Consider the following 72089-nt stretch of genomic DNA (forward strand, 5'->3'; position numbering starts at 1 on the left):
AGTGTCAGAAGAACATCTTTGTTCAAGTCTCTCCTTTGAAGACATTCTCACAATGCCATTTTTCAGTAAAAAGTTGATAATAAAAATCAACCCCTAAAGTAAAAATCTTCCTGTTTTCAAGTGTTGGTCAGCCAGAAGGTGGGCTTCAGATAAGAGGCAGTAGCAAACTGCAGGGGATCATACTCACAAGACAAAGTTTCCTATGGCAATAGCAGTTTCTCATGGATAACCAAGCATGGGTTTTCCATGTTCCTCTCTGCCCATTGCACAAAACTTGCTAGTCATGATGGCTCCACCCATGCAGGATGCCACAGCTCACACTGTCACAGTTTGTGCTTTCTTAGATTCAGGGCACAAGGCATATTCTTCTCTCTGTATTGTGTGTTCAGGGTAGATTGCAAGGCCTTCCAGACAGGGTCTTCATTCTTTTCTGGTTATAAGCACCGAGTCCCTTATTGCCAACTAAAAGCACAAGGTATACGTGTGACTCGTCATGTTTCTTGTCACAGCCATTAGAGTTCATGAATAGTTCCACTGATAGCAGTCTTTTCTTGCTATTGCTAAATTAATAGTTTATAACTCTACCAAGCTTATAACATTTAAGCTGGCATTCTCCATGGCAGGCATCTATCCCAAACACAGCATGTTTGAGGATTACGCTTGAATGCTTTAGTCATTTTCCAGTAAAAGGTTATGAGGAGTCAATTTCTCTTTCTGCCTGAAGAATATTCTGGCATTCAGTTCGTTGAAAAGCTCTTTTTCTGCCATTGGCATTGAAATTTGGCGGGTTTGCCCTGGTGTGAAAATGTAGCCTATGTATGTTCCTATTACAGGTATCAGAGAAATTATTGTTTCTACGAGCTAAGTAGGAATTTTCTTCGCTGTTTACCTTCCCTGAAGATTCCCTCTGTAGTGAACAGCGCTATACCTCAGGCCTGTAGAGATACTGAACAAAATTGTCCCTGTACAACTGTGATGGTAGACACAGAAACTTAGTATTGGGATAATCCAGTATAACATGGAGAAAAGTAGAAAAAAATGTGCTAGACTCAGAAGTGGAAGCATGAGAAAGAGAGGAGGAGAAAGAAGAGGTATGGAGAAGAAACCAGAGATATGAACAGAAGAGAACAGGTGTTAGGAAAGGGAATGCAGGAAGAAAAGAGATGTATCAGGGCAGCAACGAATAGAATCTGTTTTGGAGGCAAAAGAGACGTTAGAACCTCCTCCAGAAACCTGGATTTGAACCCAGGAGTCTTGAACTTCTTCCTGCTTCTACCATCACTAAGTACTTGGCACAGTGTGCATCTCTTTCAGAATGCCTTCTGAGTGCAAGTTAGTTCACATGACACTGCACTGGTTCTCATTCCAGGATGCACTTTCTGACTATTCAAAATTTCTTAAATATTAGTGAGTATGTTCCAAAGAAGCTTTATGCCAATGTGCCAGGCACCTTTCATACTAATAACAGATATTTACTGTGTGCAAATGATAGTATGCTCAGTAGCAGGAATTGTAATTCCTGAAAATCATGAGGCAACGGTGGGTGAGATGATGAAAATGTGAACAATAAGAAGAGAAAACCTTCAGGAAGGGAACACCAGCATCTGCATGCAATGGCTGTCGATGAGAGCTTTTGGCACTGTTATTTTAACTTAAGAGTTAAATAATGGAACGTTGCCTGTGCCTTTAGTGCGAGTTGGTTATAGCCTTCACAGTAAATACGTATCTAAATTGTTTTACAGTACTGAATAAATAGTAAGTTTGCCGTAGGAGATGACAGTGGTATAATAGCAACACTTAAAGTGTGATTTTTCCTTTTACATGACTGGAGTTATTGATTATCGAGAACGTGTTTTACAGCCAACAGTAAATGTACATACACTGCAGTTTGCTAAGAACATATGTGATTGCCTAAGAGCAGTATTGCCCTCTACTATGCTAACCTAATTTCAAATCTGGTGCTTCTGGTTTGCATTATGAATAAAGTACTACAGCAGTGCTGCACAAGAGTGTGTATGGGAGACGAGTGGCAGCTTTCCTTCATGTTGTATATTCTGTATGGCAGCTACGTATATGCTTCCATGTTTCTTTTTAACCTTAGCCCTAGTCAAATTTATGACAACACTTGTATGGGTGAAACAGGCAATCTGCAGGTCAGGTTCAATGGAGACAGAACTGGGTAAGTGCACTTACTGTCTTGTAAGCCTTTATTACTAAGTGTTTGTTTTCAGGAGAGAAAATCCATACTGCGCGATTCACTGCAAATTCTGGACTTACAATTTTTAAAAGATTATCAAACAGGAAATTTCAATTGGCCAAGGTAATTAACAGTTTATCTTTTAGCAGTATCCCTCGTTCAGACAATATTTCAGATTTATTTTCAGTCTTGTGATTAATACACAAATATGTAGTCTCCAAGGAAAGACTGTTGTTGGTTTTTTTAAGCACAAAGCAACAAGAAAAATTTGCTTATCCAAATTCTAATGCATGTTTGTCTCATGATTCTGATTGTTTTAGACACACAATAGGAAGTGAAAGTCCAGATGGGGACTTTGAAAATCAGCCTATTTCTATATAAGGTGACATACCTTTCACATTCAAGGAAAGACTGAACTTCGCAAGCATGAAAGTGTACACCCTCTCAGGACTTAGAAATCAAGGTTTGAGAATAAAACAAACTCGAATTAAATTGGTTTCATTTTGAAAAGTCAAACCCCATAAGACTTTAATACTTGGGTGTATGCTGATGAAACACCATGACTCTAAAAACTATTAATATTCATAGGAAGTCTGAAATAATTCATGACTTTCTAGAGTAATGTTAGATGATGTATGATGGTAAACAGTATCATTTACACTGAACCTTAAAAATTATTGACAAAGACAAGTTCCTAAACACTGGCTAAACCTTGTATTTGTTGTTATGATTTCTTGGTTTTATCCTTCAAGCAGATTTTCAATTAACTCCACTGTATTCTGAGTAATTATTCATTTATTATAGTCAGTTTAGATATGGTAAAGATTAAAGGAGTAAAACAAATCATTTCAGTGACATAGGCTAGTGATACATTGTTATTATTCTGATTTCTTTGCCTCTTGCATAAGGAAGATTTATAGCATCCATTTTTGAGTGATTCCTTGTTAGCATATATTTTTGTAGGTATTTATTTGCTAATATAAAATGTTTTGATAAAATAAGACGCTATCTTCCTCTCTCCTCATTCCTTTAAGAAATATAAACATTCCTAGAATAAAAGAAAAAAGATTGTAGATTTGAACAGCTTACATATTATACATGCAACAAAATATTCTTGTCTATTAATAAAAAAAAGATAGATAATGTGATGCACTGCTATTCTAAGATAACTACATGTGTTGGGTGTTGAGAAATTAATGGCACGAAGCAGATGCCTTCAGTCAGCTAGGAAGTGGTTTCCTAGTGTACTGCAACTGCATGCCCTGCAGTGTGTCATCTCACTTATAAAGGGGTTTTACATGTTTATAAAAGTGTGTTAAATATTGGTAAAGTTTGTTTTATGCATTATGCATAAAAGTTGTCATTAGGATTTAACAAAGCAGCTTGCCGAGAAAGATTAGAAATAAAATCTCTGTATACAAAAACGATTTGGAAGGTTTAGCTAGATGGTTCCGACTTAAAAAAATTAACATTTCACTTACTGTTCTCAAACATTCAGAAAAAGGAGAAAAACAGCACTAACTGAAAAGGGTGAAATATATGTTGTTATAGCAGTGCCTAGTAGGATCACTATTACAGAGGTTCTTTTAGTATTTCCATTATAAATCCTCTTTATTCAGTGTAATATTGTGGTAATTTCAAATCACATTTGGCTTTAACTTGGCAAATAATCTGTCAACACAGAAATTCAGTTCATTTATATGTATGTGTGCATTTATTCTTATATGTGCACAGACTATATCATGTTCGCACGTTGCTGATGTATAGATTTTAAAATAAGCAATGATTGTAAAGCTGCTTTTTTTCAGTCCAGTTTTCCTAACTATCAATTTAAAAGGACATTACAGATGGGTTTTTGAAAGCACTTAGCATTGGCTTAAATGGTCCCATTTAAGTTGATGGTAAAATTCTTATCGACTTAAATGGGAGTAGTTAGGTCAATGCTGAACGCTGTTGAAAATCTCTCCCCATCTTCTCCAAACATGTTTAGAGGTCTAACTGTAGGTGTCTAGCATTAAGTGACTGACTTATGGGCATAGTGACATTTAAGTTAGTGGAACTTCAAGGAGATTATTCAGAGCTCTTTTGTGCCTCTGAAGGTTCCCTGACTAGATAAAAAGCCTAAAGCACTAGTCTAGGCACCTGTATTAGATGTTTAATTGATTCAGTTGGGGGAAATTGTTTTCCTCTTTAAAAACAAACTTGAAAGGATGTTGGAGTTAAATAAAGAGAAAAGACCCATTAGGAAGTGAAGGATGCCATAAGTAAACAACATGGAGGAATGTCATGGCTGGAGTTGTATGGCAGTAGTGAAGTGTTGCAGGTGGAGGTTTCAATAAGCATATAGAAGAAATTCACTGACAATAATAAAAAGGAACACTTTCAGCAGCCATACTTTTATTTTTATGATGTTGTATATTCTGTATTTTCTCCAGTTCAGTAACTTTCTTTTTGCTGTATTTTCCTCACACACGTGCATCTGTGCCTGGTTAAGGGTTACCTGTCAGGTAATTTAATGAGATAATTTATATAATTTTTGCAAGTTAGAGGGGAACTCAAAAGATGAAACAATCTAATGCTGAATCGAACTAGTCCATTCTGTCTTGTTTGCTTGATTATATTATAAAAACAAAAAATCACTATCATACACTAGTTTCTGTAAATAGATATGGTACTGGCCGGTATAACACGAGAAGAAGAGACTTGCTGAAGTGTTCAGTGAAATGTCCAAAAGTAGTTGTGGATTTTTTCTCTGGATAAACTAGAACTCCTTACTTTATTCTTTGGAACAAATACAGTTCCTGTGTTACAAAAATAAACCACAGAAACAAAAAGTCACTTCTAGAAAAAACATCATTATTAATCATGTTCGAAGAGGCCAGTGTTACAATGTCTATTCTTTGCCTTTATCAAACAAGACTTCAATTTAGAGGTGATTCTTTGGCTGAGTTTTTTCTGTATTTCTCTTATCCCTAAACTGGATAATACAGCTAGTAGTAGCTGTGGTCACTATATGAGTTTGTATCAAAACTCTGGCCTCGATGAGGAATCCTAGGTAAACTGCTGATAACATGCCAAAGGTCAAGCCTAATAATTACTATTTGAGTCAGCAGTACCTGTGGGAACATGGATCGCAAGAGCCACATCTGCTGTGGTTTGGGGTTTCATTTGAGCCATCGGTAGTCTTCTAATCAAAGCACTTAAAATTATGCTTTTAAGCATGCACCAAATTTTATTGATTTTAACAGGCCTTAAGTAAATCCTGAAATAACTGGGTTAGCAAAAGAGGAACCTACATAGTTGCTGAAATGCTGAAAATGAGGTTCGGATCAAATATAGAGATTTCAGTCAGAATTTAGGGGAATTAGGATTTTGGATTACATTTTGGGCACTAGGTTTTAACAATTCAGTTTCTTTCAGCTGGCCTGTTTCCAGAGGATGGTAGGTGTTTAGAGTTTATTGCAGTTACGGATATGCTTTCAATTAACAGTTATTCAGTGCTGTTGCTATCTACTACTTTTATTGTATAAAACATAATGGCTTTCATTTCACTTTCCTGGAAGTCAGTCAAAGCTGATTATTTGATGAGTTGTGTGATATTACTAAGCTGTTACATGATATCTTCCTGCATTTCTTGAGCATTTCACTGTTGTTTAGAGCTTTATTTTTAAATAAATGAGAATATTTTAAAATATTCTTAGAACAAGGATATTTGGGGAATCGGCTACAGTGGATGTCATGTTGTTTGCTCTGAGTTTGTAATCTTGCATTGCATACTACGCTTTAAAGGGCTGGGTTTTTCCTTTGTACTACCTGAATGGAAGACCCTCTGTGTTATAGTATTTTCCCCTTTGTTTCTGCCTCCTTGGTAAACTGCAGTGAAATAAAGAGCCCTCTGACAATCTTTCTTGCACATAATGCAAGTTTAAAGCAACTTGTGAACATTGTTAATGCAACTTTATTTTTCCTTAGTACCTTATTGTTCCATAACTTTAAATTTCTTGTTGGTGTCTTTTGTGAAGATCAAAAAGATAAAAACATTTAAATGGGTGAACCTTAAAATAAGAAGTCCAGAGCAAATATTTGCTACCTAGCAGACTATTAAAATATAATTATCAGAAGTCCAGATGGCCTGGCACTGAGAGAGGGTCATGAAGTTTTTTACCTTTAGGGGACACCATTGAGGTCTGATCTGAAGTGAGCACTGACTGAAGCTCAGCAGCCTAACTGTGGCTGGTAGGAGGCATTCAAGTCCAGCAGGCAAGTCAAGTTCTGTCACTTCTAAAGTCCAGTGTCTGCATTAGCTTCTTATCATTTGGCCACTTCTTCTATTTTCTCAGCTATGGAACACTCCAGGAATTGGAGAGTTCCCTAACATAATTAGTCTCAGGGGAACTATTTAAATTACAAAAATTTCTTTTCGATGCTACATTGCTATGAATTTCCATGGTGCTAAGTGTCCTACCCCCGCCCCCGCACTGCAAACCCTAGAAATACTGTTGGTCTTTGGAAAGTACCACTTTGGCATCTTTGCTTACTGCTTACAACAAAAAGTACTAGCTGCCAGAACTAGGATTTTAGGTACCTTTCAAGAAAGTCTGGTCTTTTAAATCCATATAATACTACAGGACTAGGGAGTATTGGCGTCTACATCACACAACGTGTCGTTATCCAAGTACAGTAATTATGCAAAAGGAAACATCTGCAGTATCCCTACAAACATTTATTCCTTTTGTGCCACTATCAAGAGACAAAGTGGGGAAGGGAATTTACTACATTGTTTCTATTTTCATGTTTTCTAAGCAAGAAATTACGATGTCTAGTAAATAAGAGCAGGTTCTTTATGGTCTAGTGTGTGAAAATGCTTTGCTGATTTTGGAGGAACACCCATAAATTTGTCAGATGTGTTTTGTGAAGTGTATATTTGACCCAGATGAAGATATTTACTACAGAAGAGATTTCTGACGTGGAAATGGAAGTTAGATGTTATTTAGCCTCTGGAAATCACAACTTGTGTGGCTGTTTGATTTAACCAATGGCATAATACATGGGCATGCAGATGTTAAAATGGCACAGGCTCAGCAAGCCAGGATGAATGCTGAGGGACTGTGCTACTACTTGTAACCTGTAGGAAGTTTCATTTTCTTATTGCTTCATCCCCTGCAGAATATTTTTTGTACACAGCACTGTTACTCAGCCTATTTGAAGGTCTGATAAACCATTAATGGACCTTCTGTGTGATTTTAGGATGGAATTTCATATGCTTACTAGATGAGCACTTGGCACAAAATGGAAAAACTATGGATACGTAGATGATTTTTCTGCACTTTTCTGATGCCTTGACCCTAGAGGTCTGCAAAGGAATAAACAGGCTCTGATATAAATAGAGATAGCAGTGCCAAGCAGAGTATCAGCTGCCAAAGAACTGCTCCACTAACCATGCTGAAGGGATATCTCATGTTCTTGCTGTGTTCCTTCTTTGGCCTGTTCTGCACAGTACCCGTGCTCTGAGATCAGATAGTCTAGATTTTGCAGTGGTCTGAGGAACCTCTGATGACCGAGACATTTCCAACTATGTATTAAAATAGCCTGTATGTCCCCTTTGCACTGAAGGCATAACTCAAAGGGGATATAAAAATATCTGAAAGTGGTGTTATTTTGGTCTAGTTTTCATAAAACAGAATTATTTTTCTCTGCTTGAACCATTTTATTCTTATTTTCCATCTCTTAGCTCTTCTGCTAATCAAGAGATTTTTGTATTTTGCAAAAGAGAGAAACTTGCAGCAATTAGTGATGTGTCTTGCAACATATTTTTTTTGTGATGTGGAATTATTGCCTAACAAAAAGCAGAGATTGCCCTCAACTACTATAGAGTAGGACATCAGTGGTCAAAAGGAGTCTTGGCAGCTGTTGTGTTTGCCCCAGAAGAGGCTGCCTAATCTTCTGGATCATCTGTCTCCCTCATCATTACATGTCTTGTAAAGAGCTGGTGATCCCTGCAGCCCCTAAGAAGTACAAGGAAATAGGTTGGTAAAAAAAAAAAAAAAAAAAAAAAACCCTTGAGTAAATTATGCAATTGTTGGGTGTTAATTTTCATAGTATTACAATCACCTTTCTGATTGCACCACAATAAATAAAGACTCTGAGTCAAAAATAGCAAAATCTATTTTCTCTCTTTTTGCTGGCATGGATGTGTGAGAATGATTTTTCTAGAAAGCCAGTAATACGCTAAGGAAGTGATGAGGTGGAAATGGGCAGGAACTGATTCTGCACTAGAGGAAAAATGTTTTTAACATTGAAATATTGCTGTTCATTTGATGCTCAAAATAGCACAGTTTGGAGGGGTCCTGACACTGTGTCACTGAAATTCATTTAAATAATATCACTCACTCTAACATGTAAAAGTCTTATAGCACTCCAGTAATACAGATGTTAACTTCATATATTTACTTATCCAGCTAGTGGGTTTGGTAATAAGATGAAGACTAAATGCAGCACTTCTGATTAGATAACAAAGCATATTCACTAAAATTTGAAGGATGAGAAAGACTGTTGTAGGCTCACAGTTATGTCATAACTGGATTATTTTGTCCTTGTAACAATAGTTTCCGTTTACCCAGACCATTTCCATTAGTGTATCTAGCCTAGTTTCATATCCTCCCTGCATGTATAATTTGCATTAGTCCTTGTAGAGTAGCTGTTTTACACAGACTTGGTGGTAAAAAGCTTCACGTGGGGATTACACAAATCTTTTTCAGGCCATCTATGGAACAGATCGTGAAGAACCAATCTTTTAACATCTTGTTTTTTGAGAAAGGTTTCATTTTTCTTACTGCTGCATGCTACTCATCATAAAGCCCTAGGCTAGGGCCTGGGGCATTGGGAATTGCAAGGGATAACAGAGAGGAGCCGCTTTTAAATGGAAGTGAATGTGGACATAAAATAAAAAAGAAAATCCAACACACAGGAACAAAAGAAGCTGCAGCCAAAGTGTTGTACTTTGACTTTGTCAATCAGAACATGTAAGCTTGCAAATCACTGGTAGATCAGGCTAGGGTGGTTGACCTTATGCAGGTTCAAACACACATGAACAAAGTTGCAGAATAATATGTAATTGTTAAGCTGTTGGACTTCAAGGAGGCAGGTACTGTGTTACCTTCCAAAGACTGATTTGGCTATACTACAGGTGCATGGTTGGCTTAAACGTATTGACAGGATCTATATAGTGAGGATACTGTGGACTCTTGCCTTGCATTTTATAGGTGATGTTTTCACGTAAATGCTAAGCTATCTCTTGAGTTAGATGAGGTTAGGGTTGCCTCATAGTTTATATTACATACCACCTTACTGATATTAAAACACAGAATGCAGTAGCAGTGCAAATGACTCAGTGAACAAAAGTTGCTATTAAAGCATTTGTGCATTAATGGTTTCTATCTGTAATCTATATTACATGATGATGAGAAAAGTGAGGCGAAACAGAAGATTAATGAAAACAGTCAATGGTAATTTCTGTCTTCTTACTAAATAAGAGTCAATTTATAGCTTCAGTGTTGGAATCTAAGTACTGTAAAGTCTTAAACTAAAACTAGGCCCATGGTATTTGAATGACTATCTGTGCATATTGGTCTCTTAATCCACTCAGAGTGCCTTCCAGGGCTGGAACACTTTTTTAGAAGAGTCAAGTTCTTCATAACATATTACTCTTTGTTAGGAAAAAGAAATAGCTAGTTGTTATAGCAGTAACAGCATATATCTTGGAAGTAGCTAATTTTATTTTTCTATCAGAAGTCTGCAGTAAGCTGATTCTAGATTTCAAGAAAAATGCTGCAGAAATGTATTTCTTATTTAATTTCTACTGTTCTTTCAAATGGCAGTTTGCAGAATGCATCTGGGTGTACAGCTAATGACCCATGAGCAATAAGCAACTGTTTAAGTAAAATGCACTATGAAAAAGCTTTTACCAAACAGCATTTTAATATTTTAAATAGATTTTCCATTGCAGGCTCTTTGTAACTGGATTAGTTCTCTGATGTGTTCTGACAGAGCTGTTGTTAGGGATACTCCATTAACTTTGTCTGTCATCTTATTTTCCCCAGTATCCAGCATAACACCCTTATATTTCATAATTTGTATTGCTATCAGTGCTGATTTGTAAATGTGCAAATTATAATTAACAACGGCCACTACTTCTATTAAATATTAAATCATTCTTGCAGCTTATATTTTCCACAGCAGATGGAGCCCTGCGGTATGCAAATAGACTTTCCTTAAGTAGTCAGCAGTTTTAACTGAAATTTTGGCTTTAAAAATGCATTTTTTTTGTTTGCTTTGTGTTTTCTATAGCATTTAGGTTAATATTTATTCACTGCAGATTCCCTTTCTCCCCATAAGAATTTCATGGACTATTACATTCTAGCACTGTGGTTTTGTTTCACTTCATTAATAGCTCCTTAATCATATAGCTTGCTTGTAAAGTACAAACGCTTGTTATTTGTACTTATGCTGCAGTATTGCATAAGAGGCATTTAGTTATATTTTAATATGTATAGCAGAAGCAAAAACACTGGGTGCACCAACATAGTTTCTAATTTGAAAACCAATCTACGTGCACAGATTTTTTCCCCAGAATAAGCAAAACATTTATGGTTTTATATTGTGTCTTAAACATTCCATTAAACGTCATCAGCTGATTCAGGAAAAAGTATTGCAAAAATATTAGAGAACTGTAAAATTTGTAAATGTAATAGATGCTCAGGATGTGGAAGGGAATGTAAGCCCCACATCAGGTAACTTAAAACAGCAAGAAGCATTGATAGACTATCACATTATTCTCTAGTATCTAGTACCTTAAGCATGAAGCTCTTATTTTTCATGTTTACTGTTGTACTAACTGATCCAGAATTAACATAGCCTTTCTGACATCAAGAGGAATTTGGAAGGCAAGCAGTGTCATTCAGGAAATAGTGAAACTTCACTATCCCCCGGAGCAATTGCAAAAGATTTTTCAAATGATGAACTCAGAGATTGTGTCCTAAACAAGGGGGACCTACTTTTTCTCCACATTTTTAAGTGGACCCAGGAATATAGAACCTGCAACACATTAACTGCCAAATCAACTAAAGAGTAATGAAAACTTCTCTGGAATAATATTTCAGTGAGCTGAAATGGCCACCGCAATATAGAAATGAATTGTAACAGATTAGGGTCTTTTCTTCCAGCCGTTTTAGTAGAGGTAGAATTACCATGCTAAAAGGATCAGCAACCATAAACAACTAAATTGGGGTATCCTGGAATCTATGCTGTATTGGTATTTTGATACCTCTCAACTCTGATGTACCATTTACTCGTTCCTCAGTAAGGTTTTAACCTATTTTAGGTTGAAATTGTCTGGAACAGAATTCTGGGCCAGATTACCAACTAGGGTGAGCATGAGCAGCCCTGGACACGCATGTCATTTACAGTTCCTGAGAAAGTACTTTAGGAACACTCCATCTAAGGATGATTTCTGATAACAGGGCAAAACCTGGTGCTCACCATTTGCAAACAGCTATTGCAATTTAAAAGGTAAGTGAGAAAACAAAAGATGTTTTCTATTCTTTCAGATTTACAATTGAGTGTAAAGTGTTACGAGAAAAAGTGATTTGAAGAATGCTGCAGAGATTATATGAACCTTTTTTTCCATCTTAATGTTCAGCTTCAGAAAAAGAGAAAATAAGCTTAAAAAAGTGAGCAGCAAGCAGAGGACAATTGCTATAGGGGAGATTCCATCCTGTATCTGCATGCAGCAGAGCATAGATATACTTTAAACAGACCAGTGGAAGTACTAGCAGCAGTCTGCTTGTGGCAGCCTGCAACTCTGTATGGGCTGGTTTACTCGTGTGTCTGCAGAGTGACTTAGTCCCCACACAGCTCTGGCCCAACAGAACAGCATTTTCATCAAGACCCTTCAGTCTGTGCTTTCTGAGAAATCTGCTGGTGTAGACCCAGGATACTCTTTGATGTTTCTTTGCAATTTTTATTGTAAAGAGAGATTCAACGAGGCAGAAATTTCACCAGTTTATTGAAACGAAAATGGTTCTTATCCCTTCAGTGTTATAGAAAGCTGAATTTCAGCAAATTCTGCAAGAGTCAGTGTAATATTTGATGTCATCAGTTTATTCACTAAAATATCTAAAGCCTTTCCTTGAGAAGTCATAGGAACATATATGCATGGCCTTTCAAAGAATTTTCCGATAAGAAACTTTTGTGCTGTGCCCAGGACATGGCTGTATCCCTGTCTTTTTCTCCTTATAACGTCGTACTGCAACTACTCTTACTCACGTGCACAGCATGGAACTAGTACCTTCCTCTGCCCTGAAAATCCAGTGCAGCCCGGTAGTTCTGCCCCTCTGTCTCGCCATTGTGCCCCTGGCCTTTGGGCAGCAGCGCCGTTCTTCATGTCCTGCTCTTTGGAACAAAGAGCTTTACTTGCTCGAGCAGCTGGGCACTTCTGCCCTTTAGCATATCCACTTTCTTAAAATGAGACTGATGATTTTCCCGTGCGCAGGACACTTGATGCTGATGTATTTGGTGCCCTTCAGTGTAATATATCATTGGTGAAGATGTTGGCCTGTACATAGAAACAATCTTCTAGCATGCTCCTCGGCCTCTGAAGCTGGAGTTCTGGTAGTCGGTACCTCTGAAAATCTAAGCTGTAGTGGCTAATGGAAGAATTTGCAGGCAGTTGACTTTCTTGTAATATCAGATCAAAGAAAAACATCAAGGAAGAAAGCCTATTTTCTTTAGGTTAAAGCATTGAGCTATTCGTATTTGGGATCAGAGGAAATCCTCTCTGGAGAAGCTAAGGAAACATGAGCATATTTCAGTCAGTCGCTGATGTCTCATTTAAAGCTTATGTAGAATCTGTCTGAGGAGGAGCTTATGTTTCTTCCATGAAACTGTAATATTTTTCTTCTCTAGGAGTAGCTAGTTACAAGTATTTTAATTATGTTGAATAAAATGCTGCATTTCTTCATTCCTTTCAAGAAACCTCACTGTTCTCAATGTGGGAGATTTGGACATTACAAATTGTCCAGGAAGCACTCTTTAAATATCAATCTGTGTATCTCTGAGGCTTAAAATAAAAGCATTCGTAAGGGCTGTGCATGACTACTCTTGAAATCATTCAGTGCTTTTTGGAATAATCAGTTATGCCGGATGGGCAATCTACAGGAATTTACAACGAGGAGAAAGAGAAGCAAGATTCTAAGTATTCATGTATCCCTGAAAATGCTGAAACTTGGTTCAGTCTCAGCAGTGCAGTGATAAGAAAAGTTTAGAAAAGTTAGAAAAATTAGAAAATATCACAGTTTTGGTAGCAGTGGTGAATGTAGGAGGAAACAGTCATTCTGCAGTGGCTACCTGTCTGACTTTTTATGAGCTTCATGGTCTCATTTAGAACAAAAATGATGTACATTGGAAAGGAGAGCAGGCAGTAGATTTCCAGATGTTTTTCAAGTATATAGGTTTACTGTTTTATTGTATCTTCTGTATGGCAGGAAAATGGGAATAATTAGGGAAAAAAAGTTGGTGGAAAAACATTTAGAATTCTAGGACTCCTAAAGCAGACAAGGGCAGATCCATACATAGATCTCCAAAGCTTTGAATTTTGCAGCTAAATCAAGTACAATTGAAATTAAAAAGACGTACAGGAATAGGGTACAGCATGAAACAGCATGATGAGAAACCCTAATCTAATCATAATATAGCTACACATGAGGTTTGGGATTTTGTGGCAGGCAGAAGCCCAAAAGAATTAAGAAGGGAAAGCATATCTCATTCCTCCTAGCCTGGAGCAAAGGGGAAGACTTTCCAGGGGCTGAAATTCTATAAGCCGGAAAAAAAATTGTTTGCACTGATACTCTGCAATCTTGATACTAAATCAGCAAGTTGAAATCAGACTTCTGCATGCTGACCCTAGAGCCAGAACCAAAAGCAGTAGATAAAGGAACAGGAATTGATTGAAGTCAAGTTAATTAGTCAATGAACTAAATGAGTCAATAAAGAATAATGTGGCTAAAACACAACTATAAGTGCCAGCTTAGGTCAGCTAGGATTTATGCCTTCACCATTCAATGTAGAAACCATGTACTTGTATTAGTTGATGTTTTCAAGAACACATAAGAATCTACGTTTGGTTAAGATAAAGCTGTTAATAATTGCAACTACTCAAAAAAAATTAACTCATTTGACTTTCACAATTTGTTGAAATCAAATTGATGTGTGAAGACGGTTTGATATCAAGAAAAGTTCTGGCTTTCCTACTGCCCTACTTCTGTGATTCCTTAATACCATAGGTTTCCAGGTTTCAAACTCCTTAGCAATCCCCTGGATGGGTTTATGGAGAGTTGAGAGCCAGAAAAACTTGGGGGTTCTGTTTCTAAACTCCAGGCTTCTTTATAGCTCAGGTTAATACGAATTTCAGGGCAGACCTGGCAGACTGCTGTCTACTGTGTTTCACGGAGAATCTCAAAACATAGGCTTCATCATGGATTATAATTTGAAAATATCACTGTTCAGTGAAAAATTTTTGATTTTGTTTCTGTCTAGTGCTATGCAGAATCTAGCAGTCCAAGATGGCTACTTGTTCAGTGTTGCAAAGGCAAGCATGCACGATAATATAAAATAACAGGAGGAAAATCTGTAATCTTTCTAAAATGTTTTGAAAACATTGCAAAGTGTAGTGGTATTTTAGATTTGGACATTGTTCTTTTCATGTACTTTAAAAGGGAAAAAAAAAAGAGAGGTAAGTTTTAAAATTTTCCCCTTTCTCTGTACACCTCTTGGTAGATGGTTTCTGATAACAAACCTATCAAATATTTTTTAGTCTTTCTAAGTAGTAATGCTTTTACAAAAGATGGTTTCTGGAGCCATTCTCCTCCCTCTATCCTATTAAAAATATTCTGAAATTCCTTTTGTGGAAATATATTAGACACATAAAACACAACATAGACGTGCTACTTACAAAGAGGAAGACAATTTTATAGTGGTGTGGGATTTTACATCTGGTAATATTTGGTTATTATAGACTTCAAATTATTACCTTTTTCCTGCAAAATAGAACAGCCCAAGCAAAGTACATGCCCAAGCAAAGTACAAACATAGTTTCAGCCTTGTGAAATGTTTTGAACTGTAGACAAATTCTCCACTTTTTCATGTTGATTTGCTTTTGTTATAAGTGATAATGGTAATCAACTGTATTTGGTTCCAGAAAATGTTACAAGGGCAAAAACTGTACGAAGAGTTTCTAAATCAGCCTAGATTTTGATCAGGAATTTTCAAATTTGAGATCACTCAGCTCTGCCTAAAAAGATTGGTTGATGCATCTGTGGTGAGTTTTATCGCACAGCATTTTCATTTAGTTAGATTGTGAACTCTCAGTGACTTCCTGAGAGTAAATTTTCTTGAGAGGAGAATTAGAAAACATTAGATGAGGTAAAGGACTTGTGAATACTTGTCCAGAAGAGATTGATAAGAACATAACTAGGACAGCTGTGAACTATGTTTTAAAATTGTAAATGATGCTAGTAAGTGATTTGCACATATGATTTTAAGTAGAGTCTCAGAAATTGTGTTCTACCAAAGATTCCTTGCATTACGTTCTGTTTGGTAAGCAGAACCACTATATATGAAATATTCTGGAGCGTTTTACATATGAGAAGAGGCTGCGAGCTGGGTTTTTTCAGCCTTAAGAAGAGAAGTCTAAGGGGAGATCTTACTGCTATCTTCAACTACCAAATTGGAGAGTCTAGAAAAGACAGAACCAGACTCTCCTCAGAGGTGTACAGTGACAGGATGAGAGGCAACAGGCACAAGTTGGAATGCAGGAAATTGTGATCGGATAAAAGTTTGTTTGTTTGTTTGTTTTTTTACCACAAGCATGGTCACACTCTGAAACAGGTTATCTTTAGAAGCCGTGAACTCTCCATCATTGCAGATATTCAGAACTTGACTGAACCTCTCCTAGGTGGCCCTGCTTTGAGCAGGGCGCTGGACCAGGTGATGTTTTGTGGTCACTTCCAAACGAAATTATTCCTTTGTGGTTCTCTGTGCTGAATACGGAGTTGCAAGAGAACAGCTTAGGGCATACAAACTATTTCAAGGCTCAGTTTTACAAATTCTCTTCCCCTTCTTGTAGGCAAGTTCCAGCATTTAGGGACTAGCTGAAAAGTATAGATTATGCAGAGAGAGGTTCTGTAAACTACCTAGAAGACAGACAGATAAAGCAAAACCAGGTCTTGAGACCACACAATAAGCTGGAGAATATGGAGGATGAGGGACAGGGAGGGACAGAAGACTCTCTAACTAGATTAGACACCACTAAGCAGTTCTAAGTGGAAAGAACCATCCTGGGAGTTATTTAGAGGGAAAGGCCTTCCTTAAAGGCTTTAAAGGCATTTCATTTCCTCCTGTGGGAGGAAGGATGACTACTTTCCTTCCTGGTCGCCAGCATAGTTTCTAAGAGCCAAAATCATATTTAGTAATTGTTTATAGTACGTAGCCAGGCCAGGCGACCAACAAACAGCTTAGTCACAAGAGAAAGCCATTCAAAAGAGTTGATTTATATTTTAATTGTATTGGTGACATCCAGGTCATGACTTAAATATTCATTTTCCACTGATCAGAAGAGTTGTGGGTTGTGCAGATGACAATAAAAACTGCAGCACCACAAAACAGACAGTCAGCAGGCCCGGTTGTTCCCGATACAGCAAACTTGAGAAGAAAAAAGACCTTGAAGCCTAGAAATGTTATTAAGAAGAAGTGCTACGCAATTCTTTCTCTTCCACAATAAATCAGATTTCCAGATGTGATGATAACTCAGCAAAATTATCGCCAAACCTTTTCTAACTTTGCTGCAAAAATTAGTGTGCTAGATTTTTGGGTTTTCTGTAAGTATATGTGCTTCCACCTAGGTTCCTTGGTGGTGCTACCTATGTTTTCTGTTGTCATTTGGATGATGTAGTGACCTGATTTACTCTACTGTGCAATGCTAAAGTTTTTGATTGATGTCTTATTGAATCATAAGGTTACTTTATTGCCTGTTGTTCAGTGGGTAGAAGACTAACACTACATGTGCCCAAGCTGCCATAAAATACAATTATAAATATATGCAAAAGCTTCACTTCAGTGTTATAAAAGTGCGTAACTAAAATATGGATAATTTTGTTTCATGTGGGTTTTTTGGTGAAGGTAACTTCATGTAACACTTCCTTTACCTTTGGAGGAACTGACATCTCCTGAAAAGGCAACATGGCAGGACATAAGCAGTCAGAAACATTTCTGGAGGGTGTCAGGGATAACTTCTTGGTACAGGTACTGGATGGGCCAGCTGAGGTGATTTACAGCTAGATCTGTTATTCACTGTCTAGGAAGAATTGGTTGAGGCCCAACCTCATTGAAGTAATCAATGGTAACCTTGACTGTAGTGACCATGAATGGTGGAGTTCATGGGGCAGTGATGGACATTAGGGCAGTGAGGAAGGAGGGTGGCAGAGTACATACCCTGGACTTTTGGAGAGCAAACTTTTGACTGATTCAAGAAACTGGTAAGTGGGTCCCATGGGAGGCAGTTCTGAAGGGCAAAGCAGCTCAGGAAAGGTGGCAGATCTTTAAGGACAGTATTCTCCAAGTGCAAGAGTGGTCCACTGCAGTACTTAGGAAAACAAGTAGATGATTTGGGTCTATCAATCTATCTCAGCTTAGCTATGCAGCGAAATAGTGGCAGAGCTCCAAAGCAAAAAGGCAGTATGCAGGAGGTGGAAGCAAGGGCAGGCTACAAAGAAGGAGCTTAGAACCGTTGCCCAGGCATTTAGGGATGTTGTTGGGAAAGCTAAAGTTCAAAGTTTTCAGGCCACATCTGGAATACTACATCCAGTTTTGTGCCCTCAATGCAGCAAAGACATCCTTAAACTGGAATGAGTTCAGCAGAGGATGATCCGGGGGCTGGAGCACTTCCAGTCAAATGTCCAATCAAACATTGAAACAGATTGCGTAGAGAGGTTGTGCAATCTCCATCCTTGGAGATTTTCTAGACCTGAGTGGATAAAGCTCTGAGTGACCAGGTCTGACCTCAGATCTGACCCTACTTTGGGCAGGAGGTTGGAATAGAGTCCTCCTGATGTCCCTTCCAACTGGAATTGTCAGTGATTCTGGGAACTCCAATAAGACAATTCTACTGTCTTAGACCCATCTTGCCTATTGTTTTGTTAGGTGCAAGATGCTGTTCTGGTAAGCCACTTAAGCTGGCTGCATCTTTCTTGCAGAAAATAACACATAGACTATTCCAGCATAGTGGGAAAGGACAGTCTAACTTCATTGCAAGGTCTGGTGGTCCCTGGTGGTCACTTCCTGCAAATTCTGTAGAGAAAACTAGGCACTGTCCATCTGAACTGCTTTATTGTCTTTGACAATGTCTCTGCAAAATACCAGCCCATGTTATTGCTTACTTTTGTTTGCTTACTAGCAGTTATACTTTTGAACCATGAAATAGCAGGTAGTGTGAAAATGACCAAGATGACAGAGGCTGCATTCCTCCTAGACCAAAAGGAGAACTGTAATAGCGAGGCACTGAATCCTAGCTAAAGAGTCCTGCTGAGAGGCACAATTCTAGTACCGGGCACATCAAGGCACTGCCGTTGTTTTAAAGCTTCTGTGTCTGAAATGATATCTGCATGTGCCATGCAGTGTGAATGTACCAGTTCAGGCTGGGGCTAGCTTGAGTTTCTTGTATCACATGCAATCTAGGCTTGGCTGTAGTAGTGTGTTTTGTAGTGGTCACAGTCCAGTGGGGCAAAGGGGACATACCAGCTTGTTGCACAGAACATTGCTTTTGTGAACACTTTGTGCCGGCTTTCCCAACAAGAATGAATGTCTCCCGTAGAAAGTTTGCATGAAATAGCAGTGTCCGTTAGTACCTTTGCGACATACTCAGCATTCTGTTGAAAGTCAGTTACGCTTGATATTTTTGCTCTGAATGCTAGGCAGTACTGGTATCTTTAGCCAAGCAACTTGCACCATTAGCACTGTAGCATTAGGAAGACACGAAATACATGGGCCAAATCCTGTGAGCCAAAGGCATGCTAATGGCACTGTTCAAGCTGAATCCTGTTTACTTTGCTAAAACAGTAAGGATTTGGCCCTACTGGCCCTTATATTAATCTTGTCCTCTACTCACTGTGCATTGTATGGGAAGTAAATGATTCATTTCTATTCAGCAAATTCACAAGGTCTGCCTACATCTGTAAAACCGAATTTTTTAGAAAATATAGTACAGTTCATAATCTGTATAAAAAAACCAAAAAGCAGCCATGTATTAGGCCATCAAGAGTCAAAAGCATAATTTGAAATGATAAACGTATCCATTTTAAGTTACACATTACTTTGCATAGTTAATATCACTATAATTAGTCATAGTTCCTGTAATTTATTGAAAAAGATGCTCAGCCCCTCTAGTGTACTGCAGTGATGAATGTTGGAAGTGCAACTTTGGAAGCAGGAATCAAGAAAATTAGTAACAGTTGGAGAATTAGCATGTAAATCAATAATATCCTTTCTCTTGCATCTTGAAAACCAAGGGTATACATCATATGCTGCATAATGAAAGGGAGGGCAGGAGTTAGAATTGTAACCTGCTTTATATTACTAGATCTGCTTTTACTGCAAGAACTGTTTAAAATCATTTCAAACGTTAGAGTAAATCTCTAGTAAATATTTAAACTATGTATAACTAGTCACAAATAAATTAAGCTGATTTTATGCATTCTCTCTAATTAGAAGGGCACAGCATTTGTTGAAACGTGATTAGTATTATTCATTAAGCAAAAAATTCTCATTTGTATCTTATTATCACTATTCTGCATAAACCAACACAATTTGTCATGAACTCCCTCATTTGCTGTATCCTCAAAAAGCAGATTATGCTTATTTTTCATTTGGACAGTGGAAAATCAAGCCAGGTGTTTGGCAGCACCAGAGTGTTCAGGTGTAACTGTGCCAGTGATGGTACATTACTAGCAGCGTGGATGAAGAATGAGGCATGGAGAATCTTGGGACTGAGGTGCCTTGAGGCCCATCCCTTTAGAGTGGTCCTGCTGATGAGACAGGTGTTGTTGTATAGGACTAAAAAATAAGAGGGAAACTTTTTTGTAAAGTCAGCCATTCACCTTCAAGTGGAAACAAAAAATACTTTCACGTAACTGCTGCAGCATTGAAGTATCTGGACATGTTTCTGACTAAAGTTGCCATGGCTGATACTTTTGTCTTAAAGTATTCTAAGGCTGAAAAATGCCATTTGGTGCACAGAGAACTCTGTCACTGTCATGTCTGAGAGGAACCGGTATAGTACTGCATGGGCAGTGCACTGTACATAAATATTTATACATGACCTTGATTGTAGTATATTATGCAGGCTAACTAATTCACTGTACGCGTATTCTTCCCCCATTCTTTCCTCTCATTTCTGTTTAAGTTTTGAAAAACATCTCTTTAAATATCCCATTTAATTCTGCCCTCATTCACATGCATGTAAATCATCACTAATACTGCGGAGGTCAACGGTGGTGAGTCAGTGTAGAGTATGTTGGAAAAACGTAGCAGGCTCTCTGCATGAGCTCGGTGGAGTCATGGATTTCAAAACTAAAGTGAAATACAGAATCACAGAACGGTTGAGGTTTGAAGGGACCCCTGGAGATCATCTACTCCAACCCCCCTGCTCAAGCAGGGCCCAACCATATGTTCCAAGGGCACAGGACTGGGTGTCGCAAGAGCTGGGGTCTACTTTTGACCTTGTCACTAGCTGATGTATCTCTCTTTTCCTTTAAACTAGTCCTATAGGGATACTGTCTTTAAACTATCCCTATAGTATTATAGGGATGATGATATTCAATGGGCATGACCAAGAATGCCCATTTTCTGCAGGGGTGAAGAAGTATTGTAAAAATGTTAGACATTGTTATTTCTGTATTGGATAGATGATAATAATAAATGATAGTCTAGACATTTAGGGTTGGGGGTTGGGTTTCCTATTGCCTGTTTTTCAGGCCTGCCAGATTCTGGTTCTAAGTCAATGAGTTAAGCTGATGAATGTCTTGTAGGCAAGATCACTTTTGGCAATGTAGCAAGCCATAGTCCATCCTGTCTGGATAGCAGACTGTTTGAATCCTTCATTATTCTCTTAAGCTTAGGTGATAATGAGTGCGCTAGTCAATCTTAGAGAGCATAGCAGAGGGTAGCCCTCAGAGACTGGCATGAGAAGTGATAAACTTGCATATTCATTCGCTACAGTTCCTTTTTTGCCTTTTTTTTTGCTACTTTTTTATCCAACTGGACTCTCTGTCAGAAATTTTACACTGAATCCGGTGTCTAACCATGTTATGTGGAGCAAGAAAGCAATGAGATGGCCCTGTTTATGTCATGATTTGGAAATATATTGCCAAAAGATACATGGCAGAAAAGTTTCATCCCGAGATCAATGCAGAGGAAAGAAAAGTGCTACTTCCAACATACCCCAAAATTGTGATGAAAACACCTGTACAGAGCAACTGTGAAAGGGAAAGTCCTTATACATGTGGTCATGCTAAAATGATAAAAGCATGATTATAAACATAAATGCTGTATCTGACCACTTTGCTATTGATTAATATTACACATCTTTGCTATGGCTAATCTATACCTTGTCTATGAGTTACTATGGCTGTTTTATTTCATTTTACTAGAAATGTGCTTGTGAATTAAAAATCCAGGCTATGAATAGCCTAAATAGATAGTAAGAGAAACAATTACATTTCTTTTCTTTCTAACGTGCAATTTTAATTTTTCATAACTCTAAAAACACATATCCCCCACAATGCAGGCCTGCCAGGAGGCCTAAAATCTGCAGGCTACGGCCTCTTAGGCTGTTTTTCAATGAATCATTTTTAATTTTAAAGAAGCATTATCTTGAGCTAGTAAATTAACAACAGCCTGTAGTGCGCACACACTGTCATCCGTCTGCTTAAGGCTCTTGTCATTTGACACCAGTCTTGTATCTATAGACTTCATCTGGTATTCAAAAGCTATCAACCCTGCCTCCAAGATAGCCCACCTTCTGACTCCAGGCTAGAAGAGTGACTCTCCATTTCCAATTCTAATGAACGCATAGCTAGCAGCAGTTTTTCCATTGAGGATCTGGTGTTCTTAGAAAACAGTGTTGGAATAACTTGGTTCCAGAACTGCATGGGAAAGTTTATAAAAGAGACTGAACTAAGTGCTTCTCACTTGAAGAGTTTTCCTTAGGCAGACTGACTTTAGCTTCTTCACTTCCTCCATCAAACAGCATACTCAGTATTACCTCCTGCTTGTAGTATGTTAGACAGTGTTTACACCATTGCTTTCTGAGGAGTGGAGTATGTCAGACTGATGAAATTCTTAGTATTTTCTTTCAAATTATGAGCACCATAGTTAAGGATAGATCCCAAAGAAGTTTAGCAAAACACAGACCGTATCAAAAATCTCATAACTGATATGAATCCCCCAAACGGAAGAAAGCCATGACATGGCTGGGGAGGAGCAACTATTTCACAGTTGCTAAGTGTTGTGTAATTTCACATTTAGCTGCGAATGAGGTAATTTTTGTCCTTGCAAATAATTTCGGTGTAATCCAATCTCTGCTGTAAAGAAGTGGTGAAGATTTAATAAGAGAATTGTGCCTCCTTGACAAGCTTCAGTCATCATAGGGTAGAGCAAACTCCAAAGACCTACTGCCCTGTCGAGGTTAGGGGACTTATTCTAGAAGTAGCAGAAGAGAGAGGGCCTCATGCTCTGGACCTCAAAGGACACAATGTTTTTTGGCTCTTCCTTCCCTGATTATGATAGATGTGGTTATCTTGACTGTAAGAAAGAAGAATTGACATGAGTCATACATGAGTGCGGTTAGAGATGAAACTTAAGTGGTATCAGCATATAAAAATCAAGGAAGGCAGGAAAGTGATCAAACAGAGTACATCGCTCTGTCCACACACGTGGAGAAGTTTGTTCCAGGTCATTTGTTTTGTTTGTCTATTAAACTGTGCAGAGAGACAAAAGTCTCTTTTGTTCCTGTCTCCTGTATTCTTCCACTATGGATGTGAAGTCATGGTACTTGCAAGAAAGGAAACCCTCAAAAGCCAGGTGACTGTGGACAGGGAATCTGCCTCCTCTGAGTCAAATCTTTTTTCAGATCTGGGGCAGGAGTGGAGAGTACCAAGTACTCGTTTATTAACACAGATGTAATTATGCTTCAGTATGTGGCCCAGGATGATAATCATGTGTGTTCAGCCGGGGAGTGAGGCTGAGAGAAAAACAAGCATGTTCCGATCAATCATGTGTATGCCTCACATGAAAGTAACTCTGAAGAGATGAACTATAGAAACTCTGGTATGACTCTATTGTAGCAGCACCTAAATTCATCAAGGATCAAGAGAAAGCTCTGAATGAGGCTTATGTGACTCTGAGACTTAAGATAATGAGGTGGTTCTCAAACTTGATCTGTCAAATGATGCAAAAATAGTGCAGCTCCATTTCTGCGAATGCCTGCTGAAGACTTGTGTCTTGTTTTACAAATTTAAGGTCTCATCACTCTGATATCACTCATCATTACTTTTTACTGAGTTATTTGTGGTAGAATGCAGCTTTAACTGGTGTTTGTGGAACCTTTTTAATTCCTTTCAAACATAAAGAGTCAATTTATTTTGAGGGATACTGTGACAGTTTAACAAAAGTGATGCTAACTGCACGTATTATTTAATAACATTCTGAGTTGTATGAGTCAATTTCTTGGAATTTGTATGAAGAATACTAGCAGCATCTTTAAAACAGATAGAAAAACTTCTTTGTGTGTGCATCAAATGAAACTGAACTGGATTCTAATCCCTTTGAGGTTATTTTTCCATTTATTGGTGCTCTCCAAATCAAAATATTTTTTAATTTGTTTTCATTTGGGTAGCGTTATATCAAATGTTTCACTTCGGTGCGTAGTGAGAGAATCTAAAAACCCCTTATGCTCAGTCTTTGTAGTATGTGACAACGGCTGTTGATTTCTACTTTTCAAGAAAATAAGATTTGTATGTAAACAATTTAAAATAAAACATCTAATTTGCTTCCAATTATATAGTACATAAAGCGTTAGTAATGGAAGCAAATTAAGCAGGATTTTTATTTATGCATTTTCAAATGGGAAAATTGGCCCTTCACCAGACATAGCCCCCACACTGCGGACATTTGCTTACTTCCTTACCTTTAGGCATCTAATTAATCCTACTGAAGTTAGTGGGACAATTTCTGTGATTATATCTTAGCAGCCATAACTATCTGCCGGTTTAGAGGTCAGACTGAGACTTAGACTTATCCTGGAAGGCGTACAGAGAAAATACAATAGGGTGCCAAAGAGACACTGGGATTGAAGTGCAGTAAGCCATACTCACTTGCCAAATACATTATGAATTTGCCAGACTTGGCTTTCGGTTCTGAAGGCTGAATAGTTTTCCAGTACCCTTCTCTAGGTAAGCGAGTAGGTATTTATATCTTCATTTTGCAAATGGAGGCAGTGGTTTGCTGAAGGCTGCAGAAGAACCTGTTATGAGAGGCAAGGTTAGAACTGAACAGCTTTTGGTTCCTGGTTCTGTATTCAGTTCACAGCAAAATGCCATTGTCAAAGAAAATCTTTGGAAATATGTACATAAATTATAATTACAAACGTGTAGCTTATTGTGTCCAGTATATATTCACTGGTAGACAATGAGTATTAGAGGAATAATAACTAATCCTGTCTGTTGGTGTGCAAGACTCCTTATGGTGCTTTATAAATAATAATCCATTTTGTAAAAGATTATTATACTGTGTAGCTCTTGCTACATAGGGCTGCATCCACAAACAAAATCAGGTATGCAGTACCTGATCTTCCACTGGATCTTTTATGTATTGTTTGTGTTATCTATTGTGGAGTTGATTCATCGGAATGAGTTTATCAGGGAGATAATGGGCAGACACTGTATTCTGGTTTTCAAATTATAATGAACAAATGACATTTCTATTTGTTAAAAGTGGAAAATGGATGAATGATAAATTCCAAATTTCTATTTTCATGGATCACCATTGCCTATGTAGATAATAGTACAATTTTATTTCTGTGGTATGAAATGCTTGCTTGTTTTTTTTTTTTAAATAAAGACTTACCAGACAAGGTATTAATGTTACCCACCGATTCTGCTCTCTTGTTTTCAAAGTGTCTGGAAGTACGGGATGAGAAGTGAAGGCAGTCTCTGATCCAGGGTCCACTAAGTTCGTGAACAGGTTTCAGTGGATGATGCATCAGGCACAAGGGTAAAGGATGTGGCTGCATGTCATAGGTATCTGACACATAGAAAAGTCTAGAAGCAGCGTTAGGAAGTGAGACAGCTTTTTAGCCACCCATCATGAAACATTCTGAGCACATTTGCAGATTGTTACCTTTACAGATGAGAACTTTTTTTGCTGAAAACATGTTATGACCATCCAAGTACCTCACTGGGCAAGAGACCTTTAAAAAGGAGCATATTTTCAGCCCCATCTTTTAAAATAAAGCATGTCTCAGTCTAACAGAAAATTGTATCAGTAAATTAAACAATATAAAAGCTGACGTTGTTGAATTTTTTTCAGTTGTCTGTATGAGTAAGCGTAGATATAGTCACCAAGCGTGTTCTCAAAAGTCAGTGAAAACTCTGTAGGGATTAAAAAGTATACAGCACCAAATTTGAAGGACAAGTGTAAGAAGTACAGTGGTAAATTGATTAATTTATTAATTGTTAGCTAAATTGTCCTGCAGGAAAATAATGCTTTAAAAATTGACCCATGTAAATGGCAACTGTGATTCAATAACTAGGAAAGTATTGTATGTATGTATATTTATTAAGAATGTGTACAGTTATATATTCAGTAACTAATGATGGTAAATAATACTGGACAGAAAATAACACTGAATAACAAGGGTACTGATATTCTTTCCTGGCAAATTAAAAAAAAAATCCTAGAGAAAAGGACAAGACAAGATGTTCTATTCATAAAAATAGGTACTTTATTATGATAGAAATTCTTTCATAAACAGAATGGAAAACAGAATATTTCAAGTTAAGTTTCAAAAAAAATCTCAGCCTCTGTCCCTTTCTTTCTTTGTCCAAAACTCATTCTATCCACTCACCGTATCTTTTCTGAATATGCGAATATTGAACAGTTACACATACATACAGAAATCCTATTCTGCTCCAGCCTCTCATAAGCTGCTGGCAAAAGTCTGTGATAGCACCTTTCTTACCCTTTTTTTGAGATTTCAAAACATAAGCAAAGAAACAGTCATTCCTCTACAAGCTGGAAATCTCAGCTTGCCTCATCCACCTTCCAAAGCTATCAGAGCCACCAATTTTTACCTATTTGTATGACTAAGAGCTTAATGAGACACACATTGCAACCCTTCTGGAGATATGCAAAAATTATACTTTTAGTTTGAGCTAAATGTGTAACTCAACTCCTAAGTAAATAGCAGGCAGTGATATGTTTAGAGGGCGTAGGCCTGAGATGAAAGAGTATTTTGGATCTTAGCTATTCCTTTTCTGTTATTCAGACTGAGGATTTCAGTGGTGCCTAAGTATCCAACTCATGTGAGATTCACTCAGATCTGGACAATAAATTCCTAAAGGTCCCTAGACTGTTGACCCATTCCCTAAGAAATAACTCTGTTTTCAATGTAGACTTCCCTGTCTTCCAAACACTTTAGGAAGTTTGGATTCATGTATACAAAAATTTAAAACTGCAGGTATCTATCCAGAGCTTATGATACAGTTTTCAGGCTTCCCTTGTCAAAATTCAAATGAGTTTCTTTGGGTTAAGTTTGAAATGCTGCAGCAGTAGGATGGAGGGCATTGAATCAGCCATTCTCTACCTCAAATTTTATTCTTGTTTTAGCAGGAAATTGAATTCCTTCATTGTTTTACTTAGGGCTTATTTTTTTTATCCATTGCTATGTTGACATCTCCAACTATGTGTAGTCTAAAATATGTAGTCCAGTGATGAAACAAGGAATTCTTCTTGCTTATTTTCAGCTTAGAAAAAAAATTTTGAAAGAGCTGCTGAGTGCCTGCAATTTCAGTGATGTTCAGGAAAATATATCTGTATTTTAGTCAGCTGGCTGCAAATGAAACATGTCATTGTATGATTAATGAAAACTACTGTTTTTAAAGTTATAATGTATGGATGTTAAAGATTAAGACTATCCTTTGTCACTATTAAAGTTTGCTATTAACATCAGTGACATGGCACCATAACATCAGACTACTTGCTATATTGTACAACCCTCAGTTTAAAGAACTATGCTTTTATTAAGTGATGATGCATTGAAACTACCAAGTTAAGTGAGCATGATTTAACTTTAAACATCATGCTATGGTGCCATCTAAACATTGAGCAGTCATTTACATAAAATCAAATGTTTTGATAGGAACAACCAATTGCTGTAGCCAGAAAAAAATTCAGGCTTTAAACAGATCAGTTCAATAAGCATGAGTTCTTGATGTGTTATAAGGAAGTGCCTTCAGAATTCTTGGGACAAATTGCAATTTGATTGACTGCCAATAAGTGAGGTCATAGTCGTATCTTTTTTATTTGTTTATTTTTAATTTGTGGGTGAAGACTGTGCTCGTTAAAGTGAGGAACTCGGCACTAGTTGCAGCCAAGCATTACCATAGTCTGTGTAATGAATTGTGTATACTTGTATCCTTTTCAATACTTCATCTAATTTTCCTTGCAACTGGAATTGCATGGGAGGCTTTATTATTTATTTTTTCCAATGTTCCCTATTTATATTTCTGGTACAAATATGCATTTGATTACCTATATACAGTAGATTTTTGTCTTTTCTTTGTGTCCTTCCCCTGTGGAAGTGACCTTATTGGGCTTTTTTTTTTTTTTGCTTTGTTTTCAACAGGTAAGAAAAATAATTGACCATGCAGCTGGGTTAAAGTTATTCTCTGCATTTGGGGGTTTATAATGAGTACAATGGATTTGAGTTTCGGTAGACCTTTGCTGCTTTATGTTACGTTGTAGTTTTATCATAGAATAGAAAATATTTTCATAATCTGTTTTTAGGAAAATAAGTCACTGTTTTTTCCTTGTTTTTATCTTATTTGTTAATGGTGACGTGATCCTTGCTTTTCTTCTTTAAATTTTGTTGGATTAAGCACTGAGTTTATTAGAGAAGTACTGAGATTATGGTGGCTAATAGACACCAGTGAATTAATGCCTTGGCCACCAAGCTGGGCAATATCAGATCACTGAGGCTTATGACAGTTAAAATATCCAGATTGTGTCTGTAAATGTTTTCCCTTTTGCAAATGTAAACTTTGAGCATTAATGCTGCCATTACCAGAACGTTGCTGGCATTGCTCCTATGCTAGAAGATAATTACCGGACTCATTCCTGACATGTAACATTTCTTTTCCTTAGGGAGGTGGGTGGGTGAAGTACTGAACTCAAAGTTCTCCTATTGTTTTCATTAGTACTGTATGGGCTACAGATTGCGTATGGAGTCGACAGAGAAAGCATAAGTTATTTCCTGCTTGGCATTCTGTAAAAGCATACAAAATTCACTCTAGCTCCGAAGACCGTCACAGATGCTATGAGCCACCTAAGACTTTAGAAGAAATGTATTTCCCAGGTAAAGTAGTGTTCTCATTTGGCCAATTCCCGTTTGGCTCTGTGTATCTTATTTCTCCCTAAATGGAACACTACTATTGTGGCCTTTGCTTGAAACAAATGGAAGAGAAAAAGAAAGAATTTTCCCCAAATGCTGAAGTAGAGACACTTCACTAAACATGAAGGGGTTGTTCTGAACATACAGCTTGACAGTTTCTGTTCGATGCAATTTTGATATGGTACCACATTACAAAATTGTTGATTCAGTTTCAGGACAGGGAAAGGTAATTTGGCATCCTTGGTCAGTCAGAATACTCCAGGCACCCTCCTCCCTTGCCACTGTGCCAGAGAAGAGGGGTGAATCTGTCTTGGAGAAAGCTAGCACTATATAGTGCTGCAGGAGATATTATGCAAAATGGAAACTCTTCCAACTGTAATCAAGGCTATCGTCAGTCTATTCTTTGGTTTGATTTGTCCTGCAATATATTTCCTAGCAGATTAGGACTGAGATCACAGAATCACAGAATCGTTTAGGTTGGAAGGGACCTCTGGAGATCATCTAGTCCAACCTCCCTGCTCAAGCAGGGTCACCTAGAGCAGATTGCCCAGGATCACATCCAGATGGTTTTTGAATATCTCCAGCGAAGGAGACTCCACCACCTCTCTGGGCAACCGGTTCCAATGCTCTGTCACCCTCACAGTGAAGAAGTTTTTTCTCAGGTTCAGGTGGAACTTCCTGTGGTTCAGTTTGTGCCCGTTGCCTCTTGTCCTGTCGCTGGGCACCACGGAGAAGAGGCTGGCCTCATCCTCTTGACACTCCCCCTTCAGATACTTGTACACACTGATGAGATCGCCTCTCAATCTTCTCTTCTCCAGGCTGAACAGGCCCAGCTCTTGCAGTGTTTCTTCAGAGGAGAGGTGCTCCAGCCCTCTAATCATCTTTGTAGCCCTCCGCTGGACTCTCTCCAGTAGCACCATGTCTCTCTTGGACCGGGGAGCCCAGAACTGGACACAGTACTCCAGGTGAGGCCTCCCCAGGGCTGAGGAGAGGGGCAGGATCACCTCCCTCCACCTGCTGGCAACACTCTGCCTAATGCACCCCAGGATACCATTGGCCTTCTTGGCCACTAGGGCACACTGCTGGCTCATGTTTAACTTGTCCACCAGCACTCCCAGGTCCTTCTCGTCAGAGCTACTTTCCAGCAGGTCAACCCCCAGCCTGTACTGGTGCATGGGATTATTCCTGCCTAGGTGCAGGACCTTGCACTTGCCTTTGTTGAACTTCATGAGGTTCCTCTCCGCCCACCTCTCCAGCCTGTCCAGGTCCCTCTGAATGGCAGCACAGTCTTCTGGTGTGTTAGCCTCTCCCCCCAGTTTAGTATCATCAGCAAACTTGCTGAGGGTGCACTCTGTGAGATACAGATAACTTGACTGTCTTTTTTTTCATTCTAGTCACTCCTTATTGTGTCCACTAGAAATTTGTTCTTTGCATGCAATCACAGTCTTGTGTCCACAGTACTCAATATTCCACATCATTTGGATATAATAAAAAGAAAAGTGGTTTAACGAAAATTTTCAAGATATACAGAAATGTATGTACAAAAAAAGTAAAAACAAAGGCCAGCTATCCAGAAGCATAAGTACTTCTGTGGGCTTTACACTGCAAAGTAGTAGTATAATGCATAGCAAAAACAGAGCTACTGTAATCTCCCTCAAAAAAGAGGGTGATGCACAGTTGTTTCAGTTAGAAATAGCACTGTCAAGAATTTGCTGCTGTCATTTTGACATTTAAACAGGGTCTAAGATTGTGGGCTTGGGGGCTATTGCCCCATTCTTTCCAATGATCATACTAACCATGATGAAGTTGTGAAGCAGGGGACCTTCTTGCTGAGATTTTATTAAGAAACAGGCAAACAATGTAGTAGGCCTCAATGTGTGGTCAAATGGCGACATCATTCGTAATATCAGATTGAAATGAAGAAGGATATTATGGATGGATATTATTCAATATTGTTTCTCACATGGAGCCAGGGTGTTAAGCTGAATGCTGGGTTATGCTCCAAGATTTCAGTTTTGCATTATGCAAAGGGCCTGTCTGTGGTTGTGCAGAGCCTGGCTAAATTTGAGGGGTACATTCTGCTCTGTGTGCACTCCTGTGGTTTTCAGGAGCAGGATCATTCCAATATCTACCTCCAGAAACTTTTTAAGCAAACGGTGATTTTTCTCTGTGTATGAAGTGATTTACAATGGCAAGTCCTAGGCTAACAAGAATGCGACTAAAATTGTGGTGGTAGCGACAATGTGAAAAGGTGATGCAGGTTTTGGTAGGCAACGTTGTTAACTCATATAACGTTATCAGATACAGGGATTATTTCCTCACCTGGTCATTCTCTCATTTCCCACCTTTCTGTCCCAGCATCTTGACTGTCTCCTTCATCCTCAATACTCCTTTCTCTCTAATGAAGACAGGTCTGTGTGGTGCCCAAAGGCATTGTTTCCCTTGATGGAGAAGCTGCATGTTCTTGTACACAGTGCAGTCTAGGATGTTTGGAGCCTTGGTGGACTGGCAGCTCCATTTACTGGGTGGAGGGGAGGGAAACGCACAGAAGTACGATCCTTTTCAAGCCTCTCAGTTGCTGCTGAGTCCATGCACTTCTTTGCAAGTCCACAAGCAGCCTTGCTTGCTCCAGGTGTAGGGATGTTAGATTTGAAAAGAAGTAAACAGCCCTTCTCATGTCATGAGTTTCAGGCCAGCCATTTAAACACAGTTCCTTTTCCAAGATAAGCAAAAGGGAAAAACAAGAAAAGCTTAAACAGTAAAACAGCAAATTGAGAAGGCTGTTAAACTGGAGAAAATAAATGGACTTTCATTTCTCTTTTTATTTATAAACATACTTATAAAGTTGCAAAGGATACAGGAGAAAACCTGAACTCCCATGAAGACGTCTTGCACTGCCTAAGTTCAGTTAATGCTAAGTATACCCTTGTCTTAAATAAGCTCTTTCTGTAGTTTCTTCATCATACATCTTAATGTCAGCAACATCTGCAATGGAATTGTAATGTGAATCAGTGCAGATAATCACTAGTTAATAGGGACCCCAAATGATGTTTTAGATAGCACAATCTCTTCAGTTTATTTCTGTGGATAACATGCACTTATGTTTTTATAAAAACTTATGTTGACAACAGAAGCTATATACAGCATGAGCTGTGAACTGATTTATTTGCATCGCATTTGCTCGTCCAAGACCAAATGCTAGAGCTTGGTCTGCTTTTCTGATCTTAGCTCCCAATATTCCTTTTTAGTTAACAGTACTCCAAGGAGTCATACGAGCTCTCATGTTGACATAGATCTCATGAGAGAGGTACTTTTAAATTTATGTACACACCCATACTCAGGAGGGAAATTATTAAATTACTGAATTCAGAATCCTTAAACACTGATTTTCAGCGAGAGTGAAGATCATGGGGGGAATCTTTCACCTTAACAGTGCCATATTAAGGAATGTCATTAAAAAGATCAAATTTCAGCTGTAAGATTTTGGATGTGCTGCTGACTCATTAAGTATGAGTTGTACTTTTCAAAACCATCTCAAGGATGACCAGAGTTCACAACAGAGGAAGAGGAAACCACGCTCCCAAACCCCAGAAACAATTTTGCAAATGTAATTCTACTTATTAGTGAATACTATTAGCTATAGAACTTCTACCTTGTCTTTATTTCCACAAGAAATGCTACGAGTAAGCATACTGTTTCCGAGAGTGATATTTATCCCTGCTTGGATGCATTGGAGATGGTGGTACTTCCCATTTTAGGGAAGGTACTTCCATTTTAGGCTTTAAACACTGAACTTCAGAAAAGGCTGTAGGGATGAGCAAAAAGGTAACTGTCTAGGACCCTAAGGCCTACAGGGTTCCCACTGGCTAAATTAAACAGTGCTGCAAATTATCTAGTATCTGAGAGGGGAAAGGTGGCATGCCTCAGTCCCTGCAAGTGTTCCCCCCCAAGCCTACTAGCTTTGTTTAGGCTAAAAACTCTCTTTAGAAAATAAGCATTCTTCATACACTATTCACAATGACAGTTTTGAATAAGAGGTTTGCTCTTCAGCATTTGCTTTCTGCCCAGCAGCCACCTTGGACACTAGAAACAGGCCTAGCAGTTTAACCTTTGGTTAGCGCCAGTTTCCTTTTTCTGGATCTTGTGAGCCCTTAAAGTGCTCTCACACTAAGCGCTCTCACAGCAAGAGCAAACACTGCAGGTGCATGTTGGAGAGTTAAAACAACCCACTAGTTTCAAGAAAATGTTTTTAGGATCAAGATTTTTTGTAGTCGTGTCCACATTGTGGGCCCAAACTACCTGATAATGATAGTTTTAGGGTAATGTAACTTTCCCCAGTAGCCAAAGAGATTCCTCTCCCACTTGTGTTCAAGGGTGCTCAAGAAACATCCAGCATTTCCATAAAAGCGTTATGTGCATAGCAAGCCTTTTTGCCTTTGTTGTGGTAGCAGTGGTGGATGACTACAGGTGCTGTATTTCTTCTTTATATTATTATTATTATTCATTATTATTTAATTTTAATTAATACAATCTTTGATAATAAAATTAATAACTGTTGCATCTTCAGTCATAGATATCTGTGGTTCCTGTTATCCCGTGTGCGACCAGATGACGTATTTGGTCTTACAGCACAATTATCACTGTGATTGTCAATGCTTAAATAAGCGCCACATGTCTGTGTATCACATCAAGCTCTCCCATGCTGTGTTTAGTGGTATAAATGCGTGTGTCTTCAGTGATATGTCAAGACATCATAATATGACATTTTGCTTATTTAAAGGGCATAGGAAATAGGAAAGGAAATGAACCACTAGAGTCTGCATTCTTATTGTCTGCAAGTCTTTGTGGATCTCTCTGTGAGTACACAAACTTTCCAGAGCTCACTGCACTTTTTGCTGGCACTGAGCTTGAACACTGAATAACTAACTCACTGTGAAAGCAGAAGCAGCATTGCATAAGCATTGACAATTTGAAGCAAAATGCACTTAGATTAAAAAATAAACAAGGCTGGGGATTTTTTTGCATACAGTAGGCCCAGCCCTTTCAGAGATGAAAATAAGCAGATTTCTGAGGTTATGAATGCAAATCTTGATGCTGATCAGTTGAATTTCCAAAGTAAATATATAAAATTCCCCCAAACCAAGCCCTGCTTGAAGCACTGAGCATGCCAGTGGCAAATTCTGCTTCAGACTCCAAGAGATAAAGTACGCTAGTGCGTATCGGTTAGTCTAATTTATTCAGTGTCATTGCCATATCACAACCTTCTGTTTGATTTTCTTATAAACTAATAATTTCCTGAATGAACTAATACTGCCATAGCCACTAGTACCTCTGCCTTGTAGAAGTTTTTTATTGTTGTGTATGCAACTAAATTGAAATATCTTTCACTTGAAATATTGACTTTAATATCTCATTTGAAAAATTCATGAAGCCTTTGATGTTAAATCCATACTCAATTTAGCCAAATGCCATTAGAATATGCAATACGCCTGAATACAGAAAGCATTATTGTCTGTGTTTCTGCAGAAGAATTACATTTTATGACTGTAACGTCAGGATCTTTTTTGGATTTGTGCATGAGGAAAAGAAAGGGAAAGGCAGCACATTAGAAGCAAAATGAAAAGTGGTATTGATTAGGCTCTCATTTACCCTCTCTTTGCTTCAGTCCCTAAATGCATGGAAATAAGGGTTGTGCCACAGTGAGTAACAATGCTCTGTAATGAATGGAACAATCTTTAGAAAATTAGTGTAAACATGTATGATAGTGCACAGATGTTGCTCCTAGTAACTGTCATGCATTTATTTTACATCTCCATTTACATACATCTCTTTATTTCCTAATAGTATCATAATAGAAACATGACAATAGTTAATGATTTCATAAAACATGAAACGTAAAGACTGTCAGAGAGGTAGAACATTAATTGAAACCTATAGCTATAGTACATTAGAATTACATCTTCTAAATGACTCATGATAAAAATATCCCTCTTTTATGGAGAAAGACAAAGACAGGTAAAAAAACTAGGCTTTCAGCAAATTAATTTTTTTTCCCAGTAAAACAGAGACTGGCAAATGTTGCAAAATCTCCTGAGTGCTGATAGAAGGGTGTTTGCCTTTAGTAATTTATGGGCACTTTTCCCCCAGCTATCGATCACATTTTAAAAAAGTAAACTGCATTAACATTTTAGGCAATAATGGCTCCAGAAAATGTTGGATTTTTATCACTACCAAACCTGATGTCACGGTACTTGGTTCTGCAGGAGAGGTGGCACAGCGGGCAGTTCCCTGGAAGTGAGCGAGTGCTGCCTGCCGCAGCCTGGCGCGAGTGCCCAGGACTGGTTGAACGAACGGGATGTGCAACAGTGCTTTGAGCCTTTAATGCTATTTTAAAACAAACAAAAAAAAAAAATCATTTGGTGGCACAAGTCAGGAGACCCTTTTATAGCAGTACAATGAGATGTGCAGAGGACCTTGGGCAGTCTCTGAGGTTTAAAATTATCCTGGTGAACCGAAGCGAGGCAGGAGGCAGGGCGAACTGCTCGCTACCACCATCTTCTGGCCAGTCCGTGGGAAGTGAAACAGCCTGTTCCTCAGGCCCTGTGCAAGCCTTAGTCTCCTGCTGCCGCAACCAAGAGACGATATGGACAATCACAGCAATTTTAAGCAATCTCATACTGGAAAATAACATATTTTATAACATTTCCAAGGGGCAACTGGACCTTAACAAAGTCAGGCAGATGTATGTTAAAGGGAACAGTCCCAAATGCCAGGCTATGAGAGCTGAAAGCCCTGAGAATGAATTCGTAGCATTTGTGTCTGTGATGTTGTGTTTGGGATTAGGGGAAAGGTTGTTTTGACCAGTGATTATCACTCTTATGTGCTCAGGTAGTTCTGAAATGCTTTATAAATGTATGTGTTATCCATGACGAAGGCTGGACTAGAATTCCTGCAGAATATTTATATATTGTGGCAGGAAACAGTTTCATTTCAGTAGTTAACATTTCTTTAACCTTAAGTTTAGCATGACAGCTGTTCCCTGATTACAAACCCTTGTGGGCTGCTTTTGCTGAAATTCTACATAGGTGCAGAACGGCAGCGTGAAGAATTGGGTCCTAGTGACCCATTACTAAACTTTTTCTTGCTTTTGCTGATTTTCTTTCATTTAATTATTTCTTTCACACATGAAGTATTTGAAGACTGATAATTTTACTACTGCTTACGGAATTTATAGCTTTATTACGGGGAAGCAATGTTGGAGGCTTGGCAGTGAAAGTGAAATTAGATTTGAAGATTTAGATTTTAGATTAGATTTTTGGTTCACTGTGGGCCTTTACCTTTTGCACAGATGTTTTGTGATCTACAGCTAAAGAGTTGCATGAAGGTTCTTCTTATCATATTAGTTAGTATTATTACAGATGACAGCATAAGATGATAGAGTGATACTTGATTCCTGTATAATTAATTGTGACAACAGCGAACACTTGGAATTCATCTACAAAATGTGTACAAACGGAGCCTGCTATCCTCCGGATTCTTTTCATTGCTCAAGTTATTTCATACTTTCATCTCTGAGACATATAGAATTATGTCACAGTTTGGTCATCCCTTCAATTAATTGTGACAAGTTAAAATAGATGTTGAAGTGAAAGGTCCTACCCATTAATTAGCAGTTGATTAGTACAGTATATATTTTTTTCAAGAAGTAGAATCATGCGTATGAGTAGAAATAACGTTTAACTATTTCCACATACTGAGAGATATTTTATGAGTTGAAGATCATGTGCAAGATATGATCTGTAAAGCAGAATCAGATTAATGCATTTGCTTGTGTTTTAAATAAATGTGCAAACATATCTTGGAGATTTTGTGACCTGGTGCACAGCAGTGAATATTTCCACTGAATCCTTTGTCTGGAGTATAAAGGCCTATGTTTTTATCTTAAGCTTGCTCCTGGAAGTGCTTCTTCTTTCATACTGGTGAGGTTAGTCATATAAGAACTTTTTAGAAGTGGTCTTTCTTCAGCAGAAAAAAAAAGAGCTTCAGAAAGACTGTCCCTCAAAAGGAGGAGATTATTTTTTACATTATGCCAAGCAATATGAAATAGTCTGAAATATATTTTAGGGTGCAGTATATGGTTTATGTATGCCACTGAATATGATACTGGTGAATAAAAACTTATTAGAGAAATCCATTTGCCATGCCTGAAGACTTTGCTGTGAACAGTTTTACAGATCTCATTTTTCATACCTGAATTTAATTTCAGAAGCTTTACAGTATGCTGATTAATGAAGATTTGTGGGAAAGAACACAACAGTTGTATCAAAAAGAAAGAAACTTCCAAATGCAACTTAGAAATGTCATGCAGATCAGCATGTGGCTACACGCCTGTGCATAGAAAACATGAAAACACATGCTCCCTAACACAAATTGCATCCTGTCTTTGAATCACTTGTTCAGTGGTCTTGAATTTCTGACTTTTAGCTTCAACCAGGTAAGATGAGGTGGCCTGTTCAGCCCATGTCATTAAAGAAATTGGATCACCTTTTTGATTTCATGTCATTGTAGTTCCAGCTATTCATTTATTCGATAAACAGTTTGGTATGTTCTGAGAAATAATGAATATTGATTAAAAAATCGATCACTTATTAAGAAACAGTCTAAGGGAAATTGTTTATCCAGTCAATTTTAATTTTTGATTTGTTATTTATACTTTCCAATTTAATCCACCCTTCCCTTAGGCTCCCAAACTACCAAGCAAATCAGGAGGAAGGGCAGAGAGACACTGGCAGCAACTTTGCAAAAAACACAAAACCTAATTTACTCATTTTAGATTAGGCTAGTTGAAATAGGCCATAATAAAGGAGATTGTGATTGAAAACTGTGGATACATTACCTCATGCACCTTTGGCTATTGGACTGAAACTTTTTAACTTTTAATAAGATTTATTAGGCTTTCTGTTTCCTACCTATTACATCAGTCAACTCTGACGCTGTCAAAACAGGTTACAAAGGGATTATGTGTTTCCTCGGAGCTGGCAAAGCTTCTGAGCACTGAGTTTGAATGCACAAGGTAGCGAGAGAGAGACCTACACAAGGATGTTAGCCATTCTCTTGAAATGAGATGTAGGCCATGAACTGACTTGCTAAACATCACTTTCTGTAAGGAGACTGAACTGTCCATCTGATCTGTGTGAATGTGCACAGTGATTCTGGTTTCATTGTTCATGATATTAATGAAGAAGGCCACCTTAATACTTACAGGCAGTAGATAAATACTTCTGCATAGCCAGTGACTAGTTTACTCTCTTTAGGATTTTAATACACAAGTTGGAAAATTTTTGTGTTACTTTTGCCTCTGAGTTTACCTAGAATTAAGAATCTTTTCCCTCTCTGCTGTTATTCTTCTTTTTATTAAAACAGAGGTGGGCTAATCTCTTCATGTTTAAAGATGGCATTAACTGTCCTTTGCTCACTTGATGTTCTCCCAAACCTAACTTCATATCAGAACGTGATTTTTCAAAAAATATGGCAACATATTATATAAAGCTTTGGAGAGGTGCATAAAGAATTGGAGGCTTTGCTTCTGGACACCTTTTGGGGGGCAGGTACAGCACTATGGCCAAGAAACTTCATAAATATACATGGGTCTGTTCTTTCACGGGGAAGGATGTGGAAACACTAATTGCAATCTGTCATGCTACTTTTGTGGACTTGGGGTCATAAACAAAAACTCACCTTCTTGTGAATAGCTGAAAGGTAAAAATGTTTAAGTGAGATCTGAACAGGCAGACCTAAAAGCCAGGGCTGTGTATTGGTCTGGCAACTACAAGGGAAAGAGGACATCTTTTGTGGAAGATAACTTTAAAAAGGAGAAAATGCAATCCTTGCATGGCTTTCAACCTCTGTAGAAACCCCTGGCCCTGAGGTATGATTAGAAGTGTTAAATGATAAAGGAAAAATCTTGTTCAGATTAGAGTTGTGTTGTACATTTCTTTCCAGTATGGAAAAGAAGGAGAAAAATTAATGAATACCTATTTTTTTTTTCCAGAAAATAAATTATTTTATCTGGGAAGTTCAGAGTTGAAATTACACATAAAAAATAAACCAATGTTACATGGCTTACATATTTTCCTTTTGCCTCTTTAAAGTCTCAAGTCTGGCCTATATGTTAAGTTTTCACTGGTCATATTTGTGAACAGTTTTTTGGGGAATTTTTATACTAATACTTTTTTTTTTTGATTTCCTTGGATTCTACCTGTTGATGACCTTTTCACTTTCACCTTAATTCTTGTCTTCTTTTATCAGTTTTTAAGGCAGATTAATTCACTCCTCTAACATATGTTGCATGCCTTCCATTTCATCAGTTCCACAGTAGAGCTTGAAGCTGTTCTGTGATTGAATTAGGAAAAAAAAGTTCTAAAATGTCATCTTTTTATGCATAAATAATAGAATTTTAGTATTATTCTAGCAGTACCCTCGTATTTCTCTTGCTGTCTCCTCTCTGTCTCCAGATATTGTTTTTCCAAAGCACTTGTTGCTAACATACGTTTTCATGAGTCCACCACTTTTGATCTAACCATTGTTCTATAATCTTCTCGGCTAACTTGCAGAACCGTTTTTGTTTAAGTTCCTTGTTACCTTCTTTCAGCTTGTTTTCCTTCCCATTACTCCTTGAGTTGTACAGTCTGTAATTTAGTGAATCTATACAAGGAGGACGGTTTGGTATAGTGCAAGTTAGGCTCAGGTGTTTCTGTGGATTTAACCACAAGGCTAACAGCATGAAAAGCTTGATCAAAGTCCCAGCCATTATTCCGTGAAACCTGTATATTCTACAGGTGTGATAACTATGGAAAATTCTAACCAGTATTGATTCTACCCGAACTTTCAGCTGATGTCATCCCTGAGTAATCAGTAGGCATTCAGGAAGAGTAAGCCAATACTTAATTGCTTCATACATCTTAAAAATTAAAAGGATTCAGTGTAATGCATTGAAAGAAACCATAGGAGTACTGCACGTAGTCTCACCTTTCCAGAGAACAGATATTTCTGTATCTCAGTAGGCGGAAGGACTTTGAGATGAAAGTACTCCAACCTTTTTTACAAGTTTGCAAAAGATTTTGATTAACCTGAGGTTTTGTTAAATTAAGCAAGGTAAAGTAGTTCATAATTTCTGTGGAATATACCTCCAGCAGCTGTATATAGCTTAAGATAAAGCCTCAACACTGGATATATTTGTCAGTTCCAGGCTAGTTAAATTTAATGACCTTACATTGCCACAAAATAAATGTAACAGTCTGGTGAATTGAATCTACTGTGTTTTTTTTTTTTTTTAGAGGAAGGCATGAGTTTGAACTGATATAGTCTAGTATAAAGTGAATGATGATCAATTTTCCGGGGCAGCTATCCCTTTGAAAAACCTAGGTATATGCTTATACTTCTATCTATCTTGTGACTCTCGCAATACTTCCTAAAGGATTTTTTTCCACAAGGACTCCTAGGTATAATGCAGAGTAGTCCTGTTGCAGCCGCTTTGCAGTGAGAGCTGTTGTGTTTCCAGCATTAGGCTTGAAGCATAGTGTAGTTAATTGGTGTTGCAATAATTCTGAACAATTGTAAGAAGTTATTTATGCTAACATCTTTTTCACAAAAATTTGTAGAGCTGGTAAGAAAATATTTTTGTTCTTAATGAACAACCTTGATTCATTAGGGCTAAGGGAAACCCAGTGTGTTAGTCTCTGTGTACCAAAGGGAGTCTAGACCCTTTAATATGTGTATGCCTGTGATATTGTTCTGATCTTCTCCAGGTGCATGGAATTCCATCCCTCAACATCAAGTTGTCCAGAAGATATAGTGGCATTTAATTTCTCCATCCAAATTTCCAGTGAGATAGGCAAAACATCAGCAAAGGCTCTAAGAAAGACCTCCTGAGCCTCAGTTATTCTTGCTGGCATCTTTAAATATATATTTTAATTATAATTTCCTTTTTGAGAAATATTAAGTCCTTTGTGCCAGGGAAGAAAAAGAAAAAAAAAAAAAGCTTTATTTAGTTGCCAGTTGGTCAGTACCTCGATTTTACAATAGTCCTATAGGATACCTTTGAATCAAATTCATCCTCAGAATGTTATGTTTTCCCCACTAGAATCCTTGAAATTAAAGCAAAGCATACTATAATAGAATTATTATGTTAAAATGTCTATTTATGATAATTTAAAACTAAATAGTTTGAATCAGCTTTATTCCCAGGCTCATATTAAATATTCTGTAGCATGCACAGTGCTGCTGTGTAATTGTGGCAACACATGTTAGAATGTTCCTTATGTGTACAGAATGGAGAAAATCGTATTACCATGTACTCAGTATGAAAAACTATTAAAGCCTCCAGTTCAAACATGCCTTTTTGAAACTATTGAATTAACAGAGTTAGATTAAAATATAAATACCCTTGTTAAGTCATATTTTATTTTCAGTACTCATTTTCGCTTTATGTTCTTTATGCAGTTGCTGTGTTTGACCAAGAGAATTGATATATTGCCCTCAATAGGGTAAATATCTGCTGTGATTACTCCTTTTATTGCTAGAGCTATCTTTTTCCTTTCAAAGAAGAAAGTAGTAAGTTACTGTTTGAGAAAAGAAGGCCATTGCTGTTTCTCCAAGTACAGTGTTGTTTTTAGAAGATGAGCTTGTCCTTCCTGTTTCTCTGTAAAATCATAAACCTTATATTGCGTTTGTACAGTAACTTACTGTAAGAACAGCATGCTAAACCAACCCCTCCTTCTGTATCTGTGCCCCTGTTAGAAAAGAGGCAGTCCAGGTTACTGCCAGCTACTAACACCGAACAGCGCACAAAGTATGCTTTGCAGTTTGTGGTTGAATGTCATGATAACAAGAGAGAAATATTCCATGATGTTAAAAACTTCAGAGCTCAGTTTAAGGGAACGCAAAGTATAGTGTGTATTCACATTCCCAGGCACAACACTGAGTATGTGCACTACACGGTTTGGGGGTTTAATAAGTCCAAGTCCCAGTGAATTGGCTCTTGACAGTTATGAATGGTAGACTAGCTGCATTAAAGCAATGAGGGAGCTAACAGCAGGTTTGAAACTGGGTTTGAATAAATCATCAACGAAACACATAACGGCATTGTAAGGGTAGGCCAAAACCTATACAGCCATGTGATTGCTAGTTGCCAGGAGACCCTGGATCTTGGGCATTCTAAAAACACTGAAATAAGTTTAGCTGGCTCAAATTTATAGAATCTTTTGAAAAATCTAATACATTTAAATATATTAAAATATAACTATTTTGTTAGATTGCGTGTAAAGCTTTTACACAAAATGTGGCTTTTTAACTGAAACGGTTTCTGGTGCACGTTGGTCTGTACTTTCTTCTGTATAATTTATAATGTATTTTGAAAGAATATTTACAAAATACGATGTAATATTTTAAATCTTGACTGCAGCGATTCAGTGCTTGTAATGAGCACATGCACTAATAGTATTGTACTCTTAGATGTCCATCCTGCCATCCCTTGCTTACATGGGTAACTTTATGCTTGGAAGTAGTCCAGCGGAGGTCAAATTGCACTCCTTTCATGTTTAAATTTAATCACAATAATGAGTCTTTAAAGGGTAAGATCTAATACGCTTTTTGCAATTACCTTAGCTGCAAAAACAATTGTTAGCTTATGGCAGTGGTAAAAGCACTACATCAAATCCGTTCTTTTTTGTCACATTCTTCTAGAAGGGGTTTTACCAAATGTAAGTGAATCCATGTTATCCACATACGCAGCATATAAGCGGTAGGCCTGATTTACTGTGGGGCTTTCAGTCTCTCTTCCTATTTTGGGGATGAAATTCTGACCTGAACTGAATTGAATTGATTTGTAAGTGCAAATACAGGTAGGTAGATGTTTATTTGCCTGACTTGTGGCCCCAAAGAGGAAAGAATCAAAATGACTCCTCATAGACAGTTTGTCTCGCTCACAAACCATCTTCTGAAAAAGCAGCAGCGTGTGCTCATCGCGGGCAGGCGCTGCACAGCGCAGGATAAACACGGCGGAGCTCGGAGACTGCTCGGAGCAGTCTCTCAGCTGAAAGATGGTGCTCTGTTTGATTTCTAGCGCTGCCACAGATTTTCTTTTGTCTAACACTGGGCTATTGGTTAATTTTCCCAAATAGGGAGGACTTTCCTTTCTCAAAAAAGAGTCGGGAGGAAGAATTACTTAATGATTGTCAGTCTGTTGTGTTTTGTGATTGTAAGTACGCAAGTAGTTGTTGACTTACACTAAGAGGAGTAACAAGAAAAAAGCTTTAAATCTGAGGATTCATCAAGTGTAAATTCATAGTGTTTTTGAATTGTATCTTAAGTAGGTATAATGAATACACCAATTGCATTCTTTTTGTTAACTGAATTAATGCGTATTTAATTATTCCTTGTAACCTCCCTACTGTTTTGCAAGAGTTGGTTAACGGAGAATTTCTTTCTTAGAATACTTTTCTTTCTGTAAGACAGCAACATCATAAAATAGGCACTAGGCAAAGCTTGCAAGAGAGAGAAATAGAGTGAGTGAAACTAAGGGCACATGAAGAACAGTCAGTATCCAGCAACAGCAGCAAAACAGTTTCAATTTTCTGGATTATTAATTCAAATTCACACGCACATGCCAGTTAAAATTAAAGGCCTTTTTTTACTGCTCTAGTTTAAATTAAAGATTATATTCTGCTCCACAAGTCTGAATTAAATAGCTTATTTTGCACACCAAGCTCTCATTTTAAAGCTAATAAAGAAAAGACATAGCATGTACGTGCAAGCTCGAGACAGGAAGGGTCTAAATTACTACACCTGTTTCACTTGGGAGCTACTTTATTAGTGTTACAAAACTTGGCTTTCAATTTGGCAGTCAGAAGCACATTTAGAACAAGCATTTCTTTGTTTTGACAGAAAGGCTGTGGTAAATGAATGACGTTTGAGTGAGGTGTGAAATGTGAAGGTACAAAATTAACTGGTAAGATAATTACTGTTCTAATTCTGCATAAACAAGCGTTTTGAAAATCATTAATAGTTCAGGGAAATAATGTTAGTGATTAAATAAGGTAGTTTGCATCACTGAGCACAACTAAGCTGCTTTAATTACATTTGAAAGCAAGGGAAAGCAGCTAATTAAAATTAGCACAGGGTTCCTGAATGACCAGCATTGCATTGTTGCCCTAACCTGTTTAATTGCTTGTTTATTAATAATATGTCTTTATTTTCCCCTCTTCTGCATTTAACAAAATTATGAAAGAAACCGAAACGTGTAGAGCAAATCTAACTATGTATACTTCTCAGAATATGCAATGCAGATATAACCTAGGGAATTCCTTACAAGGCAAGGCAACATCATTCAAAAGTCATAACTTTTCTTCATATTAATAATGTTTTCTTCCTGAGTCACATTCACATGTCAATCACGTCCACGGACAAGAAAAACGATCTTTGGCACTAATGCCGAATTGCAGCATTTTGTAGCTGTTTTATTTTTAAAACCTCTTGAATACTAAATTGTTAGCTAAAATATAGGTAGTAAATCTAAGAGCAGTCAATAATAAATTACGGAAAACATGAGCAAAAAAATACCATAGAAATTTAAGAAAGGCTTTGTAATACCTCTGTCCTTTCCATTTTAGTAAAACTTATTCTAAATAGACCATCCGTAGATGTGTTCTGAGAAAATATAAAACTCAGTATTCAAAGGTTTCCAGCATGTTTGTCCTTTAGTTAAAGCGTATGTATAGTAGACAACTGACTTTCTCTTCCTAGTCCCTCATGAGCTTTTTAAAGATAAGTTTCACTTTATTAGCAATAAAACTATAGGATGGAGTTGGAGGGGGAGTCTATACACTCTGAACAACTATACAGTAAAGTACAATGAAGACAACTAAAAATAGACTAAAATGCTAATTTATTTTTTATATTTAGGTATAATCAAGTCAAGATAAAGTAGACATGATGTTTTCCACATTGATTTAGTATTTATACTGTACCTCTGATGTGAAAGGCTCAGATGCATAATAATTTACATACATATACATCTTAAACAGTAAAAATGGGTGAAAAATCTGAAGTTCTATATGGAAAGGTAGCAGATCCCTAAGAAAGCAGGTTAAATCATGGGAATTATGCTTATGAAACTGATAAGCAATTAAACAAGAAGTTAATTTTAACTTCATGAATAGTACCGAATATTCAGCAGATATTACATAGATTATATTATAGGTGCATGTCTTTATGAACAAACAGAACAGGGTTCTGCTCTATGTTATAGGAAGGTAAAGAAGGATCCAAGTCACAGATTTCAAGGGGATTTTTCTGCTTCATTTCTACATACAATGTCTGATCAGCATTTTGGACCACAGTGTATAACAAGAATAACTTTGAATGTTGCAGAGAGATAGTACTGGCACTGTTCAAGAGGTTAACAATAGAGTATTTGAAAACATCTAAACTTACATAAAAAGTGGAAGTCCTCAAGTACTTCAAAAAATACTCCTAACTTTTAGAAAGCAAACAACTAAACAAAAAAAGTGGAGAAGTAGAAAGAAAAGAGAAGGATGGGGAAAAAAAAGCCTAACAGATTAAACAAATGACCTAATTAAGTCTTACAAAGAATTTTTAGTAGCATCTCATTGCCATAACAACCATCTTGCATCATCAAAGGAATACATGACAACTTTTTAGTAATCAGTGTAGGATATAATTAATGGTGGTATTTCTTTGTGTTCTGACAATAGGATAAATAGGAGTTTGGTATTCTATTTTAATTGCAAGATTCCTTGGCTTTCTGTTAGGTCGTGGTCATCAAAATCATGATTAAACCTTTAATTAAGCATTCTGTAATAGTTATTTCCTCGAGTTGCTATTTTTAAAATTGTAAGAGCCACAAAAAAATCTGCTCTATCAAGGACAGCCTAGTGGAAGCACCAGACATACTTCCTGTAAGTGAGGAAACAGTTTCTATGGTGTGCCTGTGCCATTTTATCCTAACTCCGCTTTTATTCACGTAGGGTACTGGCAAATGCATTCTGGTAGATCTAGGTTGCAATGGTTTTAAGACGTTACAGTCCTTACATATCCACTCTGCCCTGCTTTTGGAGGCCCGTGTTCCCACGCTGGGATATATCCCCTCCCAGCTGCCGGAGTCCATAGCCTGCAGTATTAGTAGGCTGATGATGAACGTGGGCCTATATTCATATGTGATACCAAGTCACTCCTTTTCTATCATCCTTGCTATGGGGAGATAACTTCACATGAATGGTAGTAGTAACATCTTAAGCCTTTGCACCTAAATCTACCAGAGCCCTTCTTTAGTTTACTAGATGCCACCCAAAACATGAATTACCCGTCTACTGCTAATGGGAACACATTTCCTTCTCCTTGGCACATTATGCCTTGTTATCTTGGCTTTCAGAATATTGTTATAATATAAAAATGATTTGCTAAAAGAAATTTTTAATATAGGGGTGAATCAAACTGGGGAAGATGTTTGTCTTTCATATGTCTGTTGCTGGCTTCATTTTACCTTCAAGCAGTTTCCTGCTCTGGTCCACTCAGAGCTCGGCAAAGGAGACTGGGGCAGGATGAAGTAGCTAGCCATGACGAGGGAGACTAAAACAGCTTCTTCTACAGCCAGCACAGGTTTGTATTCACTTAAAGCATGAGTGAAACCAAGCCTTTGACTGTTTGCAGTTTGACAGTGCAGGAAGGCTGATCTCACTGCTGGTTGTAACACAGCAATGCTATTTTATACTGGTTGTTGATTTTACTGTTATATGTATATATCTATTATATATGTATGTACACCCTGTACATACACTGAATATGTATTACATGTATGCATACAGACACACACATATATATACACTGTCATATAAGTACCACTTATACTGGCTGCACTTACAAAGTTGAACTTCCAGTTACTGTTTATGAGTTCCTGCCAATTCTATTGCCCTCACCCAGGGGCTACACTGACCTGCAGTTGCCTCGCTGGTTTGAGAGGTCAAACCAGCAGAAAGCCAGCTCTATTGTAAAACAAACAAACAAACAAACAAAACCCTTTCTGACAATTCAGCGCTGTGTGGGCTCCCTTTGGGCCACGCGTGACAGTGCCATTAAAAGGGAGCGGATGAGAGCATGCATCGAGGAACAGGGGGTAGACGGAGGCTCCTCTCTTCAGCAGCACCTTCTCATTACGGTAAATTACCTGTGGCATCCAGCTGTAGCTGTGGTGACAGGAGTCCAGAGCCGTTCTTGCATCAGTGGGGCCTGACAGCAAGTGAACGTTGTTTCTGAGTGTGAGTAATCTAGAATATTTTGTGATGGCACGTAAGGAAAAAAAAAGTATGTTTCTTCCATCTTATTCATTGATGCTTCAGCTGACTTACAATCTCCTTAGACAATATGCTTTGTCTAAGGGTGCTTCTGTTACTAAAATATCTAAATGTGCCAAAATCTTTTAATCATATATCCCTGAAATACCCTGGAGTTGTAGGAAGTGCTCTTAACCCTATTGTGTAGAGATAACCTCACTACCTTGCCCAAGGCATGGAGGAAACCATATCTTCAGCTAGGCATTCGTACATGCAGATTTAATAGTGTTACTGCTGGCCAATCTTTCCTTTCTCTCTGTGCAAGGCCAGCCTTCTTTGTCTCCCTTAGCCTTAGTAAGGACATCAGAGCATACCACAGCAAAGAGCGGGCTGTTTATAGGTTAATTTATTCTTCTGACATGTGCTAGCATTATAAATATTTTCCAATTGAATTTTATTGATATGTGGAAGAGGCCAATCCTAAAATGTGATGAGACCCTACGGGAAGTTCAAGTACTAAGATGTTTGCTTACATCTTAATAGAGTCAGAGAAATAAATACTTGGAGCGAGAAGACATGACTGACTGTGATGTAGTGCCAGACTGGCTTTTGGCATTTAATGAAGTAAGCAAAGTACTTCTAGCATGTATTGGAAGTTCTGTACGATAAAACAAGACTGCTAGGTGCGCGTAGCCTTCTATTTAGCAGTACAATTGAGATTTAGAGGGGAATAAGGATTGATGGTATTTTATGTATTTGAAATGCCATTTTTCAATAACAAAATTTACAATATATTTAAATAGCTTCTATATTTTTAAACAATTCAGGATATTAATTTATGTGGCATCTAAAATACACTGCTTTTATTAAGGATTAATGAAGAGTATGATTGTCTTGTAGAACATCCCAACAGGGGGGAGACAACAACTTCTTAGTACAGAGTGTTAGCAGTGAGTGTGATCTGATTAACTGTGGCATTTCGCTGTGTTATGGCAGTAGTGTTAAAAGGAATGCGTTGAGGGAGTTTAATTGTTAAAAATGCCGTCTCTCTTGCCCCTTTGCTTCATGATGGTCACTGCAATCATGACTGAAACCTTTTATTAACCTTCCTCTGCTTAATTCAATCTTTTGAGCTAATAGCATTAGAACATGAGATCTACAAAATGTGTGTACCATTTTACATAGACGAGTGCCTCATGTCCCTGCTCTCCGTAGTTGGGGAAAAGGTACAACGCTTACTGGCTTGTTAAAAGCATGTTTCAAGGGCATGGTTTTGAGCACGCTGGAGAGGTAGGCTTGTGATGTAAGACAGTCCTGCTGGCCTTTTTCCCTTTAGCACACAGCTAAGCACTGACAAGCTGAGAGAATTTAGTGGCGGTGGAGGGTGTAGCATCAGGGGAGCAACGCGCCAGTGGAACTAGAAATACGAAGGCTCAGTGGGAGATGATATAAAAATTACTTGAAACACACAAAATCACAAAGAGTTGGAGGTCCAGTGGATTAGGATGTAACTGTTTCCTCCTAACAGCGACAAATCCTGACAAGAACAAAACACATTACAACAGCAGGTTCTCTGTACCCTGTCTGCTACCTGCACAGAAGCTGGTGCATCTGAGAAAAGAGAAATGAACAAAATCCTAAAGTGTGTTGGAAGTCTTAACAGATTTTGCAGTAAATGGAACTCAAATAAACAAATATACTACTTGTATCTGCCAGTTTCGACTGGTCAAATGCCAGCAGCGTGAGTGCCGTCCCATGGGAATGAGATCCTTGTTGCTCCTTATGGTAAAACCTTTGTAGGTCATAAAGCTGATGTCTGAGTGCACCTGTTATGGAACAAAGTGTGAGCATCAGTACTCCACCACTGGCCAGCTTCCATGTGTATTTTTAACTCCTCTAACCCAGGTTTCAGGCCTTGCAAAGAAGCAGTGACAATCATGCAGTGGTCAATCCATTAGTTTCCAAAAGAAAGGAAGTAAACTTCCAGTCTTATGTAGCTTATGGACTTCAGCAGTTTTGCCAGAAGTTGCTGCTAATTTTTCTGTGGAATATAATGAACAGGGGTCAAGAGGGCCACTCAGTGTTTGCTTTTGTAAGTTCACGATGTTCGACATCTACTCATCTCAGAGAATATTCACTTGAGAACAAGGAACTAAAGAAGGCAAGGTTTTTTCCCGGTCATAGTTGCATATTAATTATGCTGCTAGAAGATGTCATGAGTTTCTGTAGGCTCAAACAGGGGTACTATATTGATGGTATATCCTGAAGCTCTGCAGCACCTGTATTTGAAATAAATATAATTGCCTGCCTACTTCTGGTCTAGAGGCAAAAAAGTGGAACAGCTGGATACAATTCAGTCTCAGTATGGTGAAGGTGACAATGATGCACAAAAGACAGGAATCTGAAAGTCCTTTGGAAACTGTAGATAATCACTATGAAACATATAAGCACATGCAACATCATGAGTGAATTGTATGCAAATGTTCAGGTTAAAACAACCCTTTTCAAGTGCCAGCTGCCCAAAAGCTTCCTTCTACCTCTCACAGACATAGGCTTGGTCAAATCAGTCTGTGTTTTTGGAACTGTAGGCATCGAGTAGTGGAAACAATAGCACAAATAGGCGGAACAAGTGACTATGAATCACTTGAGCAGTCTGCCCCCTAATTTGGCAACCGAGTCAATACACAGGTCTTCCCAGGCTGAGACCTAATGATATCAGACAAAATCTCATGATCCTAATTCAGCCCTGTAGTACCTTTAGCAAAATAAGCTGGGGCTGAAAACAAATCATATCCTCATTTCAAGGAGGACTTGTGAAGCTGCTTGCTATAGAACAGGAATCACAGGATGAGAAAGAAGTGTCATTCCAGCAGAATAAATGGTAGGCTCGACTGAAAAAACTTGTGAAACCTTGGCATTTTTGGTGATTTCTTACTTAATGGAGTAAGCACAGAAACAGCAAGAAGATATAGACTGATTTGCTTACCAGAGGGTAATGGCTATTTCCCATATTAAAATTTGGTTTACCTTTTTTTATGTTCTGGATGTTAACATTTTGGACAGTTTGTGTCCGACTAGTGTTTTTAAATCAGTATTAAACCTCTAGTCTAGTTCCTTGCATTAGTGCCTTATCCTTCAGTTTTGGAGGTTGGTAGTAGAGCTTGTGTTATATTAAGCAATTATTAATGATGATCTCTGGGAGTTGCACTGGGTTGTTTCAGTTAGCATCGAATATGTCAAATAATGCCACTTGTGATGGTCAGTTTGTGTGGATATGTGTCTACCAGTAAATGTGTTCAGACTACTAGTCTTTCTCTGAAGCCAATGAAAAAGTACCTATTTTTTGACATTCAACTCTGTCAGCCCTGCTAGATTATCTTATTGTTTCTGTAATAGTAGCATGAACAGCAAAGCATTTTTTTCCCATGGCATGAGTTGGACATGTCTATTCTGAAATCACCTGGCTTTGGGGCTTTAACTAGGACCTTCAACATTGTTATTTGTGTTTAATTTTGCATAGCTTTGAAATGTTACCTTGCCCTAAGCTGTAGAAGATACTGCTATCCTTTCTACTAGCTGCTTTTTAGCACCCTGTCCTTGACTTCATAATCCTAAAATACCATGCTTGGAAATCTGCTTCTGGCAGAACAAGATCTCTTCATCTTTGGGGTCACGTTCCAGGCTTTTGTTCAGTCACAAGTTCTGTTTGGATTTATCTTCAGTGTGTCTACTTGAATATTCAAAAAATCATCAGCTAGTCTAATTTGTTTTTTTTAAAGTCATGTAAAAGACTGATTTGCTTTGACAGGTGGATCAGAAACAGAATTGGAGCTATTTTATCTGGACCTAATTAAACAACCTTCATTACTGGCAGGTATGTGTTTGTGATGACTAGAAATTAGCTTGATTGGAGTTAAAATATAAGACATTGAATGGGCTTGTTTTTTAAAAAATATACAATTTAAAAATATATTCTGTGAAATACATTTTTAAGTGTGGCAAGTGCATGTCTGAATTTTACATCTCACATCATGCCAAATTCCATTTTGTATTTTATGTTAGTGGCAATTGTCACAGGTATTCATGAGGATATTGACAACACTTATAAAGTGGCTCCACACTAGTTCAGAACTATGAGACTTTAATAAAACTTCAGCCACAATCTAATTTTCCTCTTGCAAGTACAAAATTTCTGTAGTATTTTGTGTGGTGTATTTGGGACTGAATTTCACTTATGTAGGTAAGGCCAGCCTGAGGCAGATGCAATGCTTATGCTTTCAAAGAGGGTTTAGTGGGCCTTAAAGTAATGCATATGCTAGCCTTATTTCACCTTCATAGTGCCCAGTTATTTCCAACCAGTAAAATAAACTCTATGTCTGCAAAATTCAGGGAACATTTCTCTTACTGCCCATTGCAACTTCAGCCTGTGGAATAGATGTCACACCTCCTCAGTATCACTTGGATGATGTGCTGAGGTCATTAAATCCTATGATAAGTTTTGTCTGTCCTAGTTACCTTCTCCTATGATGAAACCAAGCGTAACTTTATAGGAAAATCTCCCATTGACCCAGACTGTTCACCCAGTCCAAACATGCTGCTTGAGGATTTCAACACCTACCCTAAAAATTTAAATGTACGCATACAAATTTATATACTGAGATACTTGAGTGCATACTGCACTGTTAAGCACTTTTCTATTGTACTTTTCTATGCCTGTTCTCATTATGGAAAGTTTTGAGCAAGGCATTTTGGAAGAGAGTTTTCTGAGCAATTTTTCAGCTCTGAGTGAGTACTAAACAAAACTCAGCTGGTTCAACAGCTTTGGTAGGGATATGACATAACTATGTGGAAGAAAGGTTTGTACCTGTGATGAGGAGCTAGTAAAAAAAATAACTACAACTTGCTTTCAGATAAGAAATAATAGTGGACTAGTGTTGTCCATGCTAAATGGAAATATTGTTAGTATATCTCATGGTTTTGTGGACCTGTGTGCAAATCCTTAGGTTCTCTTTAGCTAATGAGAAGCATTAAACATTAACAGAAAATCTAAGACTAACTCTGTGGATCCATACTGCAATTCTGCTGGATAAAGTAAGGTCCATTTTTCCAGTTTAGAATCTAACTGGTAGCAATTTAACAAAGAATTTGTTTAAACTTTGAATTTCCAAAATGTGACTAATTTAAAGTCCCAGGATGTAAGTTTATAATAATGCAACACAGGATATGTTAAATCAAACATGAAGAAAAGCCAGGACGTAGCAATAAAAGTCTTCCTACCTTTGCAGTCAAGACTACAGTGTCAGAAAAGCCCTGAAAGAGTTGAAATTTGTGCTGTCTTTTCCTCCTCTTTCCCAAGAACAGCAGGCCCGTAGCTCCTCGTTTGTGTGAGAGATGATTTTACACATTAATCAAGCCAAAACTGTTGTGTAAGTCGCACTAACAGAATGATTTCTCTGTGTAACTTCTTATGCATGAAGTTAGGACGAGAGGTCTTTATAATATCTAACAAGGCTATCGGTAGAGTGGTGTACAAGCTGCAAACCATTTCCCCTCAGAGAGCCCTGGGACTGGAAGAGTCCAGCAACTGCCATCAGTAATAATCATCTGTGGATAAAATACCACTTCAGAATATTTTCCTGTAAGTAAATTAGAAATGCCTAGACTAAATCACAGAAGCAAAATGGAAGGAGGCAACATGGTGCTGCAATATTGATCTAGGTAAGAGCCTTGGATTTAGCTTCTATCTCTATTTCTGGATGATTTAGGAAAGTTGCATCTTCTCTGTGATTCCATTTCCTATCAATATGTATGGGAATGATACTTGCCTGCTTTTGTGCTATGCTTTGAGATTTGTGTATATGAACTAAATGTCATTATTGTTTTCATATACTGACATTAAGAAGCACCAGTACCCAGCCTGGAATGCACATATTTCAGCATTTCATTAGAAATTTAATGTGCTTATATATCCATGATGGGAGGTAAAAAAGGTATTTCGAATAACATTTTGCTAGATTGACTTACAAGCCTTGACTTAGGGCAATCACAAACATCTATTTACAAAACTCTTATGCATTAATTATGTCTCCTACACATTGGCTAGTGCCTGTGAACCTCATTCAGCAATGGCTTGTGCACTAGTTACAAGGAATTCATTTAGAAAGAGAAGTGAAACAAACTGACAGAAAGTATATATATCATTAGTTTCATCCCTCAGATATTTCTTTTCGCATATGCATTTGGCTAACTGTACCAGGCTATGATCGATGTGCAGCCTGTGAAAACAGACAAAACCAGCTGAAAAAGCAGCCTTGTGCCTCTTTAAGAAAAAGGAAAAACTTTTTCAATTGATTTAGTGCTTCATAAATTAGCCTAGGGACAGCTTTAAATTGTGCTCTTATTATGCATACAGGATTCTACTCATCTAATAATTTTGCTATTCAATAAAAAAAAAAAAGATGTTTTGAATAGCAACCAAACATGCCATAAAAATACACTATCCACATTCTAGAAAGAGTGAAAATGTAAATTAATGGGTTGAAAATGTCCCCAGTATGATTTCTCTCTTGTTGACTTTCCAATTTCATTTTTCATGGGGAAAAAAATTCACTGGGAAATAGAATGCATGATCTACAAGTAGGAGTTTAGGGAAATCATTATATACCCATTAGTTATGTGCATTTATTAAATCTGTCTGCTAAAATTAAGGGGGCTAAAATTTTATGTGTTTATTTCTGTCTAGTATACCTATCTTGTGTGCCAGTCAGTAATTTAGATAAACAAATTAACTGACCATATCAGAGGACAGAAGCATCAAACTAGAAGAAACTTTCCTGAGATTATCCAGTTATGTTTCCTTGGATGTGTTACTATCCATTTTCATTTTAATTTACAATTTACTATTTTTCAAAAACTATGGGAAAGATAAACAATTACTTCCTCAACAGTTTCATTCAAACTCCAGGAAACCCTTCAGGCTCTCCTGGAAAGGACACTGACTGACTACTGACACTGGATCTATCAGTAGTAATGGTATTTGGCCAGTGCACAGCCCCAAGAGCCTTTGCTATGGCTGTAAGACCAGTTATTCATCCCCTAAGGCCCATGGTGGTAAGAATATTTATTTACTTAGATAGTATCTTAATCAGAGCAAAGCCAGAAGAGCTCCTTAGACTGCATATCTTGGCCAGAATCTATCCAGTAAGGGCCCCAGGGTTTTTAATAAATACCAAAAAAACTCTTATATTAACCACTTCTCCCAGTTTAGACTTGCTGAGATTCATGGGAGATGCCAGGATTTTCATCTTAAATTTTCACTGCTCGAAAAAAAGAATACAAATAGTATCAATACTAGATGTTTATTTTATTCCTTTCCCATAGGAAGGGGGGTTGGGGATTTCTGCTAATACTGCTCCTTGCTTTCTGTGTATCTGCTTTCTATTACAAAAGCATCCAAATGTGATTAATGAGCACAAGAAAAGGGAAAACAATTGGCAAGTAAGCATTTGCTTGTCACAGGCCACTTGGTTCACTCTGGCATAGTGGAATTTAAATTTTAATAGGGTTAGAACTACATTTTCTTTTAAAAGAGTGCTCCAAAGATCTTAGCTATAGATGCCTCAGTCTTGCCTTGTTCGTCTGTCTAAAGATTTGGTAAAAGGGCCTTCTGAGCATAAATGCTCAGCCCGGAAAGAAGGACTCTGCTAGGTTACGCATAACAGAGCCCAAGTTCTATCAGACACTGCCACTTCCATTCCCCTGTTCCAGCAGGCTAGAAAGAACCTAATGAAAGTGGCTGTGGTAATATGGGCTAATGTCATAACAGTGTGGGGCTATTGCCAAAGCTGGAAACTTTCTCGAAGTGTTTCACACATTCCAGTGGGAATAAAACTCGTACAGCCTTTCTGCCATGTGTTATAAGCAGCAACAAGGGTCTGGTTCAAATACCGAAAGACTCCTCTGGAAATTAGCAAACCTATCAGTCTAAGCCCCCTCTAAATAAGCTAGTTAAAATGAAGTACTCTCACTGACTGCCCTTAGTGGGCAATAGTTACATTTGTGCAAGCACTGACTCTAAGCTTAAGACGAATAACACACAATTCTCTGTAAAGAAAGAAACTCAGCGTTAATTTTGGCAATCACAGCAATAACCCTATGTTTATATGAATGGCAAGTTAATATCCTATGCCATAGATCCAGAAGGGCATTATGTGGCCCTTTGCACTGTTTTTAAGCTGCCTCTGTGAAAAAAGAAGATGGCAAATGATGGACAAATACCTTGTTTCCTCTACACCCTTCCCTTTTGTGTATCTCTTGTCTGATTTATCTATGCCTAAGTCAAAAAGGCTATAAGTGAAGTTTAATCCCTTAATTGTACGTTTGCAGCCTCTAAAGGGGGCGTTCCAAATATTTTTCATCTAATTTCCTCCAGCTTCAACGCAGCTCTGGGGTATCAATGCCTTTGGATGGGGTGGCTGGTCTAGTTTCATGTTGATAGCTTTGCTTTTGTTACGCAGAGCGTGTCATGCGGTTGCTGCTTTTCCTTCTGCGTTGCCTTCACAATGTCAAAGGTGTGTTCTAACGCTCTGGCACTGCTGTATTAGTGATTTCATCAAGTGTTTGCTAGGGAGAGGTAGAATTTTTCTGTTGTTTATATGCCGTGTTATACCATATGGCCCCAGCAAATGGCTACTGTGTAGGTATGGTCAGAATGATATAGAGGAAAATGTGTGTGAAATAATGAATATTTGGGTTTCCTACGTGTTGTTCTGGCTGTTGAGTATAGACATTCTTTGCCCCAGGGGATGTTTAAGCATTTTAAACAAAGTAGAACCTCCTCCATGAACCTGCCTCTAAGGATCTTATATCTCCTAGGAGGAGGGAGAGCTAAATTCAATCATTCCTCCAAATCAGACAGGGGAATTGATAGTGGGTCTTCAATAAGTACAGCAATGGCTAGATTTACAAAGCTGAGTGACAGCAACACAGCACCTCTCTGTGTGGTTGGGAATGCTCTACGGACAACTATCTGATGAAACTCTGTTGAGTTGATGCATAGGTGTCTAATTTGTGAAAGCTGTCAGGTTGAGGTGTGGGCCAGCTACCAAATTGCTTCATGTGGTCAGGTTTAAGCAGTTTTCAGCCTTGCTACCAGTAGAAACTTAGGGGCCTTTACCATGTGGCAACAGAAAAGTGATTCTTAAGAATCCCAGTGGCACTTAAGTGTTGAATTTAAGAATCTAAATTACTTTTACCCTCATAGTGTGATGCTAATAAGGCAGTAAGAGTTGGCTGTGTTTGCCTGACGTCTGTATCACAGTCTGAAAACACTGAAATGCTCCTCAAGAAGTCTCATTGCTAAGAGATGCAGAATTCTAATGAATCAAATTTTACTTCTTCTACCCATTTTCATAAGTTCTGAGGCTAGATGTGTAATGTAGGCTAAACGATTTCTCTGAATTAATTCCTCCAAGTCCTGTAGCTATGGTAAAACTAGAAGAAGTATTATAGGAAGACATCCAAACCATATTCCTCCTTTGTTCTGGATGATCAGAGCTGTGATGCCCATTTATCAGAGGGGCGGAAAAGAGTATTTTTAAAGTAAAGAATTCAGTTAAAATAAATTCTATCTGAAAATAAAGGGCTTCACAGAAAATACAGTCATCTGTCTACATTAGGTTTACGGTGATATTTTTAGGAAGTGGAATAAAATTCAAAAACATTTGGGAGCATCTTTACAAAGATGATTAACTATTTAGCAAAGTTAGAAAAATGAAGTCTCCTGCATTGTTGAGATACATGACTCTTTCTTGGCATCCCTGTTCCCTGGGGTAACAGTAAGCAGGGAACTGAGCAGGCTGGTTAGAGCCCTACATAAACTACTTCATATCTAGTAACACGACCTCCTGAAGCAGCCTCAGCTGCAAAATGTTGCGTAACTCTTATTTTATTTTTCCACCAGGGCATCAGAATTAACTCTTCTAAAATTCAATAAAATGCAGGTAATGAAAAATGAAAAGGTATGGATGAAGGTATGAAAGGTGTGAATTTCTGCAACTGAAAGAATAAAACCCAACGGAGAGCGATGGATTTTTACCTTTTTCTGAATGTGTAGAACCCAATTAGATCTTTTGATCAGAGAAACACATAGAAGGTTCTCAGGGCAGAGATCAAGTTTGGTGTGAACTCTATGGTTGAAGCCGCGAGTGTGCCAGAGTATCATTCAGATACTTGGAAAGAAGGGAGGCTAGTCTCCTCTAGCAGAGTATTTTGTACTGTTCAGTCATTGGTAACACATAATGACCCTCAAGGCACAATCATATTAGCTCTGTGTGCTGAAGTATATTGGACTAGTTCTTAGAGGCTATGAAACTTTTCATGTGATCGTTCAAAAAGCGCCTCTGTAGACATGACATTACTAAAATAAAAAGTGACCTCTTTCATTCCATCTGGTGCAAGTATAGCCCAGAATTCCCTTTTTCATAATACATCCAATCAAAATAATGGTGCTGGGTGATGAACAAGTCCACCTCCACCACCACGTGTTAATTAATTTGGATTCCAAATACCTGACTAAGACTTTACAGGTAATTGGTAGATGGGTAATCTGCCTATTAATTTCTTCATTTCTAGCCAGTCTCTAGTTGATAATCAATAGTCCTCTTTTCTAATGAAGAAGTGGCCTTGACATCGTGGCCTTTGCGCAGTGTTAAAATAACATTGATCGTTATCATTATCATATGTCCTTGATACACTATATAAGGGCAAGGATATCAGTCTTACAGTATAGGAACACTTAACAAGCCTTTAAAAATAATTGTGATTGGCCAAAGAAGTATGCATGATTTTCTGAGCAAAGATATGTGGGAGGGAATAAATAAAGTGTTATATGTTAGTTTTATCTTCAAGTCTACGTAGAAGAGAATCTCCCCAAAGATATGTGAAAGCACTGTCATATGTTCAAGCTAGAGACAGGGTTGTATTTCTTCTCTTACTGCGTTGGACATTTCTGAAGAAAAGATCTTCCTCTTCTGAGTCCAAATTAGCTATGTAGTTGGATATTCCCACTGGTCATTTCCCATTCAGAGATTATGGTGAATTCTTAGCAGTTTTAGTGTGTGTGGGGGGGGGGGGTAGCTAGCCTGTGGATAACACCCCAAGTGTAGTGACTCAGTTTCCATTTTTTGATTTTACTGTTTTCTGTTATTCTCCTCCCACTGAGCTTCAACGCTTTCATCTGTTGCAGTAGCTTCTTTTTTCCTGAAGGAAATCAAAGTATTAATTGTGTCCTCCTGGATTCTTTAAGTAGAACTTAGGACCATTTTTCATCGATGACATATTACAGACCAGAGCATGGTCTATATTTGGATCTTTTGACTAAGGTACAATATCTAATTTCAAAAATAATAGTACTGTAGATCTTATTTTACTATTCTTCCATAATAATAGGATCTTTTTCTGCTTCCAAAATTTATACTCTGCTATTAAATAAGGAAAATCTTTTGTACAGTAGGTGTAAAATTACATCATTGTCAAGTCATTATTTTAAAAGGAAAAAATCAGGTGCTAAGAAATCCTGTGCTAAGATTAGAAATCAAAAATGAGTTACATTTAAAAGGCCTACTGCAAAATGATGGTACCCACAGGCAAGTCTTCCACACCAACCTACAGAAAGCCTAACTTTAAGTTGGCCTCACAGACTTGGTTATGTTTGATGTTTTTGTGTTTTGAATGTCAATTCCAAGAATAAGGTTTCGGGAAAAGGCATTGAAACAAGGGCTTCTGAATTTTGTTGAAATAGATTATGGGAATTCACGCTTCTGTTCTGGAACGTAAACACAATCTCCAAGTAGCATTTGTTTTGTACCTATAAATATACACTGATGTTTGTGGGGGCAGAGCAATTTATACATTTTTTTTTTTTTGGAATTGATAGGTGCACTTTTAATTATAGCCAGCTGCATTATATCAGCACAGGTTATCCACCCCAAGGGTAAGTGCAAATTTATTCAAAAATTAAAGCGTGCGTAATACATACTAGTTCATTTTTAATAATATGACCTGTGGACTGTATAAAACAGTTTGGATGAGGTGTGTGAGTGGGGAGTCCATGGCTACCTGGTCAGTGGGTGCCTGGTGAATGAAATAAGGATATGCTTTCTGAGGTCCCTAAACCAAAGTATAAGGTTTTAAATTTATGTTCAGTAATTTGTGTATGTATATAAAATACAGCTAACTATTTAAAAATATTAAAGCAATTTTTATTAAGTGTGCACAAGAACATCTTGTATGTGGGCAGAGTTATCTAACTATAGTCTGCATTTGTTTCCACATATGTGTGAAGCTCCCCATCAGAAGAAGGAACTACGATAGCCATATAATACACTCCTTTCCTAATTAACATGAGGGACAGATTCTTAAATAATTGTCATTAGATTATTTTAAGACTCGCAAATACTCCATTTATAAATTAAATACTTTATAAAATAAGATTTACTGTTTGGGCACTTGGAAAAAGTTTAACATTAAAATAGAAAACCCTTCCAGCACCTTTCTTCAAACATTTTGGCTTTCACAATAAATAAATAATGAGAATCTTAGCACTTGCTTTTGAGTCTTCTCAGTACTATTTATAAGTGGAGCGAGAGCAGCTGTTATTATCTTTATAAATATTTGGCACTGCATGGCCTTGGTATGTAATCGTGTCCATTCAAAGAATGTCTCATGAACAAAGAAACTGGTCTTAGGGCATGAATGTTATCCCAAAACGACTGAAGGGTACAAGCCCTGTCTCTTCTTGTCTCATTTTCATTAGGAACATCATGTAGTTTAGCTTTAGGGGGGTGGCCATGAGGCAACCATGTGACTAAAGGCAGGTGGCCATCTTCAAGCAGCTCTTATCCCTCCTGAAAATAAGAATGAAAAGAGGAATGGGGGCTTTCAGCTCCATAAAATGTTCACTCACTGGGCTGCCATGAAGTAAATATTTTTACAAATATATTATTTACTACAGGGGAAGCTTTTTCCCCAAGAACACAGATAAGTGTGCTTGCGAGGGGAGCTTTACGGCCACTGCAGGCCCAACTGTCAGTCCTCCGGTACTTCCTGTCAGTCTGACTAAACTCTGTCATCCTTCAACCCAGTTTAAATTAACAGGTAATTTGTAAATGTCACTTCAGGTTAGGCCGCTCATTTTGTTTCTACTCTACCAATGCAAAGTCTAGGACTAATTTTTCTTGTCTTCTTTTAATAGGATTTTCATTTATAAATAGAATTATGTTCTGAAAATAAATTACAGTAAGTGATGCACAGAACTGGTAGCAGCAGCACTTTCATAGAATTTCAAGCACCTACATCAGAAGAGATTAATAAAAACACTTCAAAGGCTAAATTCTATTTAAGCAGAAGACAGCTTTTGGTTAATATTTAATCTGAGTAACTGAGATCTTGGTTGAAAATATAATTTTTTAATATCTAAATTAATTTGCAAAACAAAACCATTAATTTTGCCTGAGAGCTTTCATAGTGCAAAAGTTTCAGTAATTTATTTGAAAAAAAAAGAAGTTAAAAATGTAATTCTGTAGTAAAAGTCCCTATTTTAATATAGAATTTACTTCTAATGCAGTATGTTATATTTGATCAGCCATACTGCTTTAAGTCTATACTTTTTAATGATTGCTAATGTACTGTATTAAATAAGACAAAGAATCAGACTTTTCATGAGAATGTTTACTTTATGCCCCGAGATTGCTTTTAGGTTCAATATTAGCAAATAAACATCACTCATTTCTGAAAAGATGGTGTACAATGGGAAAAAAATACCATTTCACTTTAATGTAAGCGTTTATGGTGGCAGCTGGAATAATATTTTTCGCTTACAGTGTTGTAGTTACAGTACGCACTTTGTTCCCCATCTAGCAATCTCATACTCAAATGAGCTGGGAGAGGTGTATGCACTGCCTTCTCTCTCCTTCCTGGTGCCAGGAGGCATCTTCTTGGTCCCCCCTTACTCCTCAAAGAAGCTTTACACCTTTCCAGGAGAGAGAGAGACTCGGCTTGTGGCTGAAAGGGAACCTCCCAACATTTGGGTCCTTTGGGCAGTTGTCTAGGCGAGGGCATGATCCTCCCCCCATAGCAGAAGCCACTGTCTAGGCCACTCTTCGGTCTTCAGTAGTAGCCAAACGCAGCTGTGGGGTGTTGCAGGCCAAAATCCAGTTCTTTTTTTCGCTAACTTCTCTTCACATTCGTTTTCTGCTCCTTTTTGTTCATTCCATTTGCTCCATTACTGCACATTCTCATTCCTCTTATCTTCTCTTCTCATCCTTTACGGTAAAGCATTTATATGGATTTTTATAACCCTTTCTTTTTGGTTAATCTTTCCATAGGTGTAACTTCTTTCTCAATTCCTTCAGAAGGAAATCCTGATCATAAAATATGCAACCTGAAAGTCAGGGAGTAGGAAGTTCAGGACTTCTGAGAGCTGCCCAAGCCTTTTGGGGGACAGGGTGGGAGTTTGTGGGGGAGGGAGTATATAGCATAGTATGTAGCAAATAAGGTAAAAAGAGGCTTGCAGAGCCTAGGTCATTTCTGAATATCTCTCAGTAGTGATCTGACTATCCCTAAAGCTTTGTGGCAATTTTAGTGTGATGATCCCACTTCTTCCCATGTTTACCAAGCTCTCCTGGTGGCTGATGGAATTGCAGAGAAGATAACAGAGGCCAGACCCAAAGGACTGACTCTGATCCTGCTGCCCCCCTTCCCCCCCCCCCCCAAATCTATTCCTTTGCGATCAAGCCTGGAAGACGTCCTAATTTGATTTGATCCTCTTAAACCTTGTCATGCAACAGTATGCATACTTTTTCCCTGTCTTGTTGTCCGAAGAACCAACAGATTTTGCATGGGACGAATATAAATAAAAATCTGTGCTGATGAACTTTGCAGGGAATGAAATGTGAAGTTAGTAGGGAGTAAAAGACTTTGTGTAGCAAAAATCCCCAGTTGCAGATATTCTTGCTTCCCCTAGTACTGTGCAAAACTGAATAAAGCCACCATGCAAGGTCAGATGACCATGATGCATCTTCATTCTTTGCTATATGAAATTATTCTCCAAATCTGCAAGCCACTACTGAATTTTCGTACCCTGAGGTTCATGGGGAAAAAAAGGATTTCTGATGGTGATTTTGTATGATATTTTTAAAATATGTTTTGTGCTTTTATAGTTCATCTGCTCATTTAAAAATAGCTCCCTTGCTGTGGTAAGGCCGCATATAGGTGTACTGACAGTGGAAAATAGTTTATGGCAACGCTGCTACTCCTTTCTCTCCAGCTTGTGCAACTCTGCAGTATATTGCATACCCTGGTCTTATCTGTCATTTCTTCTCCCTTAAAAGTGATTATGTTTCTGATTTCTTCTAGCAGGTCACTTTTAATATACCAGTAGTACTCAGAAGTGTTCTGCATTAGTTGCACGATGATTTGTAGGAGCTGAATAATGGCCAGGGTATCTAGAAGACAAAGGTATTGAGTCTACCTAGCAAAGTAGTAGCAAGGATTCTTCTCTGTGACTTCTTGAGCAGAAATTCAAGAACCATAGAAAAAAGGTTGACCACTGCATTACCAATGAGTGATTGCATTGGCTGCTGCTCTTGTAATTAACGTATAAGACATATCTACATAGGAGAATGCAACATAATATGATACATGGTAACCGTCAATTAAAGATTTGGATCCTTCAGTTTGGCTTCAGTGGGACTAGACTTTAAATCTTCACTCAGACTACAGCCGAATTGCTTAAAATTTCATGTCTGGATCCAAGTTAAAGCTATAAGCATATCCTGAAGTTACATACAGTATCATTGCAAAGGCTATTTCGGGCAGTCCAAAAAAGACATTTTTGTGACATTAGGAATATCAAAGCTCAGTATCAAATGCTGAAGAAATAATTGTCATTATGCATTAACAATAAGTTATTATCAGAAACAAAACTTTTCTATGTCAATACTGTTTTGTTAAACATTAAAGGTCTGACTACTCTGAATATTAAACTAGCATTAATGCAAGAAGAGTCTAAAACCTGAAGAGTGCTGTGATGTATCGAGTACTAACTGAAGTTCCTCCACCCTGAATTAATTATAATTACTAGCAATGTATGTCTAGTTGGAATGTCATTCATTTTCTTTGCCGTAGTGGATTTTAGTTGTAATTGCAGCATCACTCCAATTTTCCACATAACTTACCTTAACATAGTTTCCACAAGCTGATCCACTCAGATTTGTTACATTTTCCCACTGTATAATGTACAAAAGATTTTGTGGTGAAGCAGTAGTAAGCTTGCATCCTCACTGTATGTGGCCGAATGTGAATCAATATAAGGGAGAAAGATGAAACCTAGGAAAGTGACCTTTATGTGAACCAGCTGCTGGTGTTCATGAAATTTGAACTAACACTCGATTCTAGGAAGTCTGTGAAAGAGCTAATATTCTGAAATGCTGACAAAAATGAACCCACTGCGAAATAAATGCCTGTCTGCCTGTCTGACCATCCGAATTAAAGCAGAGAAGTAGAAATTTATTGCCACCTGTCCCAGAGACAAATATGTGAGATAGATGTGCGCTGCTTTCTCCAGGATGACATCTGGAGGAGCACTTATTGTCTATCAAAGTTACTGCAAAAAGAACTGCTGTGTCATTTGCTCTAATTCTGCTTAAATACATAGAGATTCTTTCAGCAACTAGCTATGCAGTGTTTTGGGTAATTCTCTACTGTATTTGGGTTCACTTTACATCAAAAATTCACGAAAAGCAAGGGAGGATGCACATTGCTCTTTTAATCAGAGTATTTGTTCCCGTTCTTTGAATCACTTTTCATTTACTTGAGAAGGTCAGATGAGTACATTCTTGATGTCTGTTGCAGGGATAAAACTCCATGGAGGTCCATTAGTGAGCGCATAGCACAGGTCCAGTGCTAGGGCAAAGGAGCACCTGGATGTAGATCCCAGCATTTTTAAAAACACGCCGATATTGAGTCATTGTTGGCCTTGCTCCTTCATTTTAGAGGTAGGAGATTAAGCAACAAATTCCAATGATTATCTTAATAATTTCACCCCCTTATTTAATGACTTATCTTTTTTAATGCCTGAAAGTTTCTTTCCATGATAAATTCTCTGGGTTGATATGACTTTTAATGTAGAAGATGTGACTATTCCCAAGGAGTCACATCATACAACCTAGCAAGTGTTTTTTACATGCAGGTCACTTTTTTGAAACTGGATCACACTTTATGAGTTGTACTTTGTTATTCAGCTCTTGACTAACTGAGAGCAAGAGGAGTTGAAGGTGGTATTTGTACCTATCAAGCAATATGACTTGCACTAACCTAACATTTATCTAGCTGTATCTTGATGGGAGATAGAGGGGCATGTTACATTCAGATACTAATGTCTCCATGCTAAATGAAGGTTTTGATTTCCAAGTTTGGGATGGAGCACAGCACTGAACAATGTATTGCAATGATTATTTATAACACCTTTCTATGTGATAGATTAGTCTTTTATATATAAAAGTAATGCCAGTTTAATTTAATCCCTTTCATACTTCAGAATATGAAACCTACAAACCCATTTTAACGAATCAGCCTAAAAAATTTCTAAATTTCTGCCCCTGGGCTGAAGCGTTAGTTTACTATTAGGACTAGATGACAACTTCAAGCTGCAATGACAGTAATAGATATGCACTTGGTATGATTTGGTGTGAGTTTTCGAACACTGGGTTCTGATTTTAGCACTATAATTTCTGAGGCCCAAACAGAATCCTTCTGGGCTGATTTGAAACATCGTTTTCAATGAAGCATAAGTTAAGATTGTCTCAAGTTTGATATCCAGCACTGGGGCAACTGGAAACATTAAATTTAGCAAATCACTAACAATTGAAACAGATGAAGGCAATCTTACTCAAAGCTGTTGCTTTAGGCTTAGACAAGAATGCATCCACATGTAAATTAAAAGTTTGTCTTTGCAAGCAGGAAAGCTTTAAGTTGACTATTTTTTTGATTAAAAGTTGGAAGTGGGAAAAGTAGGTCCACAGTGCTTTGAAACTGTCATAGTGAAAAATGTAGACTGGTTGCATATAATACTGCACTAAGTGATCAGCTGCTATAAAAAAAATCCAGTCAGCTTAAGCTTGGGAGAGAGCTGTTAGAGTTCAGCAGCTAAATTCTTCTTCTTCTTCTTCTTCTTTTTTTTTCTCTGTAGTAAGGCTTAAGGTCTCCCTCCGGGGTGGCATCAGCAGGTGTGGAGATGCCATCCCCAGAGAGCAGCTAACATGCCTTCCTTACCCAGCGCTGCTGGCACAGAACTGGCTTTTCCTTCACTGATGCTGCAAGCAGCGAAAGGTGGTTATTTGGGCACCAGAACTGAGAACAAGTATAACTTGCCTGTTATCTCAGTGCTCCTCTGCTATATCCTAGGTGGCAGAGAAAGACCCGACTTCATTTCAATACGAAGAACATAGAAAAGGTAGGCTGCTGAGTTGTGTTTGGGAGCTGGGAGAAAATGACAGGAAAAGAGTGGGGTGATGTGGCTAGGATGAAGAATAGTAAGTAAAAGGACTCAGACTAGAGAAGAAGAGCAAAAGGCAGATAAGTTAAGAAGCCTGAGGTGGGATGCCACTCTCCTCACTTGTCCGATGTCAGCCTTTATGGGAAATCTACTTGTGTGAAGAGTCCTGTTCTCTGCTGAGCAGAGCAGGGAGGCTACCAGAGGCTGATGGGGTCTATTGCTATCGCTTATGTGTTAGTTCAACTTGCAGAGATTGCGCTGTGAGCAGAAAGTCCAGACTTCGCAATAGCCTATACAGATGCCAGCATAATTCCTTATAACGGATCTTTTTGCTTCTGCGTTGGACTTGTTTTTAAAATCTGCAAAGTTACACATACACAAACGCTAAAAATTTAAATTGCAAAGTCAAGGACCTAATGCAAGTCCCCTCTGCATATGTGTTATGATAGAGCTTTTAGTTAAAGGAGCCTGTGCATTTCCCCAGAGAATATCGTTCAGTGCACAAGAATGGGCCTGCTTTTAGAGCTGTGTAGTGATGGATGCTGTTTTCCATTGAATTATCTGCCTCATATGTTGCATAGGCTGCAAAGTCTGTAATGAAAATGCCTCTATCTAAAGGCAATTGAATGTTGTCCTGGAGAACTGGATTCTCATCCGACATCTGTTAAACTAGAGAAATCTTTTAAAAAACAGGGCAACTGAGGCCTGAAGTAAAAGCAAAAACCCCATATTCCTCCTCTGCCCCAAGAATTTCTGAGCCAGGGCATCCAAGAGGCAAGAGCAAAAGGAAGACAGGTCTGCCATGAACTCTTTGCATTCTGAAAAATGCTGATTTTGCATGTGGTGTTTTATTATATTTGAATGGCATTTCTGCTAAAAGGGACTTGTGTCCTTAAAGGGAAACAGGTCATTAGGATCTCTTCTCTAACAGGAGAACAGTTTCTACCACTACCAGTCTATGGGAGCCTGGGCCTGCTAGTTGTCTGCACGAGCCAACATTGGGGTAGAGGGGAGGGGAGAAAATGGTCACCCCTCGTCTAAAGCAATAGCTTTCAGCCCTGGAGCACTGGAACGAAAGCTTTAGAGACTCCAAGAAAGTGTGTTTATTTGTCAGTGCTCTGTGTAGTCTTCCCAGAGATGGAATAGTGGAAGCTAGAGGCAAAAGCAACCTGCTGGCCTGACATTGACTTCTAGAGGAAAATAATGTAAGATGTAAAGTTACAGTTTTATAAATCAGTCATTGTCGTACTCTGCTTATCTACATGGGCATAGTTTTCTAGTTTACCTTTTTATGAAAATATGAGTTGTTAAACTGCTCCTTTGCAAGTAGGAAAATTAAATTTCTGTGCTCCAGAAAAATTGCAGTTTTCTCTAGTTTTATTACTGACTTGGGTTTTTGTTGTAATTCCCTTAAACTTAAACTCAACCCTTGCTGCTGCCGATAGCAGCAGTATTACATTTGTATCAGCTGACCCAGAAGTAGCGTGTTTTCATTATTTGGGTGTCCCACAGAGGATGCTCTGATTCAGTGAAGTACTTCATAACCATAGTAGGTTAATAGGAAATACACTTGAACAAAAATGGTGTTGCCTAATGCTTAATGGTAAGAAAAAACAGTATTGGGCATCTCAGAGAGCCCAAGATGAGCAGATATTTTTAACCTTATTAGCTCTGTGCCTCAGCTTCCCACTTGTAAACTTGTTTACAATTAAATGAATCAAAGGGATGTTGTGAAAATAAATTCATTAAGGTTTGTGAAATGTTCAGATGCTATACCAAGGAGGGTAATAGACTATCCCAAAAGTAAACGAAAGATTTCTTTCTTCTATAGAATAAGGTTTGAGGAGAGTGTGCATTGAGGAAGCCAGAGGGACCACTCTCTGACCAGTGAGGATAACACAAAAATATTGAATACTTGCCCTGCTCATTTGTTGAGCACCATCTACCCAGGACACTGACTGAAGGGAGTACTTCCTGTGGGAAAAATTAATAATGTAATCATATGATTTAAAGCCATATCATAAATCATGAATTGAAGGGGGATGAATTAAAGTTATATGAGTGTTAGTGCAACCTTACTTACTGCCACAATAAGCCACCTTATTTCTCACATTCCCTGACTTTGCTTGACTTTACAACAGCAGTGATCCTTTAATCTAGTATTTTTTGTCCAATAATAAATGTTATTATTAGTGTATGTATTCCTCAAAGTCAAATTACCAATTGAAATGGGTTCCAGGAGGAGTTCTTTCAGCACTGTGGAGTATTGAAACACCTTTAAAAAAAATTTGAAGCAGCCTTTTGTTTTCAATAAAGTTGAAATCAGAAAGAAATAAGAGAAAGAGAAGCAGGAAAATACACCTTGCAACCCAGGTTATTCCTGAAATCTAATACTTGGAGGTAATTTTCAGGGTCAAGCCCAGGAATTCAGTGGCAGAGCAGCCATTACTGCTAATGGCAGTTGTCTAGCTAATCCCTCCACAATGCACTGGAAATTTATGCAAGTCTAAATATATGAAATGCACTAGGTGTTCTTTACAAAGTGCTTACTAGGGGCTATTTATAGTGCTTCTCAAAATCTTCTAGTAGAAACACTGCCTTTAGGAATATATTGCCATGGTAAGTCTGTGCTGTATTAGCTGTGCACCCAGCATCCCAAAGAAGGGAAGGGAACAAGATAAAATGGTATCCAGAGATCCCGCTCTTTTTTTCCAAAACTATTATCTGTTTGTAGCAGGGATGTAGCAGGGATCTGTTTGTATGCATTTTCTTTATATCAAAAATGCTTCAGCTGGCTTGTGGCTGCATATTCTGGAGAAGCAGGGTTGAATCCAAGAGTCATGCTCTGTCCCTGGAGCAGATACAGCCTCGTGAGTCTCCATCCTTTGATGCTGGGGTGGAATGGGTGAGAGCACTTTTCAGGTAACAGGCTCAGTTGGTGTTTCCTAACCAAGCCTTGCATTCCCCCAGGATAAATGGGAGAAGGTGAGTGGCATATCAGAGTCATTTGTAAGCCAAAAAACAGTATTCTTTCAAAGTGGCTCCCGACAGGGTCTTGACCTGGAAAACCTGCTCTTAAAGCTAACCAGATTAATAAAGCAAGGGTATGTGCTGTTAGGAGACAGCTTATGTATCTGTTTGATCCAGGTAGTTGCACTTAAATAGACATGAGAGGCAGCATTAAAAAAAACAAAACAAAACAGAAACAAAATTACATTTATATCCTGTGTCCCTGCGTGGGTTTTAAAGTAAATTAGGGGAGAAAAAGTATTGGGCTGTATTGCTTGGATTTAGTTGTGGTAAGACAAGTTATCTTTTGGTTTTTGCATGTGACCTTATTGATTTGCATGGTTATATTATTATTAAACTAATTTAAACTAATTTAAACTAATAATGAGGTCAGGTTAGGCTATAAAGTCTTCCTGACATATAATAAAGAAAACTACAATCTTAGATACTAGGACAGAAAATCAAGATTTCATTTCTGAAATACAATGAAAGAGTCTTATCCATCCAAAGTCTATGCAGCTCGTAGAAATAATGGGAGCAGAGCAGAGCAGAGCTAAGGAAATGGTGGGCATGGAAACATGATATCCATTGACTTAGGTTCCTCAGCTGGACCTGTGGGTACCTCCCAGCTGAATGGGCTGGAGTGTGGGCCCTAGGTGTGCATCTGGTGCACAGCTTGAGCTAACAGCTTTGCACCTATTGTGAAACTGCCCCTGAGTCCTTCCCGCAGGGCCTAGCTAATCGGCATATCTGTAGCAGTGAGAAGGCTGGCAGCTTCATGGAAAACATGATCTACTTGGATTCACCAGTCATTTAAAGTGAGTGGAACTCCAGCATCATTCACATTTTAACAGAGCTGTTTGTAAAGCAGCTACTTGTGAAAAATATGTCATCTGCTTAAAAAAATCACCACAGTTCAAGACCAAAAATACCATGCTGCATTGGCTAAGGAATCTGCTTTCAATGGTAATGTATGGTGATTTCATCACAAGTCCTCATTAACATATAAAGGCAGCTGCACTGCTTAGTCCTCAAAATGTTGTGCGGAAATGTACCCTTAAAATCCTACTGAATTTTACATGTTAAAACTCAATTGTGTTTTTGCAGGAGGTGAGACAGTGTACCTTATAAGCAAGTACAGCGTAAACGGATTCAGAGCTCTCCTCCTTCCCCTCTCCCCCACACTTTGGTGTTTCTAAAACAGGTGTTACTGATAAAAAAGATAAAAGCCATCTTAAGGGGCTACTTGTACTTGTTGTAAGTAGTTCTGTGCAGTACATTATTTTTAAGTACAGTGATACCCTCAGAAGCCGGATGGCAAGTTAAACCTGCCCTGATTCATTTTTCCCAACAGGCAAATAATGTCCCTCTTTCTAGTGAGAAGAGCAATCTATCAAAGAACTTTCATTTCAGAAAACTAAGAAACCAGTTTATTTTTAATTTCATAAACATGGTCAGTCATTTGTTTAGGGAGCTTTTCATTCACACTTGCCAGCTCATGCTCAGTAGATAAAAACTAGCTGGTCTAGTAATCTGAAACATGAGTATCTAACTGGAAAGAACAACTGGGCAGATATAATTAAAGTTTCAAGCTTACTTTATACCCAGGTAGAGCCTTTGAAAGACTTAAGCGAATTTAGTGCTAATCCAAACTCAGTATCTTCCAACTGATGACATGATGGGCAGCACAGAGCTGTAATTGGAGGGGCATTGGAGGAAGACTTGGAGAGATTACAGAAGAGAGAGAAGAGAGGACTGGACAAGCACAGGAATGAGTACAGCAACTTCAGAAAACTACCTAATGCAATGCAGTTCTTGTGTCTTTTGATATTCAGGATCCTAGGCTTGTCAGAGCGTACAATACTACACACCTTTCAGTTTTGTTACAGAAATCTGCATCAGAGAATGTAAACTGTCAAAATCTTTACAAGCTAAAGGAAGCAGCTTAGGAAGATGTAGGCAGTTCATTTGGCAATGTCTCCTGTTAATCCTCCCATATATTACATCATCCCTCCTTATCTTCAGATCTGTCAATGTGCGACAGATGACCAAACTTCAGGATGTTCATCCTGACATCATGTGGCACCTGGCCTCACAAGTGTGGAATCTGTGATCTGGCTGTTAACGATGGATCTTGCTTTATGTTCAGATAGCCTCTTCGAATGGATTTTTTTAATTCTTAATTTCTTTAATTAATTAATTAATTTCTTTAATTATTTATTTTTATTTATTAATTTTATTTATTTTTTAATAAATCCAGACAGCATCTTTAATCCAGACAGCATCTTCCACAGCCTGGGAGTTCTTCTGCCAACTCATGCAGTGCATTTATTACGACAAGTGCTCAGGAGCTAGTGTTAGGAATTAAATCAAGTTCCCAGCATGCGAGTCCTCTTTTTTGACTTTGCCTCCATCTCCTTTTGCTAATGTCGCTTTCATGTCATCTTTGCCTCCTCCCAGTTCTGTTCTTCTTGTCTTTAGTTCTATAGGAGCTTTTCTCCTTGATCCTTTCCTTCCAACCTGCTTATTTCCTTCCTCTGTTTTGGAAAGGTTCTCCATGCTGTGCTCGCACTGGGAGCCTTCTTGCCTCCACCAGATGAGCAGCACCCTTTGCTAACCATAATGTGAGTGGAATTTGGCATGCAGCAGAGCACTAGTCTCAAGGAGCAGACACTGCCCAGAGGGACAGCATGTGAAATGCAGTGAGACCAGATGAAATCCAGTATGACCCCTTGAGATCCAAGTCAGAAAAGGCAAATTTTTAAACTGAATGTTGTATTGCAAGGTAAGAGAAGGAAATTCCTGAAGTCTGTTTTCCTGAGAATGAAGGCCTGGACAGATTTTTTTCTGGTTTTATTTATTATTATAATTTTTAGGAGCAAGTACAGATGAAAAATGATTTCACTCTACTTGATCCAGGAAGGCAGCTGGAAACTTAGGGTCTTCTGATAGCTCCAATAAGGGAAGAAATTGGTGACAGGTAGTTCTGTGAAGTAATCTTGTTTGATGATAAAGTCCTGTTGTGTTTGCACTTGGGAGGCATCAGCCAGCCAGAAACAGTTCCCCTGTCCACTTCACCAAACCCTGTGGAGCAGCATTGGCAGGGGAAGTCTCTAGGCTTTTCTCAGGGTTACATTAGTGGGTGCTTGCATAAGATGAAACACGCTTTCTTATTATTGCTTACTTTCTCCCCTCCTTTTTCTAACCCCT

Source organism: Struthio camelus, chromosome 8 (genome assembly GCF_040807025.1).
Source record: "Struthio camelus isolate bStrCam1 chromosome 8, bStrCam1.hap1, whole genome shotgun sequence".
Taxonomy (NCBI): Eukaryota; Metazoa; Chordata; class Aves; order Struthioniformes; family Struthionidae; genus Struthio; species Struthio camelus.